The sequence below is a fragment of the Hemiscyllium ocellatum genome, chromosome X, assembly GCF_020745735.1.
Source record: "Hemiscyllium ocellatum isolate sHemOce1 chromosome X, sHemOce1.pat.X.cur, whole genome shotgun sequence".
NCBI classification, from domain to species: Eukaryota; Metazoa; Chordata; class Chondrichthyes; order Orectolobiformes; family Hemiscylliidae; genus Hemiscyllium; species Hemiscyllium ocellatum.
In genome coordinates, this window is record NC_083453.1 from 15804613 (window position 1) to 15864499 (window position 59887).

The following is a 59887-nucleotide window of genomic DNA, read 5'->3' on the forward strand; positions in this document are numbered from 1 at the left end:
CACTGTTCGCTTGACAGAAATGCCGACCCCTGCGAGGCAAGGAGTGAGGCCATTTGCTGGAGAATTGCGGACACGTTCCTCCACACAGTAGCGGCTGGTTGACCGTCCCGGAAAGGACTTGAACAATCAGATTCGCTGGCTTCCATGGGCATTCAACCGCCTGAATGGGCTGTCTTCCAGCGGGCCGAATGATAGACACTTTGATGGACAGCTCTCGGCTCGGATCGCGCAGGCGATAGGGGAAGAATGTGCCCCCTTTCCTGCCATTGTTCCTCTAAACTGGGAGGTTTGTCCGCCACTTACACCCCCCCCCCACCCCCAAATAAAAGCTCGTCCTACAAACTTATAAGAAGGCAGCAAATCCCGTGATGAAACTTCTGTGATCAGGGCACCCTGCACTCATTGGCGAAGGCTAGACCTGGGTGCACACAAATTTGCCATCTTTTTCACAATCGAATTCGTGTCTGTGCTGGGCGGGGGTGGGGGAGTGGGGTGGGGGGGGGGTGGGGGGGGTGGTAAAAGGAGGCGACAACCTCAAGCCCCACAGAAACACTCCTTCTTGTTTGGTTGTGAATGATCGTTCCTGCTCGAACAGCAGCATGACATTAGTTCTGGGACTGAAGACTCTGTGGCTTTTGGCGTTCGGCTCCCTTTCCAACACGCTGGCGGTTAATAACAGTGGGAGATGGTGGTAAGTTTCAACCCCCCCCCCCCCAACTCCCGCCCCTACCCCCCTCCCCTCGAACATAAGCCCGAATATGTGTCTTTAACAGATGAAAGAGCCCGCCAGCAGCAGGGACAGGTGCAAGGGCAGTTCTATCAATGCCGTCCGAGTAGTGGGTCTATTTCTGTGCACCATTCTCCAAAATTGCACGTTTTGTTATTTTGTTTGTGTGTGTTTCAGGGGCATTGTAAACATTGCTTCCTCCTCCAACTTGCTGACCGACTCCAAGTACGTCCAGCTGGTTTTGGACCCGAGCCTACAGCTGCTGAGTCGAAAGCAACGGAAACTGATTCGCCAGAACCCGGGCATTCTGCACAGCATCACCGGGGGAGTGCAGTCCGCCATCAGGGAGTGCAAGTGGCAATTCCGCAACCGACGCTGGAACTGTCCAACCAGCCAGAGCTCCAACATCTTTGGCAAAATCGTTAACCGAGGTAGGCTCGGCCAGGCCAGGGGCACCTAGGCCACTTTCAAATCGGTGCCTCCCAGCTCAAGTGTAGCCCAGTCCAGGTCCAGATGGCGAAATAGGCCCGTTGACCCATCAGATTGGGCCCATGTGCAGACATAGAACAAACAAAAAGCCTCACGAGGTTCCCTGTATAGTGTTGGTCAGTTCCGACCTGAAATCAGCCGACCCAAGGTGGATTGGACTGAAAGGCCATGGAACACAGTGTCCCGGGCCCATTCCCGGCCAAGTTAGCCTATTCCCCCCCCCCCCCCCCCCCCCCCGCAGAACAGCCTGCCCAAGCAAAGGTATCGGACTGCGGCAGCAGGTTACTAGGCCGGCTGGGATTGAGGAATCAAACTCTTCACCACAGGCCGAGATTCTTCATAAGGAGAATCTCCCCCTCCCCTCACACACACTCGCACAAAGGTCAGTCTATTGTTGTCTCACTGAGTATTTACTAGGCCAGCATCTTCATTGGGCTGAATGGCAGCATTAAGCCGGTCTGCGCTCCGGTAGCCATCCCTCTCTGTCCTGACACTATCTCAGCTGCCGGCCGAAGGTTGGGAATTTGCACGGTGTTAACTCGATGACAGGATCTGATAACCATTGCGTGCTGAATGTTCACGTTAGGGACCGGCGTTACTAACCTTGATCTCGCTTGGGGCTGAATGGTTCCACCAGTTTCAATGCTGATGTGCAGCTCATTCGAGACCATTCTATCAGTCCTTGCCGATGTCCAGTTTGTTTCTTTTAGATGCTCCTCCAGTGAATTAGTTCTCGTCCTCATTCCCTACGTTTAACGATTTTAACTAACAGTATTTTTTCTTACTCGCCGATGTTCTGATGCTTTCTGCGGTGGTTCTGGCTTTTGTGTGCACCTTTCTCTCTCTGTCTTTCCCTATTTCCTTTGGACACATCTCCCCGCCCTGCCACACCGCCTCTCTGTTCGCTCTCATTATCTCGAATTCGCTGTACACATGACTCTCGCTGTGTTTACTCAACAGTTCGACGTACCGCCGTGTCGTCCGCATGTCTTCATCGCTCTAATAGATTCTTCGCATTTGATGTGGAGTGAATGTCTGAGCGAGTGAGTGAATGGGTGTGTACGTAAGTATATAAGTGACTGTATGTGAGAGAGCATGAGGGTATGTGAGCGTCTGAGACAAAGGGGGTCCGTTTGCGTGAGTGTGTATATCTACGCGTGAGTGTGCGTATCTGTGTGTGTGTGTGTATATCTATGTGAGAGAAAGTGCGTGTGAAAGAGAGTGGGTGACTGTGTATGCGTGAAAGAGTATGTTGAATGACTGTGCGTGAGTGAGAGTTAAGCGAGAGTGTATGAATGAGTGCATGACCATTGCCTCCCCGATATGACAGAGTGTCTATATGCATGTGAAAGAAAGAAAGATTGTGGAATGAACGCATTGGTAAGTGTATGTGTGTGACAGAATGTGTGCATATGCGTGTGAGAGAGTGAGTGTGTGAATGTGAGAGAGATTAAGTGTGTGTGTGAATGAACTTGTGTTTGAAAGAATGTGTTTGTGCGAATGTGTGTCAGAAAGCAAGAATGAGCTTGTGTGAATGTGTGTGTATGAATGTGTGAATGTTCGTGAGATTGAGTATGAGAATGTATGTATGTGAGTGCGTGTGTGTGAATGTAGGTGAGAATATGAGTGAATGTGTGCTTATGAGAGTGTGTGTGAATGTGCATGAGAGACAGAATGAGTGTGTGAGATACTGTGTGTGAATGTTTATAGGTGTGTGCACAAATTTGTGTGTGAGAGAGACAATGAGTGTGTGAATGTGTGTATGAGCATGTGAATGTGCATGTGTGAATGAGTGTGGGGAAATGAATGTATGTGTGTAACTGTGTGTTTGAATGTGTGAGAGTGTGTGTGAGACTGAGCATGTGAATGCGTGCATAAAAGTGTGTGAATGTGTGTGAGACAGTAGGTATGAATGCGCATGAGAGATTGAGTGTGTCAATGTGTGTGTGTGTCAGAGACTGTGGATGGGTGTGAAACTGAGCAAATCAATATGTGCATGGGTGTGTATGTATGCATGAGAGGGTGTGAGTGGGTCAGCGTGTGTGTGATTGTGTGTTTATAGGTGTGTATGTGCAAATGCATGTTTGCATGAATGTGCACGTGTGTAAATGTGTTTGTGTGAATGAGTGCCTGACTAAGTGCATGACTGTGTGTGAGAATGTGCACAGTATTTGATTGTGAGAGTGTGTGTGAATAGGTGTGAAACTGCGCATGTGTGCTTGTGCGTGTGCATGACTGGATGTGTGTTTAAATGTGTGTTTGAATGTTTGAGAAAATGTGTGAATGTGTCTGAGGCTGAACATGTGAATGTGCACGTGAGAGAGCATGTGTGAATGTGCATGGGAGAGAGCGTGCGTGAATGTGCACATGAGAGTGTGTGTGTGTGCACATGAGTGTGTGCGAGAATGTGCACATGAGACAGCATGTGTGAATGTGCACGAGAGAGCGTGTGAATGTGCATGAGAGAGCGTGTGAATGTGCACGAGAGTGTGTGTGAATGCATGCACGTTAGAGAGCATGTGTGAATGTGCACATGAGAGAGCGTGTGTGAATGTGCACGAGTGTGTGAATGCATGCACATGGGAGAGCGTGTGTGAATGCACGAGACAGCGTGTGAGAATGTGCATGAGAGAGCGTGTGTGAATGTGCACATGAGAGAGCATGCATGAATGTGCACGAGTGTGTGTGAATGCGTGCACATGGGAGAGCATGCGTGAATGTGCACATGAGAGAGCGTGTGAGAATGTGCACAAGAGCATGTGTGAATGTGCACATGAGAGAGCGTGTGAGAATGTGCACAAGAGCATGTGTGAATGTGCACATGAGAGAGCGTGTGAGAATGTGCACAAGAGCATGTGTGAATGTGCACATGAGAGAGCGTGTGAGAATGTGCACAAGAGCATGTGTGAATGTGCACATGAGAGAGCGTGAGTGAATGTGCACGTGAGAGGGCATGTGTGAATGTGCACAAGTGTGTGTGAATGCATGCACATGGGAGAGCGGGTGTGAATGTGCACATGAGAGAGCGTGTGTGAATGTACACGAGAGTGTGTGTGTGAATGTGTGCACGTGAGAGAGCATGTGTGAATGTGCACGTGAGAGAGCCTGTAAGAATGTACACGTGAGAGAGCGTGTAAGAATGTGTGTGAATGCACGTACATGAGAGAGAGTGTGTGAGAGGATGGTCGGGTATAAGTGAATGCGTGTTTATGTGCATGTGTGTTTGTGAACGTGTGCTTGTATCAATGTGTGTGTGTAAGAGAGACAGAATGTGCTTGTGTGAATGTGTGCCTTAGCTAGTATATGGGTGTGTGGGTGAGAGATGGACCACATGAATGTGTGTGAGAGTGAACATGAGTGTTTGAGATAGTGTGTGTGAGAGTGAGTGCATGAGAAAGTGTGAGACAATATATGTGTGAATGCAAGCGAGTGTGCGTGTTAGTGTGAGAGAATGTATGAATGTGTGAGAGTGTTTGAACGTAAGTGTGAGGGAGTGAATCTACAATGTGAGTGAGAGTGTGTGTGAATGTGTGTGCGAATACATGTGACAGAGTGTGTGAATGTATGAGAGACTGCAACAGAGTGAGTGTGAGAGAAGAGATGTGTTTGTGGGAGTGTGTGTGAATGTGTGTGAGACACTGAGTGTCTGTGTCTGTGTGAATGTGTCTGTGTGTGAGAATGTGTTTGAATGTTTGAGGAAGTGCGTGGGAATATTTGAGACTCTGAGCATGTGGATGTGCACACGTGTGTCTGAGAGAGTATGTGTTCGAATATGTGTGTGTGAGTATGTGAATGAGAGACCGAGCATGTGAATAGGCGCATGAAAGAATATGCGAAGAGATGCGTGTTATGTGAGAGATTGTGTGTGGGGATGAGCGTGTACAAGTGAATACCTGTTTGAAGGTGTGTGTGTGTGTGTGTGAATGTAGGTGTGTGTGTTCCGCTCTCTCTCGCACATGTAGTATCTCATGCTCCCCATCCCTGTGTGTCTTTTGTTTTTGTTTTGCTATCTAAGTCTCCAAATCTCAGTCTCTCACTCTATATCTTTACGCCCATGTCTCCCCCTGTGCCCTTCCTTCTCGGTCCCTCTCTTTCGGGCTGAGGGTGTTTCTGTGGGAATCTGCTTCAATTCCTCTCTCTCTCTCTCTGCTTCTGCACTAGGGTCTGTACCGCTCCTTCTATTCCTTCGGAGGAGCGGCTTGGCTCTGCGATGCGTGGTTACCGGGAGGGGTGGGGTTGGGGGGAGTCTCTCTCTCTCTCTCTCTCCGGTGTCTGGATCTCTCGGTCTCTGTCCCTCCCTCTGAATTCTTTCCCGGTTTCTTGTCCCCGCAGGTTGCAGAGAAACCGCTTTTATCTTCGCCCTGACCAGCGCGGCGGTAACGCATTCCGTGTCCCGCTCCTGCTCCGAAGGCTCCATTGAGTCGTGTACCTGCGACTACCGGCGGCGGGGACCGGGCGGGACCGACTGGCATTGGGGCGGCTGCAGCGACAACATCGACTTCGGCCGCGTCTTCGGCCGCGAGTTCGTGGACTCAAGCGAAAGGGGCCGGGATCTGCGCTATCTGACCAACCTGCACAATAACGAGGCGGGCAGACTGGTAATGCATGCCATGGTTTCCCTTTGCCCAGTGGGGCCAGGTGTAACTGTGTTTAAGACAGAACCTCGGCAGCGAAACATTTCCAGGAGGTGTTAGGAAGGCACTAGTTCCCGGCCAGTTCAAATCACAGGGATTGAAATCTGGGAGGCGTCCGAACTCCAGCTATGAGGGAACTAACACGATCCAGGTGTCCTTTCTCAAGGCTCTTCCATACAAACCCTAACCCACTAAGCAGCACTTACAGTAACAAGTGTTTGTCCTTGGCTGACCGGCCAGAGTTCGAGCCTGCTCACGCAGACAGGAAAGAGCCAGCAGAGAGCTGGTGCGGCTGTGGTCTGGGCACTGGCGAGGAGATGGGAACGCTCATGGGAGGGGTCTGCTTCACACCGGTCCCCCCATCACGAGCAGGCGGCTTGATCTTCCACATCTGGACAGAGAGCCTGGCTGTTCATTCAGCCAGTGCGCAGGGCCAAAGGGTCCTGGCTCCAAAAGCCCCCTTCACTGGCCAAGGACATTCTCCCGGCAAATGAGGTCTTTTTCAACAGACTAGTGGGCGTAAGCAGTTTGGAGACTCCCAGCTCACGTCAGTAGTAATGGTCCCTGTCAAGCCCCACTCAGAATCTTGTATGTTTCAATAAGAACACCCTTCATTCTTCCAAACTCTAATGAATAACAACCCAACCTGATTCGCTGTTCTTGATAAGTGAACCCCTTCAGCCCAGGAATCAACCTCATGAATCTCTTTTGAACAGCCTCCAATACTGGTATACTCCAGGTGCAGACGCACCAACACCCTGTAGTGGTAACAAGACTGTCGTATTTTTAAACTCCAACACCCCCCCCCCACCCCCCAGTAATAAAGGCCAAAATGACATTATCTGTTTTAACGATTGCATGCTAATATTTTATACAAATGAGATGGTTCTTTCAAAGTTCCCCACAACTACATGACCTAGTTTAGTGTGTGGCTCGATTCAACTAGTGGCCCGGTTCAATCCCTGTTACAGTTGAATCCATAGTCCAGACAACGGTGCTGAAAACACTCCTTTCCAAACTACACAGCCTTTCCAACACTAAAAACACCAGACATCTTTTTGCTGAAATAGAGTTTAATGATGAATATATATGCATCGGTTAAGGGCAGCACAGTGGCTCAGTGTTAAACACTGCTGCCTCAAAAGCACCAGGAAGCCGGATTCGATTCCAGCCTCGGGCGACTGTCTGTGTGGGTTTCTGCCCGGCGCTCCAGTTTCCTCCCACAATCGAAAGGTGTGCAGGTTCGGTGAACTGGCCTTGCTAAATTGCCCATAGTGTCCAGGGATGTGTAGTTGAGGTGCACAAGTCAGGGTAATAGAGAAGGGGATTGAGTCTGGGTGGGTTACTCTTTGGATGGTCGGTGTGGGCCTGTTTCCACACTGTAGGGATTCTATGATTAAAAAAAGTAGGTGTAAAGTGATCTCTTATACAGCAATTTAGTTAACAGTTAACATCAATCTTCTGGTGAATAGGTTTGTAATAATACAACTTAGAGTCAGAGGTGTACAGCATGGGAACAGACCCTTCAGTCCATGCCGACCAGATATCCCAACCCAATCTAGTCCCACCTGCCAGCACCTGGCCCACATCCCTCCAAACCCTTCCTATTCATATACCCATCCAAATGCCTCTTAAATGTTGCAATTGTACCAGCCTCCACCACATCCTCTGGCAGCTCATTCCATACACATACCACCTTCTGTGTGAAAAATTTGCCCCATAGGTCTCTTTTATATCTTTCCCCTCTCACACTAAACCTATGCCCTCTAGTTCTGGGCTCCCCCACCCCAGGAAAAAGACTTTGCCTATTTACCCTATCCATGCCCCTCATAATTTTGTAAACCTTTATAAGGTCGCCCCTCAGCCTCCGACGCTCCAAGGAAAACAGGACCAGCCTGTTCAGCCTCTCCCTGTAGCTCGGATGCTCCAACCCTGGCAACATCCTTGTAAATCCTTTCTGAACCCTTTCAAGTTTCACAACATCTTTCCGATATGAAGGAGACCAGAATTGCACACAATATTCTAACAGTGGCCTAACCAATGTCCTGTACAGCCGCAACATGACATCCCAACTCCTGTACTCAATACTCTGACCAATGTCTTTTGAATGTTGTAACTGTATCTCCATCTACGACTTGCTCTGGCAGTTCATTCCACATATGATCCACCCTCTGTGTAAGAAAATTATCCCTCAGTCCTTTTTAAATCTTTCTCCTCTCACCTTAAACCTATGCCCTCTAGTTTTGAACTCCCCTACCCTGAGGAAAAGACCTTGGCTATTCACCCTATCCATGCCTCTCATAATTTTATAAACCTCTGCCAGGTCACCCCTCAGCCTACCATACCAGTGGAAAATTTCACAGCCTATGCAGCCCCCCTCATAACTTAAATCCTCCAATCCTGGCAACATCCTTGTAAATCCTCCCCGAACCCTCCCCAATTTAACAACATCCTTTCCACAGCAGAACTAGCAGAACTCTACAAAGCAGCCCTACCAACACCCTGCACATCTGCTCAAGGAGACCAGAATTGCATGCAATATTCCAACAGTGGCCTAACCAATGTCCTGTACAGCCACAACATGACCTCCCAACTCCTGTACTTAATACTCTGACCAATAAAGGAAAGCATATCAAATGCCTTCTTCACTATCCTATTTACCTGCGACTCCTCTTTCAAGGAGCTATGAACCTGCGTTCCAAGGTCTCTTTGTTCAGCAACACTCCATTGGACCTTACCATTAAGTGTATAAGTCCTGCTAAAATTTGCTTTCCCAAAATGCAGCATCTCACCTTTATCTGAATTAAACTCCATCTGCCACCTCTCAGCCCATTGGCCCATCTGGTCAAGATCCTGTTGTAATCTGAGGTAACCCTCTTCGCTGTCCACTACACCTCCAATTTTGGTATCATCTGCAAACTTACTAACTGTACCTCTTATACTCGCATTCAAATCATTTATGTAAATGACAAAAAGTAGTGGACCCAGCTCCGATCCTTGTGGCACTCCACTGGTCACAGGCCTCCAGTCTGAAAAACAACCCTCCACCACCACCCTCTGTCTTCTACCTTTGAGCCAGTTCTGTATCCAAATGGCTAGTTCTCCCTGTATTCTGTGAGATCTAACTTTGCTAATCAGTCTCCCATGGGGAACCTTGTCGAACGCCTTAATGAAGTCCATATAGATCACATCTACTGCTCTGCCCTCATCAATCTTCTTTGTTACTTCTTCAAAAAACTCAATCAAGTTTGTGAGACATGATTTCCCATGCACAAAGCCAAGTACACTATCCCTAATCTGTCCTTGCCTTTCCAAATACATGTACATCCTGACCCTTAGGATTCCCTCCAACAACTTGCCCACCACCGAAGTCAGGCTATAGTTCCCCGGCTTGTCTTTACCACCCTTCTTAAACAGTGGCACCACGTTAGTCAACCTCCAGTTTTCCGGCACCTCACTTGTGACTATCGATGATACAAATATCTCAGCACGAGGTCCAGCAGTCACTTCTCTAGCTTCCCACAGATTTCTCGGGTACACCTGATCAGGTCCTGGGGATTGATCCACCTTTACCCGTTTCAAGACATCCAGCACTTCCTCCTCTGTAATCTGGACATTTTGCAAGATGTCACCATCTATTTCCCTACAGTTCTGAAACAAGTGTTCTCTCTCTGCCAAATTGTAAATGGGAATCATCTCATATCTCTAATTTTGTTACCAATTGCACCCTTTTCTGTGGCACAGAATTCCACAGGCTCACTAATCTCCGGGTGAAGACATTTCTCCTCATCTCAGACCTAAATGACCTACCCCATTTCCTTAGACTGTGACCCTTGGTTCTGGACTCCCCATTCATCTGGAATATCCTTCCTGTGTTTGTCCTGTCTTGTCATTGCTGGTCAAGATGTAGGTCACAACTATGGCTTTGCTCGGGTTTCTGAAAGCGTGATTGTCAAAATTGCAGTTTCTGGTGTTGGTATTTTGCTGTTACTATGGTGTTTTACGATACATGATAAAAGTAGTGAAGACAGCCATTTGCAAACTGTGCCATCTGTTTGAGAATGTGGTCCAGAATTGTGATGGACATAGGTAGCTCGGGTATAGCAGCAAAAGTGAGGGGTGGAAAAGTAAAAGATAACTTATTACCTGAGAGAATTGGAGCAATGCAAAGTTTGGATACAATGAAGAACAAGCGCACAAAGAAGCATGATGCAGCTTAACAAGCCCGATCAAGGACAAAAAGCATACTATCAGGCTGTGAACAAAAATGCAGCAAAATAGCAAGCTCACAAAAAATGGGCTTGAAATATGACATCTGAAAAGACAAACATGCGCACAATGCAACTTGAAGAGAAGTGAGCTGCAAAACATAGAACATAGAAAATAGGAGCAGGACTAGGCCATTAAGCTTGTTGAGTTTACTCCACCATTTAATATGATCAAGGCTGATCATCCTACTCAGTATAGCTACAATCTCACCACTTTCTGGATTAAGAAATTTCTCTTCATCTGAAATAGTGAGTTCCATGATCTACACTCCAATCATGGGAACTGTTTCAGAATTAATAGGATCTTGAAAGGTGACCACCAATACATGCATTATTCCTAAGGTCACATATTTTAGTACTCTGGATGTAGATTATTGGGCCCTGGGGATTCATTGGCCTTTCATCCCATCAATTTCCTCAACACCATTTTCCTACTAATACTGATTTCTTTCACTTCTTGTCTCTGATGAGATTCTGTGTTCCCAACAATTTTTGGGATGTAATCCTTTGTGAAAGTAGAACCAATGTGTGTATTGAATTAAAACAAAGAACTGTGGGTGCTAGAAATCAAACAAAAACAGAAATTGCTGGAGAAACTCAACAGATCTGGCAGCATTTGTGGAGGGAAAGCAGATTTAACAACTTGAGTGCAGTGATGCTTTTTCAGTACTGTTTATTTGGTTTGCCATCTCTGTGTTCCCCAATATAATTTTCCCTGTTTGTGTTACGGATCTACTTTTATCTTAATTAATCTTTTTCCCTTCATGTACCTATGGAAGCTTTTACAAGAAGTTTGTATGTTCTCCGTAAGATTAGTCTCATACTCTATATTCCCCCTCTTTAAAAATCTCTTTGCTCTCCTTTGCTGAAATCTAAACTGCTCCCAATCCCCAGGTCTGCCATTTTGTATGCCCCTTCCATGAATATAATACTATCCCTAATTTCCCTTGTTAGCCATAGATGGGCCATCTGTTTCTTTTTCTTTTCATGCCAGACGAGAATGCAGTTCCTCTGTGTACTCTTTCAATGTCTGTCATTGACTATCCATCATCATCCTTTTGAGTAACATTCCCCAATATACCATAGCTAACTCGCACTTCATGTCATAAAAGATTCCTTTGTTTAGATTTAGTATCGTAGTCTCAGAATCAACTATGTCACTCTCTACCTTAAATGAAGAATCCTACCATATTACGATCGATCTTCCCTAAAGGACCTCGCACAGCGAGATTGCCAATTCTTCCTTTCTCTTGACACAAGGTCCAGTGTAATATGGCCTGTTTTTTAGTTGGTTCTTCAACATAATTGATTCAGAAAATTATGGTACATTTGGTACACACTCCAGGAATTCTTCCTCTACTGCATTGTCACTGATATGATTAAGGTCACCCAGAATTACAGCTTTATTGCTTGCATCTCTAATTTCCTGTTTAATGTCATCCCCAACACTACCACAACAGTTTCCATGTCAAAATATAATCCCTACTAATATTTTCTACACCTTGGCATTTCTATTTGTGCAGATTGCATTTCACTGGAGCTAATATCCTTTCCCACTATTGCATTAATTTATTCTTTAACCAGCAATGCTACCCCACCTCCTTTTCCTTTTCACTTGTCTTCTTGAAAACTGAATATCTTGGATATTCAGTTCCCGTCCTTGATCACCCTGTAGCCACATAATCCCAACTATATGATACCCATTTATATCTATTTCTGTGACTAATTCAACCATTTTACTGCAAATGTTTTGTACATCGAGACATAAGGCCTTAGGCTTGTCTTTTTAACATTCTTAGTCCCATTCATTACTTTGCACTATGGCCCTGCTTCATTCTTGCATTTTAATTCTCTGCCTAAACCCTCTCTTATTTCCTATTCTGTATTTTGTTTTTGCCCTTGTTTCTCTTTCTTCTGTTTCCTCTTCTGTCTTCCCACCCTTGTGCTATTTGAGTTAAACCCTCCCTACCTGCACTACATATACTCCCCCAAGGACATCAGTGTCAATCCTGCCCAGCTTTTCTAGTCCACCTCTCCCAGAACTAGTCCCGAAGTCAGAGGAATCTGAAACTCTCCCCCTTGCAACATCTTCCCAGCCACTTATTGGATTGATATATCCTGCCATTTCTACTCTGATTAGCATGTGGCACTGATAGCAAACCTGAGATCACTACCTTTGAGGTCTGACCTTTTAACTTGGTCCCTAACTCCCCATATTCAGCTTTTAGGACCTCATCCCATTTCTTTTTACCTAGGTAATTCGTATTGATGTATATCACAATCACTGGCTGTTCACTCTCCTGCTGTGTATTTGATTCAGTTTCCTACAACAACATGTTGTGGATCCAACCAGGGATCAGGCTATTTTAGATCTGGCAATGTGTAGTGAGGCTGGTTTAATAAATGATGTCAGAGTAAAAAAGAACCTCAGAAACAGTGATCATAGTAGAATGTAGCATTCAGTTTGAGAGGGAGGAACTTGTTTCAGAAACAACTGTACTAAGCTGAAACATGGGCAATTACAAAGGAATGAGGGCAGAGCTCATTGGAATGGACCGGGAAAGGAGTTTAGCAGCAAAGATGGTTAAGGAACAATGGCAGACATTTAAGAAAATAGTTCAAGGCTCACAGTAAAGGCACATTCCAAGGAGGAAGGAGGAGTTTAGGAAAAGGATAAAGGCAACTTTGGTTAACCAAGGAAGTTAAGGATAGCGTCAAATTGAAAGAAAAAGAACATAAAATGAGTTGAAGATTAGTAGCAAACCAGAGGATTAGGAAAGTTTTTAAAACCCATGAAAGACAACAAAAAAAACCAGGAAGAAAATAAACCTGAAGGACAACTTGCAAGTATTATCAAGACAGACAGCAAGGGCTTCTTTAAACATATGCATCGGGGGGAGAAGCCAAAGTGAACAGAGACCCCTTAGAGAACGAGGCGAGGGAACTGATAATGGGGAACCAGTAAATTGCAGAGGAGGTGAACAAATGCTTTGCATCAGTCGTCACAGTAGAAGACATTAATAGCATCTGAAAATCACTAAATAATCGGGGGGGGGGTGCGTGGGGAAGAAATAAACACAATAACTGTCATGAGAAAAAGTGTGAGGGAAACTAATGGGGTGAAAGATCAATTTGATCCTGTATCCTAGGCTGTTAATAAAGTAGCTACAGAGATAATGGATGTATTGGAAGTAATCTTCCAAGAATCCTAAGATTCTGGAAAATCCCAGAGGACTGAAAACTACCAAAGTAACATCTTTGTTTGAAAAGGGGATGCAAGAAATGGGTAACTATAGGCCAGTTAGCTTAAACTCTGTGATTGGGAAAAAAATTGAAGTTTATTATAAAAGATGTAATAGCAGAGCATTTAGAAATACATAATATGATCAAGCAGAAGTCAGCATGACGTCATGAAGGGGAAATCATGCCTGACAAAATTACTAGAATTCTTTAAGGAGGTAACAAGCAGTATTAAAGGGGGAAGCGGTGGTTGCAATATATTTGGATTTTCAGAAGGCACATGATGAGATACCATACATTAAGCTGCTTCATAAGAACCCTTGGTATTGGGGGCAGTATATAAGCATGGATAGAGGATTGGCGACCTAATAGAAGACAAAGTGTTGGGATAAGGGGGCAAACTGTAACTAGTGTTATACCACAGAGAATAATGCTGGGGCCACAACCTGTTACAATATATATTAATGACTTGGATGAGGAAGATAAATGTACAATTGCCAGGTTTACAGATGATACTAAAATAGGTGGGAAGGCAACCAGTAAGGATGACACAAAGTCTGCAGAAGGATATAGACAGGTTAAGGAATTGGGCAAAAATATGGCAGATGGAATTTAATGTGGTGAAATGTGAAGTTATGCACTTTGACAGGGAGAATAGAGGAGCTGCATATTATCTAAATAGAGTAAGATTGCAGAATGCTACAGAAGAGGGATTTGAGAATCCTCATCCATGAATCACAAAAAAAAACTAGCATCCAAGTTCAGCAGGTAATGGGAAAGCAAGTGGAATATCATCGTTTATTTCAATGGGAATGGAGTATAAAAGTAGGGAGGCTTTGCTAAAACTATACAAAGCACTAGGTAAGTCACTGCTGGAATACTGCGAACAGTTTAGGCCTATTATCTGAGGAAAGATAGACTGGCATTGAAGGCAGTCCAGAGAATGTTCACTGGGCTGATAGCAGATATTGAGGGACTGCCTTATGAGGACAATTTAAATAGGTTGGCTCTGTACTCACTGGGATTTAGAAGAAGGTGAAGCAACGTTATTGAAACATAAGAGATTCTTAAGGGACCTGACAGGATAGATGCAGAAAGGTTGTTTCCCTTGTAGGACAAGAGGGCATAATCTCAGAATAAAATCTTGCATGTTTAAGAAGAGATAAGGAGGAATTTCTTCTCTCAGAGGATAGTAAATCTGTGGAATTCTTTACTGCAGGGAGCTGTCAGATCTGGGTTATTAAATATATTCAAGGTTAAGATAAACAGATAATTAATCAATAAGGGAATCAAGGATTATGGAGAAAGGACAGGAAATTAGAGTTGAGAATTATCAGATCAGCCATAATCTCATTGAATGGCAGAGCAGGCTCAATGGGCTGAATGGTCTATTTCTGCTCCTATGTCTTATGATTTCTATAGTGTTCACTCATTTATTTCTCCTTTCCTGTGCAACAGAGCTAACTGTGCTGCAATGAATTTGGCTTTTGCTACTTTCCTCAGAGAAGCCATTCACCGACCCCCCCACAACAATATCCAAAGCAGTATATGTGTTTTGCTGGGGAATGGCTACAGTGGATTGCCTGCCTATTTCCCTTACTCTACCCAGTGATCATCCTTTAGATTTACCTGTGAAAATCAAACAATATCAATTACTCAAGGGCACTTCTCTGAACCTCTGCACTATTGCCCTTACAAACGATCAACCCAAAATAAAGATCTTATAAATTATAAGCAATAAAAATACTCACAATGAAGGTTTGGTTTGGGGACGGGCAAAGGGGAAGCAAATAGTTCACAATGGAAATTAAAACAAGGAAAAAGATAACAGTTCAAGGGAAGTGAGGAAATGCTTCCTTGAACAGGAATTTTGTTCTGGTCTTTATAGTGGAAGATACAAATAACATGCCAATAATTGATGGCAAGGAGGCTACAGGAGGGCGAGGACCTAGAAATTATCACTAAAGAGGTAATGTTGGGCTAATGGGGCTAAAGCTGGACAAGTCTCCTGGCCAAGATGGAATGCATCCCAGAGTACCAAAAGAGATTGGAGGTGGGGGGGGGGGGGGGGGGCGGAATAGCAAATGTGCTTGTCGTAATTTGCCAAAATTTGTTCAACTCTAGGGTTGATTGGAAAATAGCAAATGTGATGCCACTGTTTAAAAAAGGAGTTGGACAAAAGGTGGGTAACTATAGGCCCATTATCTTAACTTCTATAGTGGCAAAAATGCTTGAATCTCTAGTCAAGGAAGAAATAGCAAGACATCTGATAGAAATTGCCCCACTGGGCAGATGCAGCAAAGGTTCATGAAAGGCAGATCAAGTTTAACTTATTCATTGGAATTGTTTGAGGACATTACAAGCACGGTGGACAAAAGGGAACTGGTGGATGTGGTGTATCTGGATTTCCAGAAGGCACTCAACAAGGTGTCACACAAAAGGCTGTATAAGATAAAGGTGCATGCATTATGGATAATGTATTAGCATGGATAGAAGATTGTTAATTAACTGGAAGCAAAGAGTGGGAATAAATGGGTATTTTTCTGGTTGGCAATCAGTGGCTAGTGGTTTGCCTCAGGGATCAGTGCTGGGACTGCAATTGTTTACAATTTACAGAGATGATTAACGGTTGGGGACCAAGTGTAGTGTATCAAAGTTTGCAGATGACACTAAGATGAATGGTACAGCAAAGTGTGCAGAGGACACGGAAAGTCTGCAGAGATATAAAGATACTTTTAGTGAGTGGGCAAGTGTCTGGCAGATGGAGAACAATGTTGGTACATGTGAGGTCATCCATTTTGGTCAGAAGAACAGCAAAATGGATTATTATTTAAACGGTGAAAAATTGCAGCATGCTGCTGTGCAGAGGGAGCCGGGTGTTCTTGTACATGAATCTCAAAACGTTGGTTTGCAGGTGCAGCAGGCAATTGAGAGGGCAAATGGAATATTGCCCTTCACTGCTACAGAGATGGAGTTTAAAAATAGGGAGGTTATGTTGCAGCTGTATAGGGTGCTAGTGAGGCTACACGTGGAGTATTGCGTGCAGTTTTGGTCTCCTTACTTGAGAAAGTATGTACCAGCATTGGAGGGGGTGCAGTGGAGGTTCACAGGATTGATTCCAGAGTTGAGAGGGTTGGCTTATGAGGAGAGATTGAGTAGACTGGGATATACTGATTAGAATTTAGAAGATTGAGGGGGTATCTTTTAGAAACATATAAAATTATGAAGGGAATAGATAAGATTGAAGCAGTGAGGTTGTTTCCACTGGTGGGTGAATCTAGAACGATGAGGCACAGCCTCAAAATAAGGAGGAACTTCTTCACCCAAAGGCTTGTGAATCTGTAGAATTCTCTGTCAAGTGAAGCAGTTGAGGCTACCTCATTGAATGTTTTGAAGGCAAAGATAGATAGATTTTTAAACAGTAAAGGAATTAAGGGTTATGGTGAATGGGCAGGTAACTGGAGCTGAGTCCATGAAGATCAGCTGTGATCTTATTGAATGGTGGAGCAGGTTCGAAGGGCCAGATGGCCTATTCCTGCTCCTATTTCTTATGTTTTCACAAAGGAAGTAAAACAAGGAAGAAGTAGCCACAATGGGGTTTAAACAAGGAAAAGGCTTATTGCTCATTATAGAGTTTAAACGAAGGGCAAATAAGCCATTCATGTTGGATATTAAACAGCTCTCAATGGAGAGCTTCAGAAGGTGAAAGTAAATAGTTTATATTCGAGTTTGAAGAACAAGCAATCAGTTTACAATAGAGATTAAACAAGGAGAAAGCAAACTGGATCGAGTAGAGTTTCAACAAGAAAAAAGTAAACTGCTCACAATGGAAAGTTTCAACAGAGGGAAAGTAAATAGCTCCAATTGAATTTAAACAAGGGAAAGTAAACAGCTTACAATGGCAATTAAAAAGAAAGTAAACAGCTCACAATGGAGTCTAAACAGAAGAAACTAAACAGTTCACTATGCAGGCTATGCAGGTAAAAGAAAAGAAATTAAGCACAGTATCAACTTGAATCTAGGTTCGTGGATGAGATAGAACTCACTGTCCAACAGATAGAGGTTTTTTTTGACTCCTCAGACACACAGTTCATTCACATCTAATAGCACACGCTTCCCCTTTATATTTGTTCAGTCACTTAATTCAATAATTAAACAGTCAGCAATCGAACCCTTGCTATACTGTCAGATTCTCCAGTTCAAAATAAAACTTTTATGGACAAACAAACAACAGAACAGAAACTAATAAAAATGGACCAAGGATTATTTCCATAGTCTATGTCTTATCTGAAAATACAACCTTCCACAGCACACCCCCTTTTCTTTCAGGAAAAATCACATTTCTTCACAAAACCAGCTGAACATCAGAAATACATCATTTTTACATCTCCTCATATCACCAAGTGTTCCTCTTTAAGGATCTTCAATAATTTATTAGAACAAATACCTTTAGTCACAAAACTATCTAATAATTGGCAAACTGCATCCACCGACTGTGTGCTACAGATATCTTTACCTTCTAACAGTTCCTTCACTTGCGCAAGGTCCACCTTCAACCTCTTCTTGGTGACAACCTGTACCAAAGGAAGGATTACCCATGTAGGATTCTACAGGCAATTGTTTTCTCAGAATTGCTCTTAAGTGGGATTTCCTTCAGAGTATTGTAAAAACATGCCTCCAGCATTCATTGTTTCTACTAGTGTCAGTGTTTCAGCAGCTAAGGTACTTTTAACCATCCTTTTTTTATTTCTTGGTTTCCCAGGCCAACGGACAACATTTATCATCATTATTTCCCATTACCAATATGATGAAGCAAAAACAGATATTGCTGGAGAAACTTGGCAGTTCTGAAGAAGGATCACTGGACTTGAAACGTTAACTCTGCTTTCTCTCCACAGCTGCTGCCAGCCTTGCTGAGTTTCTCCAGCAATTTCTACTTTTGTTTCAGATTTCCAGTTCTTTGTTTTATATTACTAATTGATAGACTCTGCTATACCAGAATAGCCACCTGGAGATCTTGCATGTACACCAGATGATAAAAAGGGCCCAGTTTCATATATTCTGGGTTCCATAAGACTTGAAAATTGAGTATGCATTTTTGCATAAACGTGAACTTAATTTTGCTAATGTTTCATTTGTCCTCAAGACTTCTTCATCAGTCACATGCTTCGTTGTAGCAATATACCATAACTGTCCATTCAGACTAGACCTGATGCTCATCAGTTTATTTGTAAAATCAGACTTCTTAATTGGTTTATCTCATCCCTTGAATACACATCTTTTAAAGGCCAGTTGATTAGAGTTCAGAACTAACATATTCCTGCAAAAATGAAGGATAAGGATGGCAAGATACAGGAACCTTGGCTGACAAGAGAAATTGAGAGTTCAGTCAAAAAGGAAAAAGAGACATACGTAAGGTTTAGGAAACTGAAGACAGACAGAGCCCCTGAAGAATACAAAGATAGTTGGAAAGAACTCAGACAAAGAACGAGGAGGGCTGAAAGGGACCATGAAATGTCTTTGGCAAACAGGACTGAGAAAACAGCATTATATCAGAAATAAGGGGCAAAAGGGTAGGGTGGCTCCATTCAAGGACAGAGGAGAGAATTTATGCGTGGAACCAGAGGAAGTGGGTGAGGTCCTTGATGAACACTTTGCATTAATATTCACAAAGGAGAATGACATGGTGGATGGTGAGTTTTGGGAGAGGTATGTTGATATTCTGGGGCATGATAATACTAAAAAAGGAGGAGGTGCTAGGTGTTTTAAAAAGCATTAAGGTAGACAAGTCCCCAGGACCTGATGGGATCGATCCCAGAATGCTGAGGGAAACAAGTGTGGAAATTGCTGGGACCTTGTACGAAATCTTTGTATCCTCTTTAGTCACAAGAGAGGACTCAGAGGAATAAAGAATGGCAACATCATTCATCTGTTTCAGAAGGGCAACTGGGATAATCCAGGAAATTATGTCAGTGGCAGGAAAACTATTCAAGAAGAGTCTTAGCGATAGGATTTACTCACTTTTGGAAATATATGGACTTTTTAGTGATAGGCAGCAAGGCTTTGAATGGGGAAGGTCGTGTCTCAAAACCTTGATTGAGTTTTTTGAGGAAGTGACAAAAATTATTGATGAGGGCAGGATGGTAGATGTTGTCAAATGGACTTGCGCAAGGCCTTCTGACAAGGTGTCTCATGGCCAGACTGATACAAACAGTGAAGTCACATGGGATCCACAATGAGTTGATAAGATAGATACAGAACTGGCTCAATCATAGAATACAGAGAGTAGCAGTGGAACGTGTTTTCCTGACTGGAGATCTGTGACCAGTGGTGTTCTGCAGGGATCAGTATTGGTAGTTAGTATATGATTTGGAGGATAATGTAGGTGGATTGATTAATACGTTTGCAGAGGACATAAAGATTGGGGGAGCTGTGGACAGTGAGGAGGACTGTCAGATGATACAGCAGGACATATATAGGCTGGAGACTTGGGCAGAGAAATGGCAGATGGAGTTTAATCTGGACAAATACAAGATGATGCACTTTGGAAGAGCTAATGCAGGAGGGAAGTATACATTAGATGGCAGAACTCTTAGAATTCTAGAATCTACATACAGAGATCTGGGCATACAGGTTTACAGTTCCTTGAAAGTGGCAACACAAGTGGATAAGGTGGTCAAAAAGATATGTAGTATGTTTGCCTTCAGTGATCAGAGCACAGAGTATAAAAATTGACAATTAATGTTGCAGGTGGATAGAACTTAAGTTGGAATATTGTGTGCAGTTATGGTTGCCACACTACCAGAAGGATGTGGAGGCTTTTGAAAGGGTACAGAAATGGTTTTTCAACATGTTCCATGGCTTAGAAGGTACTAGCTATGAGTAGAGGTGGACAACCTTGGTTTCTATTCACTTGAATGTCAGAGGATGAGGGGTGACTTCAGAGAAGTTTATAAAATTATGTGAGGTATGGATAGAACATATAATTGGAGTTGTTGTGGTTCTGCTCGCCGAGTTGGAAGTTTTTGCTGCAAACGTTTCGTTCCCTGGCTAGGGAACATCATCAGTGCTGTTGGAGCCTCGTGTGAAGCGCTGCTTTGATGTTTCTTCCGGTATTTATATTGGTTTGTTCTTGCCGCTTCCGGGTGTCAGTTTCAGCTGCAGTGATTTGTATGTGGGGTCCAGGTCGATGTGTCTGTTGATGGATGTTCTTGCCGTTTCCGGGTGTCAGTTTCAGCTGTAGTGGTTTGTATATGGTGTCCAGGTCAATGTCCAGACACATTGACCTGGACACCATATACAAACCACTACAGCTGAAACTGACACCCGGAAGCGGCAAGAACAAACCAATATAAATACCGGAAGAAACATCAAAGCAGCGCTTCACACGAGGCTCCAACAGCACTGATGATGTTCCCTAGCCAGGGAACGAAACGTTTGCAGCAAAAACTTCCAGCTCGGCGAGCAGAACCACAACAACGGATACCCGAGCTACAAATCTTCAATAAGATTTTATATAATTGGAGTCTTTTTCCCAGTGTAGAAATGTCAATTGCTAGGGAACATAGGTTTATGGCAAAAGGGAGTAAGTTTAAAGGAGATGTGAGAGGCAAGTCTTTTTACACAGACCGTGGTAAGTTGGTAAGTGCCCAGAAAGCGCTACCAGAGGAGGTGGTGGTGGCAGTTACAATGACAACTTTAAGAGGCATCTTGACAGATACATGATTAGGTAGGGAATAGAGAGATACAGAGCACGTATCTGAGGCAAAAGGTTTTTAGTTTAAAAAGACATCATGTGTTGGCGCAGTCTTGGTGGGCTGAAGGGCCTGTTCCTGTGCTGTACTGTTCTTTGTTCTTGTTTTCTTTGTACTCTACACACTATGGATGTGCGTCCGCTATCCAAAACTGCACAATTGAATTGTTCTCTGACTGAAACATTCATCACTGGGCTGAAGTTCTTTGTTATGGTTTCTTCTGCCTGCTCAGTAGCACAGTTGTCTCCTTCTAAACTTTGTAATTTCAAAAACCTATTGTTCCATTTATGATAATGCATAATGATATTTTGAGTTACATCTAAAACCCCTCTTGGCCGTTCCTCTGGCACTCCTGGGTTCATTCTTCTGGTTTAGTCCCCCAATTCCTATTTCTGTTATAATTGTCAGAGGTACCTCTATTCTCACTCCTCTTAGTTTTGATTCTTCTTTTATATAGATGGCTAGTATCTAGGCAATCTCACAATGTAGCTACCATTGAATCTGCATAACCATAGATTAAGCAAAGTCTGACCAGCCTCTTTGCATTGAACAGATCACTTTCTAAAAAATAATTTCTGCTCATAAATGTTAATAGATTATCCAAACTTTCCTCAGTGTCAAATTCTTGAGGCTCCAGCTCGAAGAATACTTTGCACCTGACCCTGCTTCACGTATAAAGTGACAATCCCAAACCATATCTTGCTTTTTCTTCTTTGTTCAGGATGTAGTCTTTGTCCATATTGTTAAATCAGCTTCACAGAACATCAGTGGAAAATCATACCCTGACACTTTTCATTTCATTTCAGCCATTCTTCTTAAATGTAACTCAAATGTACATCTTTTTATCTGAAAAAGAACTCTTAATTTCACGTTTTCACCTTTAAGAAACCATCCTCTATTACCAATGTTAACTTGGAACTGAGCATGTTGGTGAAACAGAACTTAGGACACCTGTTCCTTGCAGATAGAGTGCTCACATCAAATAGCACTGATTTCTTTCTCCTTTATATTTACTCACTTAATAAAACAATTAATCCCATTAATCCTAGTCACCACCTGAACACTTACTTCACCATTACGCAGTTCACAATTGAAATTTCACAAGGGGAAAGTAAACAGCTCATAATGAAGATTTAAAATCTGCATAAAACAATCATCTCTATCTGCTGCATAATGAATGAAGTCAATCCCTTAGATTTATTTGGGCAGCAGGGATGGGTACTGAAAGAAATATGTATCTCACACACAGTTTTTACAAACTCACTGTGTTACCACAACCTTAAAGAGAACTACAAGAGCTGATAGCAACTGAAGCCAATTACTTTTAACGGTTTCATGCATAGCGGTTGTAATGACAGGTGAACCTCATAGAATATGAGTTCCCTGATTGGGGCTGTTAATCTAGTCCAAACAGAGAGCCCTGGCTGACAAATATGAACAGGAGTGTCAGAGGTTCTGTTCACTCTGAGAGCTGGCTCTGAGGGAGCTGGATCAGTGTCAAGGACTCTCCACATATGACAAGGTCTACCCCAGGTTGCCATTTATCTAAATGACATGTTAATAACAAGGAAGACCACTTAGAGAACTTGGACATAGTCCTTAGACGTTTCTCCAAGATGGACATGTTCCAGGCACACCAAGTGATGTACTTGGGCTGCAGCATTGACAAGACTGGGTTACACCTATTGGAAGACAAAGTGAGGGGATCAAAGTTGCCCTGCGGCTATGTCTGTACTGAAGCTTAGGTCATTCCTTGGGCTGGTGAATTTTATGCAAAGTTCAGACATAACCTGGCCTCCATCCTGGCACCTTTGTATTAACTCTTAAAAAAGGTTCAGCCTTGGAAATGAATAGCCAAGACATCGCTTTCAGGGAAGTGAAGAAACAACTATCATCCTCGAAGATGTTAGCTCACAATGATCCCAAGTGAGATCTGGTGTTGGCATCTGCAGTGCCTCCCCATACGGCATCGGGGTAGAATTAGCTCATAGTTGGCCCAATGGAGAGGAATATTCAATAGTGTATTCATCTAGCTAATGACATTGGCTAATACAGAGCATAAACACCCCCAGATAGAGAAGGTTTGGTGGTTATATTTGGAGTCAGGAAGTACACTAAAGCCTTTATGGATGTAAATTTGTCACAATGATGGACCACAAATTCTTGTTAGGTCTACTTAAAGAGAACAAGCCATAGTGCCGCCCATAGTTTCAGGCCAAATTCAGCAGTGTGCTCTAATACCAAGTGCAAATAATTACAAATTGGAACACCATCTGGGAGGCCAAGTGGCAAATATGGATGCATTGAGCCACCTCCCATTGGCAGATCCTGCACTGGTGGTACTATCACTGGAAGAGTCTGTAATGGTTTTAAATTTTCTGGACACCCTTCCAGTCACCACTGACAATATCAGATTTTGGATACAGAAAGATCCTGTCCTGGCAAAACTGAAAAAGCTGGTGGTGATGGGGGAAACCAAAGAGCGTCACAACCAGAATTGAAACCCTTTTGGACACAGTACTGGACAGTATATTATTATGGGGAGCAAGAGTGATTGTCTTGAGCAAAGGTACTAGCTGAACTCCACCAGGGTCATCCAGGAGTTTCCAAAATGAAGATGTTGGTGAGAAGTTTTGTCTGGTAGCTAAGGTTGAATGCAGACATGGCCGCATTGATGGGGCAGTGCCCAGACAAGGACAAAATTTACAGCCAGCAGCTCCTCCACATACGTGGGAATGGTCGGGTAATTGGTTACATGTTGATTATGCAGGTCCTTTCATGGGCTCAATGTTCCTAGTCATTGTGGTCACCCACTCAAAGTAACTGGACATGCATAGGGTGATCCAAGTCTATGTGTTTGTTGAATCCCATTTACCACCCCCTGAGAAAAAGAACAGAAAATGACATAATCAACCCAAGGAAACCCAAACACATAAATAGAAAGTGGGCTATAGCACCAATGCTTCATCCAGAGGCTCACTGAAGATGTTACCTAGTATAGTGACGAACCATCTGAAAATGAACCTTCCAGCTCAGTGAGCAAACCTACATCCAGATGCATAGGGTTCATTCATCTTACAAGGGACAATGATACAAAAACTGGGTGCATCCTTTGCAATACATGGACTTGAGGAAGTACGGGTCACAGATGATGGGCTATCGTTTACCAGCAGGGAATTTGAATATTTCCTAAAGTCGAATGAACTTGACATAAGGACAGCTGTATTCCATCCATCATCCAATGGTCTGGCAGAAAGAGCACTCCAAACCGTGAAGGTAGGCTGAAAGAAACAACTGACAGCTGCACCAGATCCCAAACTGTCCCAGTTCCTATTTGATTATAGGACCACCCCTCATGCAACTGCAGAGTTGCTAATGGGGAGAAGACTCCGCATCAAGTTAGGTCTGATCTTCTCAGAGCTGGGTGAGGGTGAAATGGCATTAAGAATGTCAATGCTGGACACAAGCCTCCGCTAAGTGAGAGAAACGATTTACTTCAGGGGACGAAGTTTTGTGTAGAAACCACAGGAATGGCCCTGCATGGGTAAAGAAGCATGGTTGACACAAGGTCAAGTCCAGTGGTGTAGAAAGTTCGGATAGGTGCTGAACAAGCACATGGACCATATGAAGGCTGTAAACGGTGAAGGGAGCAAAACTTGCTTGGCTTCTCAGAATAGTTGGAAAGGCTGGCAGAATCTGTGGGTTCTCCCTCTCTGTCAAGCATTGAAGAGACCTCAGAATCTAAATGGACACAGCGGATGTTGCTGTCTTGACGTCTTTGGCGCCTGAAAAGAAGAATGTTTTTCTTCCGAGATGCTCTGGGTGCAAGAGGCGAGCTACTGTACATTACATGCTACTCGTATCAGAGGCAGAGTCAGAGGAACCTGACTTGGTGCTAAAATACCCCAGGCAAATCTACAAAAAAAAATGGCCTACATCCTCAGACTCAGAGGGGGAGGGATGTAATGTCTGTAATGAGGTGGGCCAGGTGGATCTCAGAATATGAGTTCCCTGATTGGTCCAGATTAACAGCCCCAATCAGGGAGCCCTAGCTGGCAGATATAAACAGGAGTGTTGAAAATGTGTTGCTGGAAAAGCGCAGCAGGTCAGGCAGCATCTGCAGACCTCACTTTCTCCTCGAAGATAAACAGGAGTGTCAGAGGTTCTGTTCACACTGAGAGCTGGCTCTGAGGGAACTGGATCAGTGTCATGGGCTTTCTATCGGTAAATAAAGGGTGACTTGATGACGGGATAATGGCTTCTGGGGAGCTGTTTCACCATGTACAGCTGGCAGTTAACGTGATGACACAAAGTCAGAGAATAAAGATAAAGTTGGCAATTTAATTAAGCATAACATTAACTGAGGTCATTTGCATCTGAAACAGGACCATTTATCAATTGAACTCTCAAGTTAAGTGAGCCTCTTACAGTCTTTCTTATTTAATGTTGGTGCAAATATTAAGGATGCGTTTTTGTCGATGGAAACCAAAAAGAAGCAGTATTGAGGAGTTTTCAAAAGTATCTTCTATATTGTAACGTCTTTACTGAGGCGTTTCAAAACTATGGAATAGGTTCTCATGAGAGAGGTTGCCTAACCAGAGTTAAGTATCATGAATGGTAGCGTGCCACCTAACTTGGGAGACATAGGTAGGTGCACTCAATAGACGCTCAGTGTGTTAACAAGCAAGATGGCAATAGTTGAATTTATACAATTGACTCTTCATGACTGTCAGGAATAAATATGAGAGTAAGTGTTGCATGCTGAAAATGAACACTTTAAAGGAATGGTATGCATGAACAAGCCTTTATATACACATTAACAGGTGAGCAGATCTCAAAAGGCATAGTTGCAAAGACTTGCAATATCTCATGCTCGTAAATATTTTTTAAAGAGTTCTGCGCAGAAAAACACTCCAACTCCACAAATTCAGCAGCTCCTAAAGCATTTTTGAAGTGGAGTTACTGTGGTAATGTAGGAAATGTGATTCACATACAGCAGACTCCCACAAACAGCAATGAAATAAATGACCGGAGAATCTGTTTTTAAGTAATATCAATTGAAGGGAGAAACATTGGCCAGGTCTCTGCTGCTTTGGCTCGAAAGTCTTTCACATTCACCTAAGAGGGCAGACCGAGCCTTGGTTTAACAACTTGTCGCAACAAACCACACTACTGACATGGCAGCATCCACCAGTTAGTGTGGTCAGATAGTTGGAGTAGGATTTGAAACTAGGAAGTTTTACCTCCAGTGATTGAACTGAATTGAATTGAACTGAATTGAATTGAATTGGATCGATTGATCACAAGCGACACCTAAATTCTAAGGAATAATTACTTCACTGATTCGAAGAAAGTAAAGGTTTCCTAACCCATTGAAATGAATTTGTTGCTCACACATACCATCGATATGTTTTAATGAAAAGTGAATTTTCTTTGTTGGCAAGTTAGACTTCTAGTGTACACAGAAAATAGACCAGTCAATACCATCTTGAAGACAATAGATAGTTTAATCCATTTCTCCATTTTAGGAATGTCCATTTTACTTGCTGCTCACCCTTTATCTACAATATCACAGTTAGATTGTAAAAATTTGTGCAGCTCATTTGCTCAAATTTCATATTCTTAAAGCAGCACTGATCTACAATAGTAGATCTGGGGAGGGAAAAAAAGAAATACGCAGGATGCAAGTAGACAAACTGCCAATGTAGAACTGTTAAAAGGACATCTACAAACCAAAGAATGCATGAGGCTCAATAAAATATGCCAATAAAATGAAGAGGAACATTCAATGGAATTGATCAAAATAATTTATTGAAAATTGTTTCTGTTGCCATTATGGTTCTTCTATTAAACTGAAGACTTATGATTAGAAATAAGGAATCTCTTCTGAAGGGCTGTTCCAATCATTTGTTGCATTTTCAACAGAAGATCACAGAAGGCCTGGTGATAAAGCACATCACTCCATCCCTGGGGGTCTTTGATGTCTGCCTGACTTTAGAGAGATTAGGACAAACCATTGTTGAAATTCAGGGCCAATATCCTTAACATAATAACAGCCACAACATTTAGAAAAGATGTGATTCAGTCTCAGAAATCCTAAGAAATGGCTCCACCATTACCACCGAGCCCAAATCTTAAACTCAGTCTCAACTGACGAGACCCAACAAGGTAGTTGACCATTACAGGCATTTGTGCTGCCTCAATGCATTACGCCTTCCTTCTTTGCATAAAATATCACAACGTGAAGTACACACACTTCCAACCCCTTCCTGATGTAAGTTGGAAATCACAGATGTTGTATGTTTTTCCACAATGACGATCAGTAAGCCCAGAAACTTGAGTATTACTGAAGGAAGACACTTTTTTTTATCTTCCACTCATCAGGACATTCGTGGGAATATCAATGAAAAGAAGAAAATTTTTGTACAGTTTTATGAGGGCTACTTTATTTTTTCATTTATTAATGGGATGTGGACTTCACTGGCTGGGTCAGGATTTATTCCCCATTCCTAGAAGCCCTTAAAGGAGATGGTGAGCTGCATTCTTGAACCATTGCAGCCCATGTTTCATAGGCACACCCACAGTGCTGTTAGGGAAAGAAATCCAGGATTTTGATCCAGTGACACTGAAAGAACGACAATATATTTTCAAGTCAGGATGGTGAGTGGCTTTCAGAGGAAGCTTCAAGTGGTGGTGTTCCCATGTAAATGCTGCCCTTGTCCTTCTAGATGGAAGTGGTCCTAGGTTTGGAAGGTGCAGTCAAAGGATCATTGGTGAATTGCTGCAGTGCATCTTGTAGATGGTACACACTGCTGCTACTATGCATTGGTGGTGGAGGGACTGAATGCATATGGACGTGGTGCCAATCAAGCGGGCTGCTGTGTCTTGGATGGTATCAAGCTTATTGAGTGTTGTTGGAGTTTCCTCATCCTGGCAAGTGGGGAATATTTCATTACACTCCTGCCTTGTGTCTTGGCCAGTTTTTGGGGAGTCAGGAGGTGAGTTACTTGCTGCAGTATTTCTAGCCTCCCTCCTGCATTTGTAGCTACCACATTTATATGGCAGGTCCAGTTCAGTTTCTAATCAATGGTAACCCCCAAGATGTTGATAGTGGGGTAATCCAGTGATGATGTATATTAAGAGGCAATGGTTAGTTTCTCTCTTGTGGTGATGGTCATTCTCTGGCACTTGTCTAGCACAAATGTTACTTGCCACTTGTCTGAATATAGCGACATTTAATCATGAACTGCATCAGTGCATGAACAGTCATGAATGGTACTGAATGTTGTTTGCTGAATATTGCACATCTCTGCTTCTGACCTTCTGATGAAAGGGAGGTTGGGTAAGTGGAATTTGATTGGTAGAGGCATTTCCATGGAGAATGTGCCAGTTAGATCTAACTGCCTCTTCATATTTACATTCTTGTGAATTGCCCTGAGTGCAAGGTGAAAAGCTTCAAAAATGGGTGTCTTTTTCAGTAATCTGCAAGTTCAGTGCCACAAAATGATTATAAGCATAGAAACTTTGATCAACTTGAAGTGAGGAAGAACCTCAGTCAAAATGACTCTGAGTAGGTCCTTGTATTTTTAAAGTTTAAAGCTAATGGTTACACCAGCTGCAATTTTTCTTTATGTTTATATCAATATGCAAAAGGAATCTAAGGGAAAAGAAATTGATCCCTATTATGGGTACTAACAAGTGCATGGATTGCACCATTGCTCAGATTTAGTTCTGAAGAAAGGTGATTTAAATCTGTTATTTAAGCAGAGTTTCACGGCATATATGTTATAAAAAAGTAAAAATGTCAATTATCAGTTATATGTTTCTCTGCAGTACCACAAAAAGCCATGACATAAACAGATGGAGCTGCTCCCCCATATTAGGTAGAGATTTATTTATGTAAGTGGGAGATATGACAGGCTTCCTTAAAGCTATTTCTCATCATGCAGTGGATAAGTTATTTTCCCCTAACTTTACTGGAAATGTATTTCCAAATGCTGGGTACAGCAGACAAACCTCTTTCTAAATTCTTTCAGTATTTACATTTTCCCAACTTGCCTCTTACTCATTGTGCAACAGAACAACATCTGATTCAACATAAAGAAACATCTCTTAATTATATCATTTCTAAAAAAAAAATCAAATACGGTCCCATTTAAAGTAACAGTCATAAAAAATACTACAATTAGCAGCCTAACTCATATTTGCATCGTTGGCAAACTATTGCTTCATAATATATTAACAAAACTCAACTGAACAGACAAGAAATGCACCAATCAATAAATAACAAACAGGATTAGAAATGGCTAATCAAGAAACAGTAGTCAAACCATTACCAAATGATTGATAGCCAGTGAAATCAGTCAAAACATTGCCTGAAATTTGTTTCAACAGCCATCTTTTTGGATCGGTGACTTGAGGAACATAGCGTGACATTGGATAGAAACTATATTTAGCAAATGAAGATTGCCCAATTTATAAAATATACTCCCACATTTGCCGTTGCTATGTATGAAACCACTTGTTTAAGGGCTCCCTCCAGAGGCTTTCCTTTGAGCACCTAGAAGTTGACGTAAAAGGGCTACTCTCAGTCATCACTGATTGGAGAATTTCTGTAAGGTGGTGGACTGGAATTTCCAGAATGCACATGTGCAACCCTTCGGATAGAATTCCCAGAATTGTGCCCCAGCCTACACTTCCCCTCTGAAGATGCATAATCAACAAGATTCTTCTATAATGACTGTCAGCAAGAACAACCATTTTATGGATTGCAATAGCACTTGCTGTTTGCATGCCATGTTCATGTGTTCTTTTAACATGAGTTGTTAGAAGTAAAGCTTATTATGACAACCTTTGAAGGCAGCAGCAAATTTTTATTTTGTAGTAAAATGACAAGACAAAGTAAGGATGAACTTTTGAGTCTGAGGTAACTTGGGCAGGTAAAAGTATTGAAAGATTTGGAAAAGGAGTGTTTACACTTGTAACCAATGCATTACGTGCACAGTACCATTTTTTTGCAGTTCTTTTTGTAGGGAAGGTAAACAATTTATGCATTCAATTTAACTTTTACATATGCACATGGAGTGCAATAGGCCATTTGATGCCTTAAGCCTGCTTCTCCATTCAATGAGATCATGACTAATCTGATTATTCCACATTCTTGCCAACCCCCAATAAACTTTCGCCCCCTTATTTCACAAAAATCCATCTACCATAAGCTTCAAAATATTCAAAGACTCTGCTTCCACCATCTTTCAAGGCAAGGAATTCCAAAGACCCACTAACCTCTGAGAGAAAAGAATACCTCTTGATCTTAAATATTTAGTAGATTAATTCACTTTAATTAAAAAATTCACAGGAGATCCAACATTTATAATTATACTATTGATACTATAGTGCATCTCTCCAATCACATATTTTAAAGATTTCACATGAGAAAGTATGGTCACAGAGGTGTCACACCACAAGGTGTCACCTCAAAGTTCCATAGAAAAAACGCTGACTGAGGTAACCATATCTCTGTTAATATTTCATCCAATATCCAATTCATGGGTCCATAATCATGGGTGACTTTAATCTTAATATATCTTTGGGCGGCATGGTGGCACAGTGGTTAGCACTGCTGCCTCACAGCGCCAGGGACCTGGGTTCAATTCCCGCCTCAGGTGACTGACTGTGTGGAGTTTGCATGTTCTCCCCGTGTCTGTGCGGGTTTTCTCCGGATGCTCCGGTTTCCTCCCACAGTCCAAAGATGTGCGGGTCAGGTGAATTGGCCATGCTAAATTGCTCGTAGCGTTAGGTAAGGGGTATATGTTGGGGTATGGGTGGGTTCTGCTATTGGGCTATTTTGGATCTGATGATAGGGTAGATTTAATAAATTACTTCAGAGTAAAATATCCTCAAGGAAACAGTGACCATAACTTTGGAGAATTTAGCATTCCATTTGAGAGCGCAAAACTTGGATCAGAAACAGCAGTGCTAAACTTTAAAAAACTTAAACAAAGGGATGAGGGCAGAGTTGGCTGGAGTGGACCGGGAAGAGTTTAGCAGAAAAAAATTGATGATGAATAACAAGCATTTAGGAAAATAGTTCATGGCTCTCAGCAAAGACATATTCCAACGAGGAAGAAGGATCCTAGAAAAGGAATAAACCAACTGTGGTTAACTAATGAAATTCAGGTTCGTATCAAATTGAAAGAAAAAAACATACAACGTGGCAAAGATTGGTGGTCAATCTCACAGGATTGGAATAGTTTTAGAAACCAACAATAAAACAGGGAGAAAATAAACATGGAGGGTAAACTAGCACATAATATCAAAACAGAAAGATGAGGTTCTGTCAACATATAAAAAGGAAGAGACAAACCAAAGCAAACATGGGCCTCTTAGAGAATGAAGCTGAGGAATTAATAATGGGGAACCAAGAAATGGCAAAGGAGTTGACTAAATACTTTGCATCAATTTTCACAGGAGAATATACCAGTAATTCCAAAAATGCTAAATAATCAAGGAGAAAAGTGAGGGAAAGAAATAAATACAATAACTATTAGAGAAAAACTACCAGGCCAGCACGGTGGCACAGTGGTTAGCACTGCTGCCTCACAGCGCCAGAGTCCCGTGTTCAATTCCCGCCTCAGGCAATTGTCTGTGTGGAGTTTGCACAATCTCTTTGGAGGGTCGGTGTGGACTTGTTGGGCCGCAGGGCCTGTTTCCACACTGTGGGTAATCTAATCAAGGAAGATAATGGGGCTAAAGTTGGATACATCTCCTAGTCTAGGATATTAAAGGAAATAACTACAGAGATAATGGTTATAAAGATAGTAATCTTCCAAGAATCCTTCGATTCTGGAAAAATCCCAGAGGTTTGGAAAACTGCCAATGTAACACCTTTATTTAAAAAAACGGAAGGAGACAAAAAATAGATAATAGGTGAATTAGCTTAATGTCTGTCATTGGGGATATGTTAGAGTCTATAAAGGATGTAATGACAGAGTATTTAGAAATATAGAATACAATCAAGCAGAGTCAGCATGGCTTCATGAAAGGGATATCAAGCCAGGAAACGTTATTATAATTCTTTGAAGTTACAAGTTGGATAGATAAGAATGGAACCAGAAGATGTAATATGTTTACAGTTCCAGAAGATATTTGATAAAGTACCACACATAAAACTACTTAATGAGGAAAGGGGCTGTGGTATTAAGGGTAGTATATTGGCACCGATAGAAAATGTGCTAATTGATGTAATACAGAGTTGGGACAGGGGATGTGTTTTCAAGATGGAAATCTGTAACTGGAGGGCCACAAGGATCAGTGTTGGGGTCACAATTACTTACAATGCACTATTGCTAAGTTTGCAAAAGCCACAAAAATAGTTGGGAAAGTAAGTATTGAGGATGAGACGCGTCTGCAGAGGGATATAGACAAGTTAAGTGAGTAGGCAAAACCGTAGCAGGTGAAATATAATGTGGAAAATGTCAGGTTGTGCACTTTGGCAGAAAGAAGAGGAATATTGTCTAAATGGAGAAAGACTACAGAAAGCTACAACACAGAGGGATTTAGGGATCCTCCTGCATAAACCACAAAAAAGTAACACACAAGTTTAGCAGGTAATCGGGAAGGCAAATGGATTGTTGACCTTTATCTCAAAGGGAATGGAATGTAAAAGGAAGGAGGTCTTGCTAAATCTATACAAGGCACTAGTCAAACAGCTGGAGTATTGTGAACAGTTTTGGTCCCTTTAACTAAGGAAAGAAGTTCTGGCATTGGAAGTAGTCCACAGAAGGTTTTTTAGGTTGATCCTGAGTATGGAGGAATTTTCTCAAGGACAGATTGATTGATTGGGCCTCTGGGGTTTAGGTGACCTCTTTAATACATACAAGTTTCATAGAGGGGAAATGTGGGGAAATTGGTTCTTAGTGCAACTTTCCAAAAAAAAAAATTTGGGCTAGATTTTCTGGAAAGGGGGGGGGTCACTCTCACACAGATTACCATCCCATTGCTTTTTTATGAAAGAAATGAGCTCCGCTTTTCTGAAAGGGAATTCTGTTCCGAGTTCCTTGAGAAATGTGGAGCCATCCTTCTATTCCAACAAGCCCTTTATGGAGCAAAACAGTTGTCAGCTGGGAAGTGCCAGCTGTGGAAGGGTTAGGGTGCTGGGATAAGATGGATAGGGGATAGGATACCAGCTATGTCAGGTGACAGGTGGGTAGGATGGTTAGTGGGGAGGGGGCACAGTACCAATGGCCAGGGCATAAGGTAAGCAAAAGTTGAAAAGTTTGGCGCTGGAGCATCCAAGGAGTAGGAGAGTCGATGTTTCGGGCATAAGCCCTTCATCAGGAAAGGCTGGTGAAGGGCTTAGGCCCGAAACGTCGACTGTCCTGCTCCTCGGATGCTGTCTGACCTGCTGTGCTTTTCCAGTGCCACACTTTTCAACTCTGATCTCCAGCATCTGCAGTTCTTACCTTGCTTACTTTACGAGAGAAAGTAAGTGCTGCAGTGTTTAGTGTAAGTCAGGATGGTGGGAGAAATTGGACCTGGTAGGGAGCAGCGTGGTGGGTTTCAGGTCTGGAGCTTTCCTTTGCAGTGGCAGTGGGGAAAATGATTTGGGTCGGGTGGTGGTGGAAACGGGAGTGGGGGCAGCACAGAGGGAGTTTGAGTTGGGTTTGATGTCCCTGTCAGGGATGGGAAGGTTGCATTGGATCCAATGTGGGGAAACCAGCAGGAGAGAAAGGGATTGGGCCCAGTACGCAGAGTCCGGGGGAGGTAGAGTTGGATGCATGTGTAGTAAGCATGGGGTCATTTGAATTGTTACTCTGTATTTATGTATTTAATAGTCCATCCTTCCAGCCCATATCCCTGCAAACTTTTCCTATTCATGCACTTATTTAAATGTCTTCTCAACGTTGTAACTGTACCCGCATCCACTACTTTCTCAGGAAGTTCATTCCACATGCAAACCACCCTCTGCATAAAAACAATTGCCTTCATGTCTTTTTTAAATATCTCTCCTCTCACCTTAAAAATATGGCCCATAGTCTTGAAAGTCCCCCACCTGAGGAAAAAGGTACCTACCATTAACCCTATCTATACCCCTTGTGATATTATAAACCTCTATAAGGTCACCTCTCAACCTCCTATACTCCAATGAAAAATGTCCCAGCCTATTCAGCCTTTCCTTACAATTCAAACTTTCCATACCCTGCAACGTCCCAGTAAATCTTTTCTGAACCCTCTCTAAATTAATAATATCATTCCTGTAACTGAGCGACCAGAGCTGGACAAAATTATCCTGAAGAGGCCTCACCAACGTCCTGCACAACCTCAACATAACTTCCGAACTCCTCTACTCAAAGAACTGAGCAATGAAGGCACGCATGCAAAATTCCTTTTTAACTAGCTTGTCTATATTTGATGCAAATTTCAAAGAATTATGTACCTGAATTCCTAGGTCCCTTTGTTCTACAACACTACCCAATGCCCTAGCATTAACTGTAGAAGTCCTGTGGGTCGTATCAAAATGCAATACCTTGCATTTATCCAAATTGAACTCCAAGTACCATGTCATGGTAATGTCACGAGGCTAGTGAGAATCCTTCATCTCTGGTGTTGTTACATTGCCATTAATAGGCACTGCATATAATTTGAGTAATTGGAAACACAGGTGATTATTGCTGGTAGATAATGGAAGCAAAGTGTTTAATGGTGGGAAAAATGCCATTCAGTTGCACGTGAAAACACTTCTAGATATATATTATGTTTTATATAAAACAATTCTGGGGTTTCTTGTAGTGCAGTGGTACTTTCCCTACCTCCAAGCCAGGAGCCCCAGGTTTAAGCTCCATCTTCTCCAGAGGAGTGTAACAACAACTCTGAACAGATAGTGTGTAAAAAAAACAAATAAAAAAATCCTGGAAGTGAAAGCTAGCCTCAGTAATAGTGATCCTGAAACCATCCTTTTTTTTGTCATTTCAAAATCTGGTTCCCATCAACATTCAGCCTATTGTGTCCGTGCTAGACAACAAATATCGGACTCAACCACCCTTTCAGGCAGTGAGTTCCAGACTCTCAACATCCTCAGGTGACAGTCTCCTAATCTCTTCTTTTAGCTTTCAACCTCTTACCTGACATCCATGCCCTTTGTTATTGACCCCTCTACGAATGAAAAAAATGTCTTCCGGTCCACCTTACACATGCCCTTCATCATTTTCTACACTTCTCTCAGGTCCCTCTCAATCTTAGCTATCCAAGGAAAATAAGTCCAGATTATCCAATCTTTCCTCATAGCTCAGACCCTTCAGGCAGTATCCTAGTAAATCTCTTTGCATCCTCTCTGGAGTAATTACATCCTTCTTAAAATATCGTGAGCAAAACTGAATGCAGTACTGGTTCACAAATTGGAAGAAAATCTGTTATTCTTACCTGGTATGGCCTACACATAGCAGCAACATGGTTGACCCTTAACTGCCCTTTGAAATGACTGAGCAAGCCACTCAGTTCAAGGGCAATTAGGGATAGGCAACATTGCCAGTAACACACACATCCCATGGATGAATTTTTTTAAAAAGAATGATTATAATCAATAGTACTACATCACAAACCAATGTTATACCATACATAATATCCATATTTACTCCAGGTACAATAGAAAGAATTAATATACTGGAATTAATTGTGATTGGTTTCTGTTTTGAACTCATCTAGATTTTATAATAATGTGTAATTCTTCAGCTTGAATGAGTTACTATCAACGCCAAAATAACCCAAGTTTTACTGGAATTTTCATCTGATTGCCAAACAGACAGGGCTGAACCCTAACACTTCATCTGCCTCAAGTCCCACCAAAGATTTAATCGAGCTAAACACTTCAGTGGATTGCTGCATTGTCAGAGGTGCAAGCTTTTGCAAGCAAGGTCAAAACAAAACCCTGCATTCAGTTGAGAGGGGAAACAGTGTTCCCGTGACACTGTTTCAAAGCAGAGTAAGGGGAGTTCTCCCTGTCCAGACTGGCTGCTGCGTTTCCATTGCGACAGTGAGTCAATATTCAATGAGCAGCGAAGCAGTTTGGGGCGTCGGAGTTTATGCAAGGTGCTATATAAATGCAAACGTTTCCTTTCACGTTTAGAGGAAGCACTACTAAAATGCCACTGCAGCTCTGCACGTGTAAGGTTTCCGTATATCTGCGCTTGTGTGTGGGGGTCCAGCCTACAGTTCCTCACCAAATCGAGAGCTGTTGTGTTCACAGCAGCTGAGACCTGAGTCTGTATTCGGCTCATTGGAGGAGCATGAATGCTGAGCGCCCTGCTTTCCAACAAGCAGATACTGATTACTATTTATCAATTTCACAGACAGTCCATGCCGAGATGAGACAGGAGTGTAAGTGCCATGGGATGTCTGGCTCTTGCACGGTTAAAACCTGTTGGATGCGGCTCCCCACCTTTCGGACGGTGGGTAATTTGCTGAAGGACCGGTTTGATGGAGCCTCCCGAGTGATCTACAGCAACAAGGGCAGTAACCGGGCTTCCCGAGCGGACATGCGGCACCTGGAGCCCGAGAACCCCGCTCACAAGCCGCACTCCCCCCAAGACCTGGTCTACTTCGAGAAGTCGCCCAACTTCTGCACTGCAAATAGCAAAATAGGCACCACAGGTACCACAGGCCGAGTTTGCAATAACACCTCCCTGGGTCTGGACGGCTGTGACTTACTGTGCTGTGGGAGGGGATTCCGCACCCTGACCGAGAGGGTCACCGAGAGATGTCACTGCACTTTCCATTGGTGCTGCCATGTCAGCTGCTTAAACTGTACAACGACACAAACGCTGCATGAGTGCCTCTGAGGGTCAGACAGCTTTCTCCCGGGGGTCAGAGTTAATTGGGCACGGGAGAACTGTCGGAGGGGTATGGGGGGGGGGGGAGGGGGGGGGGGGGGGGAAGAGGGGAGCTTTGTAGAAACATCTCATAATGGGACAACGTTTGAGCGTGGGAGAGCTGATTGGCAAAGGAGTGTAACTAAGTTGCCCGTGGGGCAGAGAGACCCCAGACGGGGTTCCTATGTGTGCGAAGGATTTTCTAATAACAATCGAGTGTGCGAGTTGAACAAGAACTTTGCACTCGGCCATGCCAAACGCATTGACGCTCTTTACAGAATGTGTGGGACAAAAGGGTTTGTTTTCGATAAGCTCTGTAAAGGACAAAAGAAAACCACTCAGGGACCGGAGGGTGCCATAAACACCCGGATCTTTCCTGAAAAGGAAAGCGTTGTGCAAAGGTATATATGTTAAACGTATAATTTATTTGGAAATGTGGCCCACATGTTCTAAAGAGTGAGGAACCTCTTTTGGTCGCAAAGAAACAAGCGCGCACACCATCGAAGGTGCTGTGGTGTCTGGGTGAATACCCCTGCTGGTTTCAGTCGAAGACAGGGGCGCAGATAGCAGCATGGGGAACTTAGATAAATGAGTGAAAGCAATCTCCATAAAATAATTAGGACACGAGTTACAATTGAATGGCGGAGCATATTTAAGGGGCCTGACAGGTCTCCTCTTGCTCCTGCTTTCATATTATTGAAGAAAAAAAGGGGAAGTCTCAATACTATTGACTGGACTGCAAAGATAATTCCAAAACAAAAGACACCGAAAGTCTGATTTTTTTAAAAAAAGTAAGTGTTTTACTTACTTATGCACCCCACAATTTCTGAAATCAGTTTTCATACTTTACCACAGACATCAAAACTGAAGTCCCAGTTTAACCCCGCCCCCCCCCCCCCCCCCCCCACTTCTGTCGCAAACCTTACCTGGTTTTAAATTTCAAGGTTGAGAGAGGGTCGAGTTTCTGCTTTGAGCACAAATCAGTAATCCACGCACAAATTGCGCCTAACACTATGTCCGTTTGCAAAGTGCTCCTTTTCCTGAGTTACTGCTCAAACCAATTCACAGATCGCCAGATGTAAAAATCTGCCACGAACCAGCGCAATTAGCCAACGTTTTAACACATCATTTTAAACAAAAATCTGCTGTTTCAATTTAACCTTGAACTATTTAAGAGGAGTGCATTTTAATTAATGCAACTGAAAATGAATTTATGGCAAAAAAGACAGCAAGTTAATCGCAGTGTCAACCAACCGCCTCTGAACAGTCCGATTTTGAATGACTGGAAAATTACTTTTCCAAAATAAATAAACCATTTGCTCGACATCTTGGGTGCAATAGTCAGTTTGAGGAAATTGAAAAAAGTTATAACTGAAAGCTTTTGAGATGTGCTTACTTGTGCTCTTGAGGCTAAAGGAACCAAAGTAAGTTTAAAATCTTCACGATGGCCTGCAAATGACCACAATTAGCAGAAACTCGCAGTGCTGATTAATTCAGCATGGGACTATGGCCAGTTTCGGAGCTGTGGCTAGCTTCTAACGCAATGATTTTTTACATTGGCGCAAAAGCACAGGAACGTTCGCTGAATGCAATTTGCTATCAAAATTCCGCAAGCTTTTGATCAAGCTACACCGATTGAAATTAGATGTCGACAGAGTAGAATGGGGATGGTGGGGGGGGGGGGGGGGGGGGAATGAACTGTCCCCACTCTCGAAAGATCGAGAACAAGAGAGGGCACAGATTTAAATTAATTGACAAAAGCAGCATAATCATTCAGAGTGTGGCGTATGGGATGCGCTGCCTGTGAGCATGATGGATGCAGATCCAATTGAAAGGAAATGCCAAAGGGAATTAGACTCTAGTTCTTACGGGGAGAAGTCAGAGAATGACACGAAGTGAAATCCTAATTCGCAGAGTTGGTGCAGAAATGGTGATTTTAGGCAAATTGCACCTGTATAAGATCAGCAGCACTGAGTGGAAACTCTGATAACTTTAGAAGGGATGCAAGCACTACACAACCGAGGGAACAGCACAGAGATAGCAGATAGACTGTATCCCAAAGGGAAGAACATTGGACAATATTGAGAACAGTATACAGGCATACCACATACTACATCATAACTCAGGTCTGCAGACACAAAACTATTGGATGAGGAAGCGTACTTGGAGTACATACGGCGCACTGGCAGAGTAAATCTATCTGTATTTAGGATAAACTCTGACATAAGTGAATGCTTCCCCCCCAAGAATTCACAGCCTGTTCACCAGTAAGTTTTATTTACGTGCGGCATGCTATCACTTTATTTTTTTTTAAAAATCTTCACTTTTCTTTAATTCCATAATTTTGCAATATCCAGGAGTCATGTGGTAAGGACTTGGTTTTCTTACATTGGACATATAAGCTTATGGCAGCTGTATGTGACTCCATTTTTAACGTCAATTAATACAAAGACATTCATGGCTGAGGGAGGTGGGTTTACCTAAGTCTTCATGCTGGGTAACATGCACCTCTGACTGCAAGAAGGGAAGATTAAGTGGTACTTTCCCAGATCTTAACCATATAACTTAGCACAACTATAAAGTGATCTGAACTACAGGCAAAGTCACAATTCCTTTTTTTTTGCTGGGGGGAGCAGGTACTGTGGACTCGTTTCTTTCTAAGGTAATTGAAATGTGGGCAAAGAATTCAATTAATAAATGGGTAGAAGATTCATGGGGATTTTCTTCCCATACTAGAGTTCTTTGCATTCTGCTGACTACAGGGTTTTGAATCATCTAAGTACAGAAGCACAGTAGATGAAAAAATGTTGTGCATTGACAGGAAGGGCATCACTTCATAATGTAATTCCCCTTTAAGACATAAGATATCCTCTTTCTCCATCTAATTCTCTTGTATTACTTGGAAAAACCAATGATCCAAGTTTTCCCTAATTTACTTTGAATGGGGATTCAAGTGATCTTCTGGTTATTCATTAAAATGCTAAACTAAGTGGAAATAAGCTACAGTTATCTAATAGTGGAAGAGGAAAGATTTTCAGTCCTAAGTCTTTTGAGAAATCCTAGTTTTCCCCTTACATAACTAACAAATGTTTATAATATCAGAAATATATAATACAATAATCACAAAGCAAACTAGTTACCAAATGTACAAAGAATGTCTAGCGAAAATCAAAGATTTTTTGTAGTGATTCTTATCTTTTGAATTGTGTCTTCTCTTTTGTAAATATTATGCACTGGAATATTTCTGGAACAATTTGTAAATAAAATATTTATTAATGAACTGAATAGGAGCAGTTCTATAGCACAGGTTGAAAGGTCTTATGTTCAAACTTGGTTGCTTCATTGACTTGTTTGTTTAAAAACCATTTTATAGTGAATCAAATTGTAATAAACATTTATTTTCCCATTGTAATTGTGTTTAATTCTTTAAATTTGTGAACTTTATTTACTGCAAGTGTCAGAGCTCCCCTTGTGTGCCTGTTTAGCATTGTATACACCTATGTGTCTATGCTTGTAGCCATATCTCCAAGCCACCTCTATCCATGCATGTGGCTGTGTAACTGACCCAGTTCTCCAGGTATCTGTGTATTAAAATGATAGAATAAGCAGGTTCAAATTAACTCAACAGGTCTTAGAGATAAACAGATAAAGCTTTAAAAATACCATTCAGCTGTGTTCAGTTCATCATGATCAAATCAGACAAATCAAATGGTTATATCATCAACAAGAGACGACTTTTTGTGACTGTATCAGCTTTGTTGCATGGAACGATCTCAGGGTTTCCATCAGTCTCATTCGATGTTGGGCAGTATCTTGAGGAGTTAACTTAGATTACAACCAGAGCGTTCAACCTGATGGATAACCTAAGAATTAATGGCAGTTTCTACCCTTTAAAACAAAACTTCAGGCAGGTTGGATAACCCCTGGTGGGGCAGTGTAAACGAAACAAAATCGAATGATCAATGGAAACTTACAGAACTGGACTGAAAATTTATCAAAATCAAATCACAACAATATTAACAAGGGTGATGGTGATTACCCCAGCCCCTGCTGTACCAACGGATCTCTAAAGGCAATGGCAGTTTCTATAATCTTGGAAAGTACTGATGTAAAGATAATTGGGTGGTAATTAGAATATTAAAAAGGGATTGCCTTTCTCTTTTAGGGTTTGAGTGACATTTTGAAGAAGAAAGAAAGATCGACCAGGAGAACGAAACAGCAAAAAGAGCACACTGGACTGTGGGTAAATCAGAAACACATCTTGAAGGCAACATAAAAAGTGACTATTAGAATCAAAGATCTTAGAGGAATCCTAAGAATGAAGGATCAGACACATCTGTCTGGAAATGAAACATGACGACGTACAGGCTTTGAGGGGCTGAACAGCCTATTTTTGTGTCCACACTAATGTGCCAGCCAATTTGCAGACAGCAAAATCCCACAAAGAACAAAGAGATAAATGCCCTAATAATCTGTTTTTGGTAGTTTTAGCTCAGGGATCAATGTTGGCCAATGGTACCTTGGCTTAATTTTTAATATTAATTTGTTGAATGTGGGATCACTGGCTGGCCAGCATTTATTGCTCATCCCTAGAAGCCCTTGACAAGGTGGGAGTGAGCTGCCTTCTTGAATCGCTCTCGTCCACCTGCTGGGGGTTGACCCACAATGCCCTTAGGGAGGAAATTCCAAAATTTTGACCCAGTGATGGAATGGTGCTATATTTCCAACCAGGATGTTGAGTGGCTTGGAGGGCAACTTGAAGGTGGTGGTGTTCCCATGTATCTGCTGCCCTTGTCTTTCTAGATGGAAATAGTTGTGGGTTTGGAAGATGCTGTCTGAGGATCTTTGGTGAATTTATACAGTACATCTTGTAGACAGTAGACACTGCAGATACCAAGTGTCAGTGGTGGAAGGATGCTTGTGGATGTGGTGCCAATCAAGTGGGCTACTTTGTCTTGATAGTGTCAAACTTGAGTGTTATTGGAGCTGCACCAATCCAGCAAGTGGGGAGTATTCCATCACACTTGTGACTTGAACCTTGTAGATGATGAGTAAGGAGATGAACTACTCACCTCTGACCTGCTCTTGTAGCTACTATATTTAAATGGTGAGTACAGTTGAGTTTCTAGGTAATGGTAACCCCCCAGGATGTTGAAAGTGGGGGGGTTCAGTGATGGTAACACCATTGTATGTCAAGTGGTGGTCATTAGATTGTTCTTGGATATGATCATTGCCTGGCATTTGTGTGGTGTGAGTGTTACCTGTCAGCCTAAGCCTGGATATTGTCCAGGTCTTGCTGCATTTGAACATGGACTCCTTCAGTATCTGAAGAATTGCAAATAGTGCTGAACATTTGTGCAGTCATTGACAAACATCCCCATTTCTGATCTTATGATGGAAGGACCATCATTGATGAAGCAGCTGAAGATGATTGGGCCTAGGACACTACCATGAGGAACTCCTGCAGTTGTCTTGGAGCTGAGATGACTGACCTCCAACAACCATGGCCGTCTTCCTATATGCCAAGTATGACTCCAACTAGCGAAGAGTTTGTCCCCAATACCCATTGATTACAGTTTTGCAAATGCTCCTTGATGCCACACTCAGTCAAATGTGGCCTTGATGTCAAGGACTGTCACTTTCCCCTCTGAAACTCAGATCTTTTGTCCATGTTTGAACCAAGACTGTAGTGAGGTCAGGAGCTGAGTGGCCCTGGTGGAACCCAAACTGGGCATCACTGAGCAGGTTATTGCTGAACAGGTGCTGCTTGATAGCACTGCTGGTGACACGTTCCATCATTTCACTGATGAATGCCTTTGAAAGGCAGAATCACTAACAGTGCACCACTCTTTCTGTACTGTTCCTGGAGTGTCAGCCTAGACAAAGTACTCAAGTTTCAGGGATAGGGGGTGTAGATCATGAACTTTTGACTAAAGGTGAGTCTGCTACACATGGAGCCAAGACTTCTCAATCATGGGATGGGAAGCAGGACACACAGCAATGATGGGAGACAGGTTTGGCAAGGAACCAGTAATGTTCAGTTGAAAATATGTCAGCAGCAAATAGTCTCACATATAAAATTTTATTTAACAGCTCTAGTGCAAGTTAGGCAAAGAGACTAGATTAGCTCAAACTACTTCAGGATGATAATAGTAATCAGCAGAAGACAGGCCAGTTAATTGCAAATTATTTTCTGTGGCTCAGCAAGCTGAGGACAAAGCAGGTGGAATGGATTCATTCCTTCAGTTCTTGTTCCATCCTTTGCTATTTCCTTGCTTCCCTGTTTGATCTAATTTTCTGTTTGTTGAATCTTCCCAATACTTTACAGATGAGCTCTGTGTGACAGTTTCTCCTACATAAAAGAGGGACACAGTCAGGACCAACATGGGACCCTGAATGTGGATGGAATTCAGGATGAGTAGAGACCATATTTTTTCCATTCACAAATTGTAGGCATGAGTGGCAAGGCCAGTATTAATGTTTCCACCTCTAATTGCCCTTGAGAAGGTGGTGGTGAGCTGCCTTAAATAAAACTGAGTGGCTTGCTAGGCCATTCCAGTTAAAAGTCAAGCACATTGCTAGGAATCTGGAGCCACGAGCAAGCCAAACCAGCCAAGGGAAATGCAGGCTAAGCCAGATAAGGATGATAGAATTTCCTCCCCTAAGGAATATTATTGAACCAGATGGGTTTTTACAACCATCCTGTTTAACAGATCAATATCCATTTGTTGAATTCGGCAGAAAGAAACTTTCTGATCTAGAAATATTTTACTGTAAACCAATGGTGTACTACAAATACCATCTTTCCCTTTAGGGCCTTGTCAAGGACCTTTCCCTTTCCTTGTCTTGAAACCAATTCTCCACTGGGGAAGAACCACTATTTTAGAAAGCCGCATCAAGTAAACAAAATACCCAAATAACAAATTACAACAAACACTGCCCACTAGGGGCAGCGTAACAATAACAACAATAAAAGAAACAAGGAGGGCTGTTCACTGTCTGCCCCTCTCCCATGACTACATTCATGCCTGGGTATCACTGGAGAAGGAGCAAATGGTGTCCACTAACTCTCTCAATGCCTTTAGAGAGAGGTGGACACTACAGGGGGTCATGTCTCCCCTTCCAACTCCCTTTTTATTTAGCCCCTTCCCCCTCTCCTTACCTCAACCTCACCTTTGATGGTTTGCACTGCCTTCAGTAGGCTTTGCAAATAAAGTTTTCAATTGGAAACATGGGTGATTTACCAGTGGTGGTTAACAAAGAAACACCATTGAGTGATTTAGTGATGGAGAAGAAAAATATTTAGTTGTTTGTAACTGCATTGCTAGATATAATAAGACAAAACAGGAGAAAAGCTGAAAATGTGTTGCTGGAAACAAGAGAAAACACAGGAGGGGACTAAATCTAAATGTTGCTGATGGAGGCAATAATGCAACCTAGCCTCTACAGAGTCCACCTCTCTCTAAAAGCTTCAAAGGTACCGGTGGACACCACATGCTCCCTCTCCAAGGACTGCTGAGCAGAAGCCGCAGAAAAGAGGCAGGAAAGAACCCATCTCTTCTTTAAAGAGACAGTTCTTGTTGATTGGTCTCCCAACGACAGCATCAAAACAACAAAAAGGTCAAAAGGATGGAAAACAAGGGAGGGGACGAAATTAAAATGAAGTCAGTGGAGGAAATAATGCATCCCAACCCTGATGATGCCCACCTCTCTCTCTCTCTCTCTCTCTCTCTGAAAGCTTTAAGGGGACTGATTGATCCTACTACTCAGTCCCTCTCTATTGACACCTGGGCGCGACAGTAACCATGGAATAAAGGTAGGCAGTCAGAAGTTACAACCCTCTCTATTGCCTGGCTCTCAGCTCTTTCAGCTGAAAATGTGTTGCTGGTTAAAGCACAGCAGGTTAGGCAGCATCCAAGGAATAGGAAATTCGACGTTTCGGGCATAAGCCCTTCATCTCAGCTCTTTCATATAATTTTAAAACCCACCGCCAAGTTATCCAATTTCCCAATTAACTAATAACAAACACTGACCACTAGAGGCAGTGTAACAATAACAGAAATCAAAAAAGATCAGAAACAAGGGAAGGACTAAATCAAAATAGAAACTGCCATTGCCTTTAGAGATCCGTTGGTACAGCAGTAACTGCAATACCCAACTCTCTCTGAAAGCCTCAGGGTCACTGGTGGACACCAGGTGGTCCCTCTCCAAGGACACCCAGGCACAAACATAGTTGCAGAAGAGGGACAGGCAGTCAAGAACTATAACCCCCTTCATGGCCCACTGCCTAAACCCATTGATGGCCACTTTAGCCAGCCCTGGGAGGAGGCTCACAAAGAAGTTCTGTGATTTGCCCACAGCTCTCTGCACTGGGTGCCCAAAGATCAGGAGTATGAGGCTGAACTGCAACAAAACGAAGAACAAAAGTTTCCTTAAATAATTAAACAGGGGGTGTAACCTTCTACAACCAACACATGTGTGATCCACAAACACAACAGTCCTGCAAAATAAACAGTTGGGCTCGGAGTCCATGACCCACCTCAGCCTACTATTACGTGGAATTGCTGTATGCAACATTTTCCACCTCAGATCTCCAATGGAAGCGGGAGGACTCCTGTGTAAAAAGCCTTCCACTAGGGAACCTCACCACATGGCAGTAAAACAGAATGCCAGGGCATGTCCTGGTAATAGGTAAAGGAGAAGAAGCAACAGCCTATAGAGGAATCGCCAACATGCCGTACAGAAAGACACAAAGTCCTGCTCTCAGTTCATTCTAGAGTTGATTTGTTTCAGCCTTAAAGGGATTTGCACTTCTAACACTGACAAATCCAACAGTTCCATGGTCATCAACTGATGTAAAATAACAATTACGTTTCTGTATCCCTGATAAAATTATCACAAGTCAACATACTCAATGATTTCTGCCTTTAAGGATTTACTTACAAAATTATGACATGCCTTCTACTCATACATATAATGCAAGTACATTTATGGACCAGTGGTGTTCCACAGGGATCGGTTCTGGGACCTCTGCTGTTTGTGATTTTTATAAATGACTTGGATGAGGAAAAGGAAGGGTGGGTTAGTAAGTTTGCCAATGACATGAAGGTTGGTGGAGTGGTGGATAGTGTGGAGGGCCGTTGAAGGTTGCAACGGGACATTGACAGGATGCAGAACTGGGCTGATAGTGGCAGATGGAATTCAAGTTGGAAAAGTGTGAAGTGATTCACTTTGGAAGGTTAAATTTGAAAGCAGATTACAGGGTTAATGGCAGGATTCTTGGCAGTGTGAAGGAACAGAGGGATCTTGGGGTCCATCTCCATAGATCCCACAAAGTTGTCACCCAAGTTAATGGGCTTGTTAAGAAGGCGTATGGTGTGTTGGCTTTCATTAGCAGGGGGATTGAGTTTAAAACCCACAAGGTTATGTTGCAGCTCTATAGAGCCCTGGTTAGACCACACTTGGAATATTGTGTTCAGTTCTGGTCGCCTCAATATAGGAAAGATGTGGAAGTTTTCGAGAGGGTGCAGTGGAGATGTACCAGGATGCTGCCTGGACTGGAGGGCATATACTGTGAAGTAAGGTTGAGGGAACTGGGGCTTTTCTCATTGGAGTGAAGAAGGATGAGAGGTGACTTGGCAGAGGTGTACAAGATGATGAGAGGCATAAATAGTGGATAGCCAAAGACATTTTCCCAGGGCAGAAATGGCTATCATGAGGGGGCTTAATTTTAAAGTGATTGGAGGAAGGTTTAGGTGAGATGTCAGAGGTGGTGGGTGTGTGGAATGCACTGCCAGCGGTGGTAGTAGAGTTAGATACATTAGGGACATTTGGGTGACTCTTGGATAGGCACATGGATGATAGTACAAAGAAGGGTATGTGGTTATCTGATCTTAGAGTAGGATAAAAGGTCGGCACAACATCAAGGGCCGAAGGGCCTGAACTGTGCTGTCCTGTTCTAGGTTCTAAATAAACAAGATGAAGCCTCTCGATGAGCTTAAAGGGTTGACCAAATCCCCAAGAGCAGATGGTATCTGTCTGGGACACTGCAAGATAATGGGTGAGATTTGTGATATGCAACAGTTATGAAATGCTGGAAAACTATTCGATTGTAAAAATCTTAACACAGATATCATAGTTAAAATAAAGAAGCAAATAGTAACCTCAAAACTCCTGATTCATCTTACTTATGTAAACAATTGGTAATACAATGGCATGCACCACCAGGCAAAAAATTCAGGGAGAATATTATGTCTAATGATCGATAATACAATTCAGAAGGGAAACAAGTGAGAAAACAAGTTTACTTGTTTTGGGGAAGTTATACCCTAAGTGAACAATGGAAAACCAATATATGTTGATTTGCAAAAAAAACTTCACACAGGAGAGTGGAGCTTACCGATGCCACGCGTTATGCATATATAAAGGCTTAATTGGATTGTAGGCCTTCAAATCTCACTATTGACAACATATGGTGTCAGGTTACCATCATTTAATATTTCCATTATTTAGTTCCTTTCATGAGTGGAGGTGCCAGTGTTGGACTGGGGTGGATCAAGTTAAAAATCACACAGGTTATAGTCCAACAGGTTTAATTAGAAGCATTACCTTTTGGAGTGCTGCTCCTTCATCAGGTAGCTAGTGGAGCAGGACCATAGGGCACAGAATTTATAGTAAAAGATCAAAGTGTTGGAGATTCAAGATGGCGGCGACTCAGCAAGTCTGAGCCTACAGTGCTCCTTCCAAGACTTGGGCAAAGTGGATCTCCCACCCCCACCACACTCACCAAATCATCTAAAATAGCTCTTATTTAATATAATTAGTTGTTTGGTAGTGTTAGTATTAAATTTAAATAATCTAACCTCTCAGGAAAAATGACTAAAGGGAGGAGAGCCCACAGCTCTCAGCAAGCAGGAACCCCTCCCCCACCCTCTCCCTCTCCAGCTGCAGCTGAAGCGTCCATAGCCGCCCCGGGGGACTTACCGACAATAACGAGCCTTGTGGAGATCATTACCAAGCTGGATGCGAAGATCGACGCGTTTATCGAAGAGTCCCGACATCGCTGGGAATCACTCTCGGCCGAGCTGCAGAAGCACGGCCGAGACATCCAGGAACTCGAGCGCCGAGTTGGAGGGGCGGAGTTAAAGGCCGCGACCTCCGAGACTGCAGCTCAATCAGCCGCGGATCAGGTCCGGACTCTCGAGCAGCGAGTCCGGACCTTAGAGAATTACATCGACGACCTCGATAATCGAGGTCGCCGAAAAAATATTCGTTTGCTGGGCCTTCCCAAACGGGAAGAGAAAGGCCAGCTCACAGCATTCCTGGAGCAGTGGTTGCCACAATGTTTGGATCTGGAGGCTGGATCAGGCCAGGTGTGGGTAGAATGGGCCTACCGGGTCGCAATACGCGGGCCTGGCTCGAACCAGCGCCCACGCCCGGTCCTGTTCCGGCTGCAGAGCTATAGGGAGAGGCAGATACTCCTAGATGCCTCTAGAAATCTTGGAAAAGATCCTAAAGCTATGAGCTATAAAGGATCCAAGATCATGTTATTTCAGGACTTCTCCCCGGCTTTGGCCCGAAGGGGGAAGGCGTTCGATGAGGTGAAGAAGTGTTTAAGGGACTCAAATATTCAATACACCTTACACTACCCAGCGACGCTATGTTTTAACCACGAAGGATCCGGGTATAATTTTAGATCACCAGAAAAGGCTAAGGAATTTTTGGACTCTCTTAAATAAATCGTAAGAGACAATGTATGTTGGCTTGCCTTTCCCCCACTCTGATTTATATCCCCCCCACCCCTTTTTTCTTTTTCCTATCTTACTGTTTATTATTATCTTGGGGGGGGGGAGAGAGAATTATTTATTTGCTCTCCACCTAACGATTTTCTCCCCCCCTTAGGGTTTTTTAAAATTTTATTATTATATGTATGTATGTGTGTATGTACATATATGTGTGTATGCATGTATGTGTATATATGTATATATATAAACCGGGGGGTTTAGTTAAGGTTGGTGGGGAGAGGTGGTTACCTTATTCTATTTTATTTTTGCCTCTAGGAGCGGGGTTATTTTCCCTTGCTATTTTATATTATTATATTTAATTATAATTTGTTGAAGTTGTAATTTTATAGTTATATATGTTTATACATGGTATTGATACTACCAAATATACTCAGGTGTGGGTGGGGGGTGGGGGGGGGGTGGGGGTGTGGGGGTAGGGTGCTCACTGTTAACTCTAGCCCGGTATTATATCTGAATTCTCCTCATCCTATTAAGGAGCGCCTGGGTCAAGGGTGGGGCACTGGTTGGGAGAGGATATGATGGACCGTTGGAAAAGAAGTGATACCCCCTGGGAACAAGGGGGATAATCTCCATTCAAATATGTTTTATATTTTTTTCATTATTGAGAAATAGTTTCCTTTTTATCATACTGTTATGAGTGTATTAGAGAACCTTTATTTTTGTAACTTCTATATGCTCTTTGCTCGGGATGTTTTAGATAGGGTCTCCCCTCCCGGGGGGTCTCGGATTTACCCGGATGATTATGGTTGATCAGTCGGTTAAGTGGTGCACCTGGAATGTCAAATAGGAAGAGATTATTTTCTGTTCTCTCTTTCCATATAAGGAAAAATATTTTGGTAAACTGGGTGGTTGAAGGTTCCCCTGGATTTTCAAATTGGCATAGATTAATCATGGAATGTATTCCCCTTGACTTCCTTATAAATATGGTGCACCGAAAGACCGAATTATTTTTTATAAAATATGGCAGCCCTTTTACGTAGATATTTTGGCTATCCTAACAAGGGCTTTTATTTAATTGAGATTACAAACATGGCTGGTCCGGGGCCCCTTGGGAGAGGAATCCCATACGAATATGGGTTTTGTTATATATGATGTTAATGCATTCCGAGCAAGTATTTTAATATCCAACTTCTATGTTGATCGTTGGGGTTTTTTTTTCCCCCCCCACTTCTTTTTTTTCTCACATTTTCTCTTATTTGAAAGATGTAAGTGACTCAATTATACACTCTGGCTAATTGTAGGTTAGATTAGTAGTTAATTGAGTTTTGTTTTCTCTCTTTTGGTATTTTTCTTTTGTTAAATTTTGATTATTGTATATTTAAGATTTATTTCCATATCAATGTTTGTACTTGAGAGTTTTGTTTATTTTTGTAAATTTGTTAAAATGTTAAATTTCTAATAAAAATATCTATAAAAAAAGCAAAGTGTCATACAACTGATGCGATGTATTGAACAAACCTAGAGTGCTGTAAAGTCTTTAATCACTTCGAATGGATTGCAGGTTTCAATTAATTAATATGCAAGTCCTAGAACTTCTTTCAAGTCACATTCCTGAGATAACTTAAGGTTTTATTAAGAAAAGGTGACATCTCAGCTCAGACAATGCATTAAAGGTGTGAGGTTAGAGTCTGTCTGTATTCCATCCTTGAGTCAGATAGGTTCCATTTCCAAAGTAGGAATTTATAAAATGTCACATGGACTGACTGCCTGCAGGTTGTGTGCTTTTTGAGAGAGAGAGAGAGAGAGAGAGAGAGACCGACAGACACAGAGAGAGAGAGAGAGAGAGAGACAGAGTATATGCCTGTGAGAGGTGTGAGTGAGGGTGTGGGGTTTTGTGTGTGTGTGTGTGTCTGAGAGAGCATGTGTGAGTGTGATCATGTGTAAGAGTCTGTATGTGTGTAGTGTAGTGTGGTCACCTGTAGTATGACATGAACCCAAGATCACGGTTGAGGCCATCCTCATGGGTAGCAAACTTAGCTATCATGACTCTGCTCAGTGACTCTGCATTGTTGCATATCCTGAAGTCTGCCTTCGAGGATGGTCACTCGAAGATCCGAGGCCAAATGTCCTTGTCTGCTGAAGTGTTCCCTGACTGGGAGGTAACATTCCTGTTTGGCGATTGTTACACAGCGTCCATTCGTCCATTGCTGTAGTGTCTGCTTGGTCTTGCCAATGTACCATACCTCAGGGCATCCTTCCTGCAGCCTATGAGATAGACAACGTTGGCCAAGTCACATGAGTACCTGCCAAGTACATGGTGGGTGGTGACCATGTCGACACTCTGACATATCTTGCAATGGTTGCCATGACAGGGTTGTATGGTGTTGTGGTTGATGTTGTCCTGAAGCTTGGGCAGTTTGTTGCGAACAATGATCTGTTTGGCGGTTGTGTAAAGGTGAGAAGTGGAAGTGTAGGCAAGGTGCTCATCCTCATCGATAACATGTTGCAGGCTGCGAAGAACATGGCATAGTTTCTCTGCTCCAGGGAAGTACTGGACAGTGAAGGGTACCCTATTGGTTATATCCTGTCTCTGTCTCCTGAGGAGGTCATTATGGTTTCTCGCTGTGGCATGTCAGAAGTGGCAATTGATGAATTGGGCATCGTATCCTGTTCTTATGAGGGTATCCTTCAGCACCTTCTCCTTCAAGTGTCTGTCGCATTCCTCCTCATCTGAACAGGTCCAGTGTATGCATAGGGCTTGTTCATACGGGATAGCATTTTAATATGTTTCAGGTGCAGCATCATGGGCTTGTGGTAAAGTGAGGTACTGAGGTGTCCATTCTTGATGGAGGTGCATGTGTCCAAGAATGAGACTGATTCTAAGGAATAGTCCGTGGTGAGTCTGATAGTGGGATGAAATTTGTTGCTATCACTGTGTAGTTGTTTCAGTGACTCCTCGCCATGGCACCAAAGGAAGAAAATGTCATCAATATATCTGGTGTATAGTGTTGCTTGGAGGCCCTTTGCAGAAAAGATGGCTTGTGCGAACCTGTGCATAAAAATGTTGGCATATTGGGGTGCAAAATGTGGTACCCATGGCTGTTCCACGTGTCTATATGAAGAACTGGTTGTCAAAGATGAAGATGTTGTGGTCGATGATGAAGCGGATGAGTTGTAGGACGGTGCTCGGAGATTGGCAGTTGTTGGTATTGAGTACTGAGGCAGTTGCAGTGAAGCCATCATCGTGGGATATGTGTAGAGTGCTGAAACATCCATTGTGATGAGGAATACTCCAAGTTCGACTGGTCTGTTAGTGCTGTGTTTCTGTAAGAAATCTGTAGTGTCGCGACAGAAGCTGGGGGTCCCCTATACAATGGGTTTCAAGATGCCCTTGACATAGCCAGAGAGGTTCTCACACAGGGTCCCATTGCCTGGTAGGATGGGACATCCTGGTGTGTTGACTTTGTGTATCTTCGGAAGGCAGTAAAAGTCCCCTATGTGAGAAGTGGGATGAGAGTGTGTAGGGTACTCTGAAGGACTGGATCAAAAGTCTTGATCAATCTGTTTAGTTCACGGGTGTGTTCTTTGGTTGGATTGGCTGGTAGTTGCCTGTAGTATTCAGTTGTTTAGTTGTGGGTACACTTCCTTGCAGTAATCTGTTCTATTCTGAATGACGATGTCTCCTCCTTTGTCTGTAGGTTTGATGACAATGGTGCAATTGATTTTGAGAGCATAGATGGTGTTGTGTTGTGATTGGGTGGCATTTTGCTCTACCTTATGGGTGCGGCTGATGAATCTGGCATTTACACATTTCCTGATGGTTTGAGCATATGTGTCAAGCGCAGGGCAGCAGCTCATCGACTTCTTCTTTGGTCGCTCCACTATGGATCTCTTTGAAGACTGTTCTGGTTCATTGGTTGTCTCATTGAGCTCGCTGCTGACATAGAGTCATAGAGATGTACAGCACGGAAACAGACCCTTCGGTCCAGCCCATCTATGCCGACCATATATCCCAACCCAATCTAGTCCCACTTGCCAGCACCCGGCCCATATCCCTCCAAACCCTTCCTATTCAGATACCCATCCAGATGCTTCTTAAATGTTGCAATTGTACCAGCCTCCACCACTTCCTCTGGCAGCTCATTCCATACACGTACCACCCTGTGCGTGAAAAAGTTGCCCCTTAGGTCTCTTTTATATCTTTCCCCTCTCACCCTAAACCTATGCCCTCTAGTTCTGGACTCCCCACCACAGGGAAAAGACTTTGCCTTTTTACCCTATCCATGACCATCATAATTTTGTAAACCTCTATAAGGTCACCCCTCAGCCTCCAACACTCCAGGAAAACAGCCCCAGCCTGTTCAGCCTCTCTTTATAGCTCAAATCCTCCAACCCTGGTAACATCCTTGTAAATCTTTTCTGAACCCTTTCAAGTTTCACAACATCTGTCCGATAGGAAGGAGACCAGAATTGCACGCAATATTCCAAAAGTGGCCTAACCAATGTCCTGTACAGCCGCAACATGACCTCCCAACTCCTGTACTCAATACTCTGACCAACAAAAGAAAGCATACCAAACGCCTTCTTCACTATCCTACCTACCTGCGACTCCAATTTCAAGGAGCTATGAACCTGCACTCCAAGGTCTCTTTGTTCAGCAACACTCCCTAGGACCATACCATTAAGTGTATAAGTCCTGCTAAGATTTGCTTTTCCAAAATGCAGCACCTCGCATTTATCTGAATTAAACTCCATCTGCCACTTCTCAGCCCATTGGTCCATCTGGTCCAGATCCTGTTGTAATCTGAAGTAACCCTCTTCGCTGTCCACTACACCTCCATTTTGGTGTCATAGAACATAGAAGGATACAGCACAGTACAGGCCCTTCGGCCCTCGATGTTGCGCCGACCGAATCCTACCTAACCTATACTAGCCCAATAACTTCCAAATGCCTATCCAATGCCCGCTTAAATGACCATAAAGAAGGAGAGTTCACCACTGATACGGGCAGGGCATTCCATGAACTCACAACCCGCTGTGTGAAGAAGCTGTCATCTGCAAACTTACTAACTGTACCTCTTATGCTTGCATCCAAATCATTTATGTAAATGACAAAAAGTATCTTGGAAGAATTCCCAGAGTCTCATATGTCTGATGAATTCCTAAGTGTCTGCCATAACACCAATGAGGTCCATTTTGGTGGCGGGGCAGAAATTGAGCCCTTGGCTGAGAACTTCAATCTCTTCCGGTTGAAGGATGTGGCCTGATAAGTTGACAATTGATTTCCCTGTGATGGTACCATTTTCAACTGTGGTGCCGGGGAGGCTCAGTTACTGCTGGTGGTAATGCCAAGTTTTTCCAGCTTCTTGTTCTTGGTGTGCATGTACATAGTGTAGTTCTGTCACCTTGTCTGCTTGGTAGTGTCTCACAACTGTACTGCTGTATCTTGAGCACAAGGTCAGAAAATGGATTCTATCTTGATTTCAAGATTATGGCAATTGCTGTAGAGTTGGTGTACGAGATGATTGAGGAGGTTGCGAGAGCTGTGATGGCAAAGTCTGTCAACGTAGTCTGTGTCGTAGGTCGACTTGAGTGCGTTCATGATCCGGAGTCCTTTTGGGATCTTTATGCTTTCTTGCATTTCTGCAGAAACTTCATGGCTGTGTCGATATGCGCGATCTTCTTGGAGATCCTCTCCGCTTTGAGTCGGCAGTTGGTGGTGTTGATGGTAGCCATGATGTGGAGGTGCCAGTGTTGGACTGGGGTGGACTGAGTTCCTTTCAAGATTGTAAATATGAAGCATTTTTCTTCACAAATGAGCAGAAGTCCTGTTTGTTCAGAAAAATAGTCTTTACATTTGCAAAAGAAGGCAGATGAGTTCCAGGGAACACTTTGCAAATTCAAATAACTCAAACATATTTTTAGATATTTGTATTGAAAAACTTCTAAAATTATAAAGTTACAAAAATATGAATATATATTATAACAACTATAAACAATAAAACAACTACTACATTACACTACAAAAGAACTCACAACTACACTCATTACACATCAATAAATAAATAAGTAGATAACACTGCTCAGCCTAACAAGACCATAGCTCTCAACCCACGTTTGATCGAAATTCTTCCTCTCAGGACATTAGGCTTATTAAACCAAACTACCGTAGCTAGACAAAAGCCCTAATTAAAATGGGGGACAGATCTGAGTCCAAATAATTCAAAAAGGGCTGCCATGTCTTATAAAAATTGTCCATTTTCTGGTGCACCATATTTGTAAGAAAGTCCAAAGGAATGTCTTCCCTAATTAACTTATGCCACCCCGACAGACCTGGGGGGTTCTCAGACACCCAGCACATCAGAATGTTCTTCCTCACACAAGAAGTGAGGATGCTAAAAAGCCTTCTCCTATGTATATGTAAGGGAGATAAATTCAGCAAACCCAGGAGAAGAGAGACGGGGTCCACCTTGACTTCGGCTCCCAAGACCCTCTCTATTATTCCTGCTACAGCACTCCAGTATACACGGATCTTGTGGCAAGATCACAAACAATGGGTGTGAGGGTACCTATATTTATTTTACATTTGGGGCACATTGAAGATGCTCCCTGCTTAAATTTTGCAAGACCATCTGGGGCCAGATGAGCCCAATGAAGAATCTTTAACTGCATAGCAGGGTCCTGTTACATATCAAACTCTACCTCACATTCTTACAAATGTCCTCCCATGTTTCAGGAGTGATCTCCACCCCTACCTCTCTCTCCCAGACCTCCCATAATCGCTCAATGTCACCCAAGGAACCTTCCCCCAACAAATGATAGACAGTACTGAATGAAAGAGTGATCCTAGCCTGAAGCACCCTCTTTTCCGTATCAGATCTATAACACTCAGTCAAAAGCATGGTCTCCTTTCAGATAAAATCTCTGATCTGAAAAATACGGAAGGGGCCCTGACTCGATAATCCTTACTTACGAGTTATTTGATCAAATGACATTAATGTTTCATCTTCAAACAGGTCACCCAAACAAGAGACTCCCCTATCTGCCCAGGACGTAAACCCGGGATCTACTGTTCCTGGCCAGAAATGTGGCATACCGACTATGGGAGTATGGAAAGATGTTTTAGACATATTACCCTCCATCTGTCTCATCGGCCTCCATGCTTTGACAGTGTTAATAACTATTGGGTTGCGGCAGTGTTCTGCAACTATCCTCATTTTGTCCTTAAACAACAGGTTAATAAGAGGATACTCTGCCTGGGGGGCCTCAATGTCCAACCACATCGACACTGAGTCCTCACAGGCCCAATCACCCACAAAAGATAGAAGGGAGCTCAACTGATATCTTCTGACATCCGGGAGATCCACTCCTCCCAACCCCTGGAGCATTTGCAATTTTGTAAGCTTGATAAGGGGCCACTTATAGCGCCAATTAAAAGAACTAAACCAACCATTTAATTTCTGAAATGTTTGTCTCAGAAAAAGCAAGGGAAGCATCTGCAGAGGGGATAATAAGCGAGGAAGAACATGCATTTCAATAAGAGCAACTCAACCTAACCATGATATTGGAAGGCCCCCCCCTCTCCATCTTTGAAGGTCTTGTTCAATCTTGTCAAACAAATGAACAAAATTAGCCTTGAATTAACATATCTTTTATGATGTCCAAAAAGTGAGAACTTGCTGAGCACAGAAAAGCAAATTTCCTGCATTGCAACACTGATTACACTTCAAAAAGTACTTCATTAACTGTGAATTGCTTAGCGACATGTGCTGGTCAGGAAAAGCACTGTAGAAATGGAAGTCTATCTTATATTTATTACAATGTCCCTCGGAGGCATCATCTGCAAAATGAAATTATAGCTGCATCAATAAAGCAGATTGGCATCTGACTGGAACTTCTGAACAAAACAAGAGAGTGGCGATGATTGAAGATAGTCAACACTTCAGCCTGTAAGAGGCTACAGATATCTGTGAAGAAGTTACATTATTTGCAGGAGCAGAGAGTAGTCGTAATAATTCGAGAGTGTACCAAACATTGGGTTTAACATGTGTGCACCTGATGTCACTTTGTGTTGTGTTAGCGGACTTTTTCAATTCTGAGAAACAAGATAGATAATTCATTCATGTGCTGCCACATATTTCATTGATATCAGAACAAAGACAGAGAGGACTGAAAGAAAATTTGTCCAGATTGATACAGTATTGATTAATCTTATCTCCCATAGGAGATGCTGTTGTCAGTTTTGTCAACACCATACATGAAAATCTTTCCTAAATATAATCAAATTATCCTAGTAATCCCAGTAGAATTGCCATTCATATAGCTTTAGAGTAGATAGATGCTTCAAAATAATAAACCAGACACCAGTCTATGTTGTTCTTACTTTCACCTGCTATGTTACAGACTTAAAACAAAGACTTGCATTCCTATGGCACCATATGAGGTCCTGAAGTTCTTTACAACCAGTGAAAAACTTCTTCTTAAGCAAACTGTTGGAATGTGCACAGTAATTCCCACAAGCATCAATAAGATCATAGCCAAATAATCTGTTCTTCAGGTGTTGATTGAGGAATAAATGTTGTCAGCACATGAGGCAGAATTCCTGCTTCCACAAAGTGCAGTGAGAGTCTTTTTAGGAATGGGAGTGTGGCCTTAATTTAATGCCTCATTTGAAAAGCAGCACCTATGACAGTGCGCAGTATCCTCTGAGCAGAAGCTGCATTCATTTTTCAACTTGAATCTCTGGAGTGAAACTTGAACCCACAACATTCTGACTTGGAGGCAGAAGTGCCACTAACTGAGCCATATCTGACACAGCACTACTAATAACATTTTGAAGGAATTTTCCGACCCAGTACAGTCAGTTCTTCCGTAACGTGATGGTTGCATTCTTGTGCAGCCCCATGTTATAGAAAAACCACACTTTAGAAACAGCGCTCAAAGTGTTGTCGATGTAATTGCGTTACAGCCAACACACGTTTCAAAAGTTCACGCTGCAGAAACAGTGGCCTTAATTCGTCAATCACGTTACAGTGAATTCGCATTGACGAAACATGTGTTACAACAGAATGACCTAAACATAGAAGGCAAAAACTCAACCCATTTAGGTATCAAACCTGAGCACAATCCTGTGTAGATAATCACATCAAAGAATGAATGACCATGGTCATTTTCACAACTACTTTTGACACTAATCAATAGAACAGAAAGGCAATATTCCTGATACATCAGGTAATCAATATTGAAAATATCAATGTCTTTGTAAATAGCTTGAGTAAGATTTGGCACTCCATACGTAACATGGTGTAATGGGGGAGATGATGGACTTGTGGTATTATTGCTGGGTCTATTAATCTAGAGACGTAGGCTCAAATCCTGCATGGCAAATGGTGGAATTTGAATCCAATAAGCATCTGGAATTAAAAGTCTCATGACACCACTGTCAAGTGTCAGAAAAACACAGTTGGTTCACCACCATCCTTACCTGGTCTTCCCTACAGGTGAATCCAAACCCACAGCAATATAGTTGACTCTTAATTACCCTCTGAAATGACCTAGCAAACCAACTGGAACAACCACCAGAAAGTCTCAAAACTGAAATGAACCACCTGGCATTGACCTAGGCACAAGAAATGACAATAGCAAAAATTAGCCCTTCTAACATGTGAAGCTAGTGCTCCCCATTGAGAGAGGTGTCTCACAGATGAGTCAAGCCTAACATTGCATGATTCTTGAGTATGAAACCACCATCACCATCCCTGGAGATAGGTCCCATCCCACCAACTAGACAGACCACAGCAGAGGTGGCAACTCAGTGATATATATTTGGGAGGGAGTTGCCCTGAGAGTCCTCACATGGACTCTGGACACCATGAAGTCTCATGGCACCAGATCAAACATGCGCAAAGAAACCCCTGCTGATTACCATGCACCAGCTCCCTCAACTGATGAATCACTACCCTTCCATATTGAACAACATGTGGGAGAAATGCTGAGGGTGGAAAGGATGCAGAATATACACTGGGTGGGAGATTTCAATGTCCACTAAAAGAGTGGCTCAGCAGCAGCAGTAAAGGATATTGCTGCCATGCTCGGTCTGCAGCAGGTGGTGAAGAAACCAACATGAGGGAGAAAACATACTCAAACTCACCCTCATGACAGTAGACTCTTACTGATACTGTCACTGCCATGACAGTATCAGTAAGAGCACCCACTTGTGGAGATGAAGTCTCACCTTCACAATAAGAACACCTGACATTGTGTTGTGTGGCACTATCACTGAGCTAAATGAATTCGAACAGATTGAACAACTCAAGACTGGGCATCCATGAGGTGCTGTGGGCCATCAACAGCAGCAGAACTGTACTCCAGCATAATCTGCAACCTCATGGCCTGGCATATTCTCCACTCAACCATTACCATCAACCCAGGGGATCAAGTTTGGTTCAATGGAGAGTGTAAGAGGGCATACTAGGAGCAGCAGCCAGGCATACTTGAAGATGAGGTGTCAAACCTGGTGAAGCTACAAAAGAGGACTACTTATGTGGCTAACAGTAATAAGCAGTAAATGATAGACAGAACTAAGCAATTCCACAACTAATGGGTTAGATCTAAGCTATGCAGTTCTGCCACATCCAGTTGTGAATGATGGTGGACAATTAAACAACTCACTGGAGGAGGAGGCTCTACAAGTATCCACATCCTCAATGACGGAAGAGTCTAGTACATCAGAGCAAAAGACAAGGCCGAAGCATTGGCAGCAATCCTCAGCCAGAAGCCCCAAGTGGATGATCGACCTCGGCCTCCTCTAGTGATCCCCAGCATTACAGATACCAGCCTTCAGCGAATTCAAATCACTCCATCTAATATCAAAGAATCACTAGAACTGCAAAGGCTATGGGCCCTGACAACATTCTAGCAATAATACTGAAAACTTGTGCTCCAGAACTTGTTGCTCCTTTCGCCTAGCTCTTCCAGTACAGTTACAACACTGACCATGTGGAAAGTTGCCCAGGTATGTCCTGTACATAAAAAGCAGGACAAACCCAATTTAGCCAATTACTGCCACATCAGTCTACTCTTGATCATCAGTAAAGTGATGGAAGGTGTCATCCACAGTGCTATCAAGCAGCACCTGCTCAGCAATAACCTGCTCAGTGATGCTT

At 42.8% G+C, this 59887-nt stretch overlaps 1 protein-coding gene across 1 annotated transcript; it reads left to right on the forward strand.

The window, feature by feature from the left end:
* Positions 1-599: 599 nt before the first annotated feature.
* wnt1 (wingless-type MMTV integration site family, member 1) lies at positions 600-36948 on the forward strand. The gene is made up of 4 exons (XM_060820874.1): positions 600-691; positions 905-1158; positions 5549-5814; positions 36460-36948. The coding sequence occupies exons 1-4, from the start codon at positions 600-602 to the stop codon at positions 36946-36948; spliced, it is 1101 nt and encodes a 366-aa protein (XP_060676857.1).
* The last annotated feature ends 22939 nt before the right edge of the window (positions 36949-59887 follow it).

Coding starts and splice junctions, on each gene's coding strand:
- wnt1 (XM_060820874.1), top strand. CDS start 600: ATGACATTAGTTCTGGGACTGAAGACTCTGTGGCTTTTGGCGTTCGGC. Junction 1,159..5,548: donor TGGCAAAATCGTTAACCGAG/GTAGGCTCGGCC, acceptor TTGTCCCCGCAG/GTTGCAGAGAAACCGCTTTT. Junction 5,815..36,459: donor ATAACGAGGCGGGCAGACTG/GTAATGCATGCC, acceptor TCAATTTCACAG/ACAGTCCATGCCGAGATGAG.